Source organism: Spinacia oleracea, chromosome 4 (assembly GCF_020520425.1).
Source record: "Spinacia oleracea cultivar Varoflay chromosome 4, BTI_SOV_V1, whole genome shotgun sequence".
Taxonomy (NCBI): Eukaryota; Viridiplantae; Streptophyta; class Magnoliopsida; order Caryophyllales; family Amaranthaceae; genus Spinacia; species Spinacia oleracea.
The window spans coordinates 145,953,098-146,025,186 of NC_079490.1; the positions used below are offsets into that span (position 1 = coordinate 145,953,098).

General features: G+C 36.8%; 2 protein-coding genes, 1 long non-coding RNA gene and 1 other non-coding gene across 13 annotated transcripts; 3 read left to right on the plus strand and 1 right to left on the minus strand.

Moving 5' to 3' along the window:
* Positions 1-14,050: 14,050 nt before the first annotated feature.
* LOC110778463 (uncharacterized) lies at positions 14,051-27,640 on the minus strand. Of its 10 annotated transcripts, none has more exons than XR_008919338.1 (4): positions 26,452-27,640; positions 19,567-23,590; positions 17,681-19,176; positions 14,051-14,655 (listed from the first exon to the last, which is right to left on the minus strand). It is a non-coding gene; the product is annotated as an uncharacterized lncRNA (long non-coding RNA). The 10 variants fall into 10 exon arrangements; XR_008919344.1 differs by adding an exon at positions 16,745-16,812 and having other exon boundaries at positions 19,567-26,970; XR_008919341.1 differs by having other exon boundaries at positions 17,681-18,147; positions 18,330-19,176; positions 19,567-26,965.
* A 2,869-nt stretch (positions 27,641-30,509) lies between these two features.
* On the plus strand, positions 30,510-30,582 carry TRNAE-CUC (transfer RNA glutamic acid (anticodon CUC)). The gene has a single exon. It is a non-coding gene; the product is annotated as a tRNA-Glu (tRNA).
* A 41-nt stretch (positions 30,583-30,623) lies between these two features.
* On the plus strand, positions 30,624-38,257 carry LOC110778466 (uncharacterized). The gene is made up of 2 exons (XM_021983018.2): positions 30,624-30,860; positions 37,159-38,257. Exon 2 carries the CDS (start codon positions 37,225-37,227, stop codon positions 37,960-37,962), a length of 738 nt encoding a protein of 245 aa, XP_021838710.1. The 5' UTR covers positions 30,624-30,860; positions 37,159-37,224; the 3' UTR covers positions 37,963-38,257.
* Positions 38,258-38,893: 636 nt separating this feature from the next.
* On the plus strand, positions 38,894-41,863 carry LOC110778464 (fructose-bisphosphate aldolase 1, chloroplastic). Its single transcript, NM_001426328.1, has 6 exons — positions 38,894-39,406; positions 39,904-40,173; positions 40,275-40,384; positions 40,500-40,590; positions 40,703-40,972; positions 41,189-41,863. Exons 1-6 carry the CDS (start codon positions 39,236-39,238, stop codon positions 41,465-41,467), a joined length of 1,191 nt encoding a protein of 396 aa, NP_001413257.1. The 5' UTR covers positions 38,894-39,235; the 3' UTR covers positions 41,468-41,863.
* Positions 41,864-72,089: the final 30,226 nt, after the last annotated feature.

Sequence of the window (72,089 nt, forward strand, 5' to 3'; positions counted from 1 at the left end):
AAGATATCACAGAGTAAAATAGGAGCCTAGTCTATGCTAACAAGTTTGCCCCTTTTATGTTCCTTGCTCCTCGATCCTATTTTATGAAGTAAAGTGGAGATACGAAAGACGATGGCGGAATGTAATTGACCTTAATGACGATTAAGGATCAATATAATTTTGCCCCTTTTGTATTCTTTACTCTTCAATTCTAGGTCTCGAGTTGAAGCGGAATCCTAAAAGATGATGGCGGAATGAAGGCTAGACATTGTCGGGATTTAAATTGTGAGATCTTGGTTTTAAAATAAAACATCATACTCTTATTCGAGCATTTTCAATTTTCAACAATCATTTTATAAATCTAATTTTCAAGTTTCGAGGACGAAACTTTTTCTAAGGGGGTAAGAATGTAATACCCCGAATTTTTAAAACTCGATTAATTAGGCTTAAGTATTTTTATTTAGCTTAAAATCGTTTTAAATCCTAATTTCGAACTTTATTTTTTAAATTACGAAGTTTTATTTCTCTTGACATTCTAAGATTTGTTACACGATTTACTTTTCGGATTTTATAATATAATTTTTCTTTTTTATTTACGAGCTTAACGACCTTTTTAAATCTTAATTATTTTCGGATTTTTGATAATTTCGAAAAGTTCTTATTTTATTCGTAAACTAAATTTATTTTTCGTTAACGATATTTTTTTTAAAAGAGATTATTTCGAAACTTATTTTTAACCATTTCTATTCCAATTAATTTCCTAATAATAGAAATCAATTTTCTGAATTTTGGCCTAATAATGTGAAATTACGAAAATGCCCTTGGAGCACCAAAAATTCCATTTCCCTTTCTTTCCTTGCTCTCCACGTACCAAGCAAGAATGAAGAATTTCTTCATTTCTCTCTTCCCTGAATTCAGTCCATGTTCATGCCTTGCTCCCCAAGGACCTAAGCTTCTCTTTCACTCCACTTAAAACTATAAATCAGATCAAAGTCTGCCCCAATTCTTCATTCAATCAACTCCAATTTCAAGTTGAATTTCAATAACTAGAAACCAATTTTACTCCCCTTTTTGTTTCCTGTTTGTTCGAACCACCACCATCGCCGGTGGCTGCCACCACCATTCTCTACTGTCAACCACCCAACTCCACCACCTAGCTGCTCCGTTGGATCACCACCGCAACACCTCCCTAATTCCTCTTCCCTTCCCGCAGCCACCCACTCCCCTGTTCCCTCCTCCTTTCTTCTCTTGCGGCACCACCAGCGTCGCACCACCGCTCCCAGCCACCCTCTCCACTGTGTGAACCCACCTCCGTCCCCAATAACCGGCGAGCCGCCGCCCAGAACGGCCCAGAAACACCCTCAACATCCCCTGCCTTGTTCGACCTTCCTCTCCCCTCCCCTTGTTGTTCCGCCGCCTCGGAACCACCCCACCTCCGACTCCTTCCAGGCGAGGTTCCGGTACCATCCAACGACACCGAGAAACCCGATCCCCCGCCGCCACCTTCTTCCTCTCCTCATCCCTTTCGTGTTCCCCTGTCTCGGCCCTCCCCTGTTCTTCGCGTCAGTTTCAAAAGAGGAGAGAACGAGTTCCAGTAATTGGAACTTGGTTCTTTCATTTTTCACATTATGGCCCAACTCTTGTCTTAGGCCCAATATCCTAAAGTAAGCTCCATTCTCTCTAAAGCACTCATGTTAATCAATTATTATTTGTTTTAAATGAAATTTAAATGATAAATTCAGATTTATATTTTGGACTGAAAATTGGATTTAAATAATATTTTCGTTAATTGATAAAATTAAATAATGTTTCATGTAAATCGATTTATGAAACTTTGATTGAAATTTCGTTTAATAATATTTTCAATAATTTATAAAATTATACTGTTATTAAATTCATTATTTCAAAAATTTCACTAACTATAAATTTATTATTATTTTTAAGTATTTATTAATTTAATACTAATTCAATAATTCGATATGTTGAAAGAAATTGGACTCGGGGCTCAGGAAGGACGATCCATCAGACAGGGACTATAAAAACTACGGTTGAGGTAACGGCTATTGCTAGTACCCGCAATTCCCTTATAAATGCGTTTATGAAAATACAATGTTATGATTTATTTATGAATTGAATGCTTTGACATGTTTTATGAATTGCGGGAAATGAAATGTGATTTGATTGAATTATTTACTATAATATGATTGATTGAAATTCTTATAAAACGATCTTTATAAGAAACCATGAATGAAATGATGTCTCTATGATGCCAGGAAAGAAATGATATTTTATGGATCCCAGGATCTAAATGATGTTTTATCATGATCTCATGATCTAAAGGAATTATGTTACTTCTACTGAAGTAAAAAGGCTAAAATGTAAAATTAAACGAAACATGATAAATGAAAGTGAAATTCCTAGTCCGTTTGGCAGTATATGTTCACAGGTTACGATTCTCGGTCATGCATGTACCCATGGGGCATCCGCCCATTGAGCCAAGGCTCTCATGTTTTCGGGCCAAGGCCCCATGTTTATGGACAGCGGTCCATCGTGGAAGACGTTCCACCATGTCATACTTGCCACGACTAGCATGTGCACCCTAAAAGTTGAAAATGAATTAAATAAAGGACTTTATAAAATGCTTTACATTATTCCATTCTCCCTGTGTTATTAAATAAAATGAATTGAAATGAATTTACGTTGCTAGAATAGTTCGTTACTGAGTCTTCGGCTCAGCGTTATTTTGTTTTCTGTTTTAGGTACCGCTGGGAACGATGGGAACGAGTAGTGGCGAGGATTTCACTTTAATAATTCCCACCTAGTTTATGCCTTAAGTTTTAATAGTTTAATTAAAGACTTTTAGTAATTTATGCACCTTTATTTTGGTAATATTAAAGATTATTATATTAATTTTTGGGATTTAATATCTTATGATTGATGGTTGCCTTGTAATTCCCAAGAGGGAGTTACGGCAGGTAATTCCCTGACCAATTAGGTTAATTCCGCTGCTAATTATGCTTTAAATAATGTAATTAGAGGTCGGGGCGTTACAGTTTGACTGCAAGTTGTAGGTTTCTTTACTATCTAATAGAAGAATTGCATAGCTTCAGTGACCTGAACTCCATGTTTCTTCACTATCTAATAGAAGAATCTCATAGTTTCAGTGACTTGAACTCTATGCCTACTTGGGTATAGAACATCAAACAATAGAATATCAATAGCCACTTGAAAGTCCTTTGAATATTCTGTTCTCCTTGAAGCACTTGTAAAGTCTTCTAAGAGATGTCTATTCTTTAAAAGCCACTTCTAAAGTCCTTAAAGAATACGTGTTCGGATTTTCTAAAGAACTTCGAAAAGCCTCCGGAATGTCCTTCTATGTTTGTTGTTCGCCTCGAAGACTTTCGAGGTCTATTTTCTCCCACTTGTCATTTTGGAAACGAATCTCCAAAAGGACATCATTTCGAGCAAACAAACATTATGTTCTCAAAAATTCGTGGTAGAAACAATACCCTTGTGTCTCATTTGAATAAATCACAATGAAACATATATCTATACTTGGGGCCTTAGTTTGTTGAATAACAAACACTAAGCTCCCACTGAGTTTAGGAACACTTTAGATATATTATGAAAAGATATTCTGAAATTACTTTTCAATAGGTTTGACGAATTTGGTTTAGTTTGGTGGTAGTTGAGCATTTTGTTTTAGAAATTATAGGAAAAGTCTTTATGATTCATCATTGATCGAATCAAGTACTAATTGACTTCGATTATTCCAACTAAGATATGCCATATCTTATGGAGCTAGATTGTGAATTTTATTTCACACAATCATTGATGATCATTCTTGACTTAAGTAATCATCAACATGATCTAACCTAGATCTTTATGATTTCTTGCCAAGTGGATTTTATACTTCTGAATCTTTGAACTAGCTAAACAGATTCAACTTATATCACATTTGAGTAAATAAACCTATATTCACTCAAATCCATAAAGTCATAAAATCTTTCTTTAGCTTTGAACTCTATTGTCTAGGCGTTCTAACAATAGTTCATATCTTTTGTTACTTTCAACAAGTAAGACTAGTTGTCTTAAATTGATCTAGAAATCAATCAACTTTCAAAAGTCTATCAAAATAGAGCTTTTGAATGTTAACTTGTTGATATGGTCTAAGCAACAATGCCAAAGATTTAGTGGAACTCAAATCAAGGGGTTGATTTGAACCTAGTAAAGTTCTTTAAAGAGTTGTTTGTTTTAATCAAGCATATTGACTCAACCTGTAATTGACCATTTCATTCAAATAAACAAACAAACATTGTTTTTCGTTTTCCTTGAATGTGAGTCTTTCTGTGTTTGAAAACAGAAATTTAGGTATGTTGATCATGGAACAAAATATCCATTAAGTTCCAGCCTTTGAAAGGACTTAAAACAACCTAGATGACCCTACAGCTAATGTAGCATTGCCATGCTTCATTTCCCACTTGTAGGCCATTAGTGTAGCCTAGCTTCCATTATTTGAGTTATTACCGAAGTAAGAACCTCAAGCGGTATATGATACCAAGGAAGTTTGATTCCTAGGTCACTTCTCTTTAAACATAAACTTATAGGTAGAAACGGAATTGTAAATTCCTGTCATCTGTTCCTTTGTTTTCCTATTTCTTGTACCCTTTCTTATAGTCTTAAGAATTGAATTCTTTAGTGTTGACTTTTATACTTTGTTAGACATGTCCAATGTCACCAACAAGGTTCTTTACCATTTTAATTTATGTTGAATATTTTGTTTCAACTAGATGATCTTACTAGAAGCTTCTAAAGTTCTCTAAGCATCGATCTACTCGAATGTCTAGGGACTAGACTCATTCGAGAATTAAATGGAAAAAATATTTTAGGTTGTTAACCATTGGTAAAGCTGAGCGTTTAAACTCAATGCTTTATGATCTCAAAACTACATTGTATTTTGAATTCACAAGCACCAATTGGTTTGCCATTCGATTTTGATATTCGAAAACAACCATAAAAGTCGCTAAAAGAAACGTACATTTTAAATTGCTCATTTTCTCTCATTTCCGTGAATCGTTCTTGGATTCACTACCAATCGAGGAAATTTACTGTTACCTTTCTAAAAGGATTTATTGCAGTGCAAGATATTTAATTATAAACAATAATTAAAACATACATTGAAGCATGCAAAGTCTAAACATTTATCATGAGTAATAACTTGAAAATTAAAGCAATCATGCAATTTCAACAAGTTATTAGCATTTTATTCGAATTTATTGTTCCGGCAGGTGTGAATAAAATGATTCCAAGATCCTAAAATCATTGAAGAACTAAGCACAGTTTGTCGACTCAATTCTAAAACATCTTAGGTAAGCAAAAGCCTTTTGCTAATAGTCTAGAAACTATTCTTGGTTGATAGGTACGTCTAAGAACTTATTAGGTAAACCTATCGATTTTGCCACGACATAAAAGGACTCCTTACTTATATCGTTGAGTTTCACCAAAACTAACATGTACTCACAATTATTTGTGTACCTTGCCCCTTTAGGACCAATAAGTAACACCTCGCTGAGCGAAAACTATTACTAGATTGATGTAAAGGATATCCAAGCAAGTGTATATTTTGGCATGGCACCTTTTAACTCAATTTTTAAGTTTGGAACTTAAGGCTCTTACTATGTTGGTTAGATTTTAAGTGAACTAAAATCCTTAATCATGCAACATAATCAAGCTTTGATCTCATGCATTTTAAGACATATTTAAAAGCAATAAATAACTTAAAACATGCATAAAATAAATGTGATCTAGTATGGCCCGACTTCATCTTGAAGTTTTAACTTCAAAGTCCATCTTGAAAATCTCCGTGGGAGGCACCATTTTCTTCAAATAGGATAAGCTATAATTAAAACTAATTACAACTATTTGATGGTACGCAGACCATATTTGAATTGAAAAACAATTTTGGTACTTTAGACCAATTACATTCAAATTAATGGTACGCAGACCATATTTTCTATCCTATTTGGGCCATACTAGTCACTTCATAACCTGCAAAACAGTACATATACAATATATACCATTCACCCATTCATTATCATGAATGGCCCACATAGCTGGTTAGTAAAACACATTATGCATCACATAAACATTTGCAGCAATTAATCAAGGGCACCAATAATCTACAAATTATTCAGTCCTTATTAATTCTAATCAAGTTGTTTTAACCTTAAGGATTTGTAGACCTAATCAAGAGTTTATGACTAAATGGGGCTCCCACTTAAACCAATAAATTCATATGTTTTACTAAATTTAAACATTAAAATGTATTTCTAGTCTAACCGGAAACATACAAATTTAATTAAAATTTAAAGCTCATATAAATTTATAATTGAATCCATAAATTTAATTTAATTTCAGTCGTATTTAAATTAATTCATGATTTTAATTTTAGTAAAATAATTAGAATAAATAAAATTTATTATAATTACAATATTCAAAATTAAAATCCAAGAAAATAATTTAAATTATTAATTTTAAAATTAATTAAAATTACGTAAACTGAAAATCTCAAATTAAAATTTCAAAACGATCTAATCGCAACGCAACAATCCCACGCAACGCACCCCCATGGGCCACACGCACACAGCCATCGCTGGCCATGTGCGCGCAGCCCATGCGCTGCGTCGCATCGCTGCTGCTCCCCATCGCAAGGCATCAATCGAACACGCGAGTTGGTGCTCGCTGCGCGCGCCAGCGCTCGATGTACGCGAGCCATCGCTCGCTGCGCACCCCAGCGCTCGATTTATGCGAGCCATTGCTCGCTGCGCGCCTGCCTTTCCCGCACGCGAGCTTGCGCTCATCGCACGAGGCAGCAGTATGCGAGCTGGCGCTCGCTGCGCGCGAGCCATCGACGCTGTGCGTAGCGCTCGTGGCACGCGAGCTTGCGCTCGCTGCGCGCGAGGCTCCGCATGCTTGCGCGAGGCAGTGCGCGCTGTGGCGCAGCACGCTTGCTGCCCACACGCGACTGCTCGTGCCTTGCTCTCGCCCCTGCCCACACGCCCATTGCTCACAGCCCACGACACAAGGCAGGGCTACTGCCTTGTGCTCGTGCACCATGCCCTTGCTCGCTGCATTCGTACCGCATGGGCGACGAGCTCCCTTGCTCGTCGTCGCATGCCCGCACTATACAACACCCCTTAAGGGTAACACGTAGCGTCCATTGCTTTGTGCGTGCAAGTTATATGAGCGAGTCGCATAAAAATTAAAATTTATATTCAAAATTAATGACAAATTAATAAATAATATTAATTTCATAATTTTAGGGCGAAAAATCGAAAATTTATTATTTAATTGATTTCCGATTAACATGGATTCAAGTCTAGGTCATAAAAATTTAAAATTTAACACAAATTTACAATTTTTATGGTGGTTTTTAATCATAGGTATCTAATTAAATTATAACTAATTATGAAAATCAAATTAATTCTAAATTATTCCAATTTTCAACAAATTAATCATAATTACAAATTAGATTGCATAATTAACAAGGCTAGGCATTCAAACTTGTTAAACATATACAGTAGGTCAATAAAAAATTCAAGATTTATCAACAAGAATCGCAAATATTTAATTTAACATCTTAAATTTACGAAATTTTGCATTCGAAAAACTAAAACCTCCGAAAAGTCATAGTTAGGCTTCGAATTTGAGAATTCTGGGTTCGGCCGAAAACTACTTTTTTTTGTCAAAATTTTAGAATGCCTTTTACATGCGGAATTGACACAAAAATCACTCGATTTGGATGAGTAACGAAGAAACTGCTGAAAAACTGCGTACGTATAATTAAATAAACGCAATTTGCAATTAATTAACAATTACGAAAATTAATCACCCCTTTTTAATTCTTGCAAATTTGTAATATTTAACCATGTTTATGCAATGTAGATTATGAAAATAATAAGAGGCTCGTGATACCATTGTTAGGTTATGATACATATGACAATACATAAATCATGCGGAAAAACCATAAAGCCAGGAAAGCATATTATTTACACATAATCATTTAGCATAGTATAGATGCATACACTTTGTAGCGTGCCTTCCCTAGCGGCGCCCGAACCGAACAAGAACAAGTCTTTAGAACTCCAAGTGTCGTCCCTCCGTAGATAGTCCACAGTACGTCCGGATCCGCCTCAAGATTGACCAACTAGAATCGCCCTTAAGGTGCTTAGGAATTTTCGGCTATTAGTGCAAGAGAGTGGCTGAATTTTCTTTCAAAAACTTACCCTTTGAATACTTCAATCGTTCCTACAAATAATGATCCTAGGCCCTTATTTATAGAGGTATGGAAAAGGAACTGGAATCTTATTAGGATACTAATTAATTAAACTAGAATCCTAGTAGGACTCTAACTAATTAATTTTATCCTTTTAGGATTAGGAATTTAATCATCAAACAAATCCTACACAATTTAGGTTTCGTATGTGAACACAAACTCTACACGAGCATGACCCACGAGCGTGCAGGCCATGCCCGCGCACAGCCCACACGGCTGCTCGGCCCACGCGAGCCGCAAGCCCACGCGAGCAGTAGCACAGCTCGCAGCCCATTGCTGCGCGCGCTGCGCGCGCTGCCATGGCCTGCTGGGCCTGGCCTTGCGCTGGGCCTGGCGTGGCCTTGGTTGTTCGTGTGGCGCGCTTGGCTTGCTGGGCGATGGCCTGGCTTCGTGCTGGGCCCTCGTCCGACAGGCCTCGTCCGATGCTTATTCGTACGATACGCTTCCGATTAAATTCCCGGTTCCGGAATTCATTTCCGATACGAACAATATTTAATATTTCCGATTCCGGAATTAATTTCCGTTTCGAACAAATATTTAATATTTCCGTTTCCGGAATTATTTTCCGATTCCGATAATATTTCCGATTCTGACAATATTTCCGTTTCCGGCAATATTTCCGATTCCGGCAATATTTCCATTTCCGATAATATTTTCCGATACGTACCATGTTTCCGTTTCCGGCAACATCTACGACTTGGATAATATTTATATTTCCGATACGATCCATATTTCCGTTTCCGGCAATATCATCGTTTCCGGAGTATTCATTTCTTGCTTGTGACGATCTCAGCTCCCACTGAAACCAAGATTCGTCGATTCCGAATATCCATAGATAGAGTATTTAATGCCATTAAATACTTGATCCGTTTACGTACTATTTGTGTGGCCCTACGGGTTCAGTCAAGAGTAAGCTGTGGATTAATATCATTAATTCCGATCCACTTGAACTGAAGCGGCCTCTAGCTAGGCATTCAGCTCACTTGATCTCACTGAATTATTAACTTGTTAATTAATACTGAACCGCACTTATTAGACTTAACATAGAATGCATACTTGGACCAAGGGCATTATTTCCTTCACTCATTATATACATCAAATGTCATCATGTATGATCTTATTAGATTGGTCTTGGTATTTATATCCAGAATACCAACTTTTTATAAAAAATTTCACATACGAAATTGGATATATTAGTTGTTAAATATTGCATTGGAGTCCTTGTGAATAGCAAGTGTAAAAAACATTAAAGAACGGAGGTAGTGCTTCGTATAAATAATAAAGTCAAATACTAATCTAATAAAATAAGTTTGTGTAAAAAGAGTTTTCTCGAAAATATAGAATAAATCTAGATTTGTTTAATGAAAGATTTTCTCGTACTTATAACCTTATCTTATATACATAATCTTGTATGAAAGATAACTCTCCCTCCCTTCCCTCCTCGATCTCCTCCTTCCCAACCCCGTCCAATTATATAGATATGATGTAATTATAAGTTTGATGATCTTAACTTACAATGTTACTAATTCTACAATTATATCTAGCTACTTCGTATTAAACCATCTGCACTCTTAACCTTTGGTCAAACATAAACGACTTCTTTTCCATATTTCTCCAACGTTCACCTCATTTCCACTAACTTGACATACATCTTAATCTTACCCTTTTTTCTTCTGCAATCTTGACTTTTTATGTACCCCGCCATCTTCAATTATCTCTTGTACACAAAACAAAGTACTAATTTAAGTAGATACTAATTTGTAATAAATTAGTATGCTTTTAATTAAATTGTATTATGTCTTTAAATATAATAATTAAATATTATTGCATGAAAAATATAAATAACAACTAATGTATAGAATAAATTAGGAAAATTGATATCATTGCTCAATCCCAAAAGATATTAAAAAAAAAATTAATAACAATACACCCAAATGCAAAATTATGAATTGCATAAAAACTTTAACCGAATTGTTAGCCTTAAACTAATAAGCATTACCCTACTTACCAAAAAAAAAAAAAATTTAAAAAAAAAGCTTAAATTATGTAAGAAACTTTAACTACTCTTTTCGTTCTTTTTTTTAACTTTAAGTTATCATTCACACGATTTAACAACTACGCACAGAGTAATAATGTTAGTAAAGATTCATCATTATTATTATTTTAATTGAACAATGAAAACAATGTTCTTTAATAATGTTTTCACTTTTATCAAAAATTTAACGTTTATTGTATTTTTAGATTAAGTTAGACTAATTTTATTATTTATTGAAAAAAAAAAGACTTAAATCAACTAATTAATTTAACAACCAATAAAAATGCTTTATATACTTTCCATTAAATGGGAAAGTGTGACTAATTTATTCCAAAATAAATTTAACATATTAAAAAAATTAATTGGCATTTTGACAGTATATTAGGGGCAGAATTATCCACTTATAGAATAAAATATGATGGAAGGATTGCCATAGTACATGAAGCATTTTCAGGGGCGGAAAGCACAATTCTAGACCTTTCAGGCAAAAGAAGAGAGAGATTTTGCTCACGAGAGACCCAAGAGCATTACCATACTCTAGAAATGTGCTTTTGTCTTTATTTCTTTGTCCCCTTGTCCAATTCTCTTATATAATGTGTTTTTCTTTCCAAAAATAGTACTCCTTTTGTATTTTAATATGAGTTACAATTACTATTAGCGGTCATATTTAATACGAAGTATGAGTTATATTTCATTTTTTATATTTCATTTTTTATATGTTTTAACATTTAATAATATAGTTCTCCTACCATGGTCCTCACTCTCTCCTCTCATATCATTTTCTTTGAATATTTTATTAACTCAATTAGAGAGTATATAACAATTGGTGAGCCTCTAATTAAGGTTGTCCATAAATGCTTTTATTTCTCCATTGTTAAGTCATAATATCTAATTTGTTGGGGGCATACTTTGAGATTATATTTCCATTGCCGAGACTCTAAAAAGATTAATTACCTTTAATTTTTTCTTAACCTTTTTGTAAAATTAAAAACAAAACATTTCTATATTAAGAAATGTTTTTTTTTGAAAAGTTATAAAAAAATCGGAAGTAACATACTTGCAACACGGTTAAATAGTTTTGCAAAAGAGAAAAGAAAATTACTCCCTTCGTCCCTTATTGTTTACCCACGCACCAAAAAATGTAATTTTAAGAGTTATTTGAATGGCATTGAGAAGAGATAAAACTGATAGGGACCAAATGAATGTTACGTGTGAATAACGTTGTAGTTCTCGTGAGTATTTATAGTAATGGAACGATCTATTCAAGACGAACTAAAACAATAAATATAAAGAAAAAGAATTCTTATCTTTTTCCTATTCTATATACATAAATATTTGTCGAACATATATCAAATAGGTGTCTATTTATAAAATACAGAGTATAATTATTTTATAAAGTTAAAAAATTAAAGGAAAAATAGACGGCACAAACATAATACGAAATTACGAAGTACAATAGAAAATAAGCCGTAAGACCTTTATTCCAATAAACAAACAGAAAATGATTAAATTAGAAATTAAATATAAAAATACAGCTTCCGGTTTTTTTTTATTAAATTAGAAAAAAAAGAAGAAAAGAATAATAACACATCATCATCCTAATCTCCCACAAACAAACAAAAAACAAAAAAACAAAAAAAAGAAGAAAGCTAAAAGAGGATATGGATGGAATTTTTTAAAAAGATGACACTGTACAATTGACATTTAGAGCCAAACGTTGTTTTCTCTTTTATATGTAGGTATACATTTTATAATTTTTAGTACTATACTACGAGTTAAGTACACATATGGGGACTCACCTTTTAAGTTTTTTACCGTTTAGGACCTATAACTTTTTTTTTTCACCGTTTAGGACCTACTATTCACTTTCCGGTCAATATTAACCTAGGTGAACTAAAGGTTAGTCCCTTTGGTTAAAAGATTAGTTCCCTTGGTTAAAATACACGTGGCGGCTATTGATTTGCTTTCATATTAAACAATTCAAGCCCATTGGCCAATGAGAATTATCCTTTTTTTCCAATAAAAACTACCATTAAACCCAAAAATAAATAAATATAAAAAAAGGTCTTTTGTTCTTAAAATCCCATGTCAAGGCATCTCAAAACAAAGGGACTTTCCACTCCAATCTCTAGAACAGAATGTCTATTTATCTGTTTTAAAAAAAGATTATAATCGAAAAATCACAATTTTAGATAAAATGTTTATGTTTCAATATTTTGTCAAACCTTCTCTTGCTATTACTGGTGTTTTTTCTTTTTCTTAAAAAAAATAATGAGTTGTTCGATTTTTTTATTTGCATTTTATCTATATTCGAATGAAAAAAATTATGGGCTGTTTAAAAACTTTGTGATTCAAGGTAGTTTTGGTTTTTTTTTTTCATAAAATAATGTCATGAAACTATTGTCGAGCTTCAAGGAACTACGAATTACGGAGTAAAACTTAGGTTGTTGAATTAATGATGCAAGATATTCAGAGACTGTGACTATAAATGTACTATACAAAAAGATTGACCAGATTCAAGTGGATGTTTGATGAACACCGATTAATTAATTTTGGTGTTTGATGAACACCGATTAATTAATTTTGATGTTCGATGAAAAATCATAGCAAGGCAAGCCGAGTTTTATAGACTAAGAATTGTATACCGTCATATTTTATTTAATTTGGGAGGATTTTTCTTTATTTATTTTCTATTTTTATTTTTTTATATTCATGTTGTGGTTATCGGTGAGTTAGTCTTGAGTTAACTTACCGGAAAATTAATTTGAGGTACTATAAGGTGAAAAAAAAAAGTGTAGATCCTAAAGGGTGAAAAATGTGAAAGGTGAGTCCCCATTCTTTATCTTAACTCACTATACTACTATAGCCCAGATTTTATACTAGGTACATTTAGTCTTACTAGTTGTTGAGCGCACAGTCCCCCAAGTTATACAAATTTATTTCGTAAAAATATTACGTAAATAACGGGTATTTATAAATTTTCGGTAAATACAAGAATATGATAAATGCTAAAAAGGCTATGCTAAAGTTCAACTTGCATGTAATAGACAACAAGAAATTTACAATATACTACGTAAGTGACGTTGATAGTAGGAGACACAATAGCAAGCCAAGATGTGTAGGTATTTCGTGGGAACACACATTTCAATATCCTCCATGTTCCTCTAACAAAAACCCCAACCACAATATCCAGATTTAATACTACATTGGAGAGATGTTACCACAATACCTTAGAGTTAGACCTGGTTATTGGACAGGGTAGTCCAATGGATATAGGGTTAGGGTCAAGTTAATAGGGCTTTTATTGGGCAGGGCTCTTATTGGACAGGGCCTTTATTGGACAGGGTCATTATAGGGTCAAACTTATACTACAATTATTTTGAAAATTAAGATAGCAATGATACAAAAAATTACGTGTATAGATTCGTATTTACTTGTACATGCACATGACTCTTTTATTTTTCATTTTTCATTGCTCGTTTATTGACCCGCCCACTAATGACCCGCTATTGACCCGCCCATTATCGACCCGCTAAAAATGACCCTTTCAATACCCGACCCTCTTTTGACCCGCACCGACCCTGACCCGCCCCGCCCGATAACCAGGTCTACTTAGAGTTAATGTACACAATTTGTATAACTTGTATAATAAAGGTTAGGGACCATTACTAAGTCCCACAAAAGGATAAAAAAGCAAAGAGTATTGGGCTAAGAACATGAAGCATTACCGCAAAAGCCCTAAGTACATAATACTGTTGTCAAACTAATTTATACATATAATAACTTGCATTAATAGAGTTGGACATCAACCGTTCAACTACATTCATTTACCATCTCTTGAGGAAAGAGTACATTCATTCACCATCTTCGTCCTCCGGAACAACATGCTTGAGGTCCACCGAAGTGTGTGAAACTTGGGACATGTAACTATACTTTGCCGTTGAAGTCCTGCCATAATTAAAGTTCCAAATACATATGTGGTAGAATTTTGATCCAAGATGATCACAGCCAATAAGCCATATAGGACGCCAATGAGTTTTTCAAATGAATTACATATTGTCCATACATAATTGAGCTATACCATACATAAGACAAATAGAAATTGTCCGTACAGAAGCCATACCGCAATGACAATACATTCAAAAGTCAATGAATGAAATATCCAAATTATAATACATTAAAATCTCATTTATAAATTAACCATATGTCCTTGAAAGAGAAGTTGCTAGTCCAAGTTGGAGACAAGTTATCAAAATATGGTTGGTGAGGAACTCATTGGCAATGTTGTCAAAATCCAAAAGCCTTCCTGTTCATTTTGAAAAAGTTGTGCACATTTGAATTATTTTAGAGAAATTGATAAATTGACAATGAAAAACAGACCTTGGAATTAAATACAAGACCAATGACTTCATACAAATGTTTATAGTGAAGCAAGTATTGGATTATAATTGTCTATTTTACTACTTATTCTACCTGACTTTTCTAACAAAAAATTGTCGTGACCATTAGTTTTGTTCACCTGAGCTATTGTTACAAATGAAATGAAGAAGTTATCTTAAAGGAACTCGAATTTTTGTTACATTAGCTCCTAAGGTAGTACATTGGGACAAAAACTTACAAAATTAGTTTCATTAGTTCCTGTGGCATTATAAGATGATAAAGGAGAGTATTTGAATAAAATAGCAGATTGTGTATCACGTATATAGCTTTTATTTTTATTATTTTTGTAAGCAATAATTATTTAATAATAATAAAATTTGTAAAAAGACATGTTGATTATATAAACTTATGGGGTACCACTTATTTAAGTTCTTTATGGGTAGGCACACTATTGCTAATAAAATAAAATGTACACAAAAAACTTTTGCTAATATTAGAATCTGTATACGAAAAATTCAGCGAAACTAACACATTTAATTTGTATTTATGTCTATAATTCTCTTTCTCTGTCTATTCTCATCTCCACACCTTACTTTTATCAAAATTTTCTATATTGTCCCTTAACTCCATTATCTCCCTTCATAATCCCTACCCCTTTCTTAAGAATGCAGTACGTACTCTATCTCTTCCTTATATATACAAGTACTATAAAAATTGCTTCTTTACTCCCCGTCTCTTCTTCCTTTCTGTCCTGCCCCATACCCTCAGTTAATATTTCATCTTCTCCCCCTCTCCTTTTGGACCATGCATCCCTATGCAATTTAGTTTAGCAAATGGAAATTGAAAACTGACTCACCAAATGCTTCAGAAACAACCATGGTACATGGTACAGACATACATTAAAATCTTTCTAATGGGGCTCCAACATTGAGTCTCAACAAAACCAGGTAAGACTATTTCATACCAGCCCAAAGGTATAAGCGTGAAACATTCAAATTCACTTTAGCAACCAAAATGTGCAAAACGAAAGAGGAAATGAATCAATAATAATCAATATATATTTTACAACCTTGAAATCCAAAAGGTGTGAACTAATACTTGATTACTTGGTAAACCATTTAGGGAAGTACATACTTCCTAGATTATATACCAAATATATATACGCTTATTGTCTTTTGAAAATTCTACTCTTACCTGGAAATGCCTCTTTGTTTAATAAAAGTTAACATTTCATCCTGTATTTTATAATGTCCTAGAATTTCTTTAAAACTGAGGCTAACAAAGAGCACACGTACCCTCAAAAACAAATATAAAATGAACTAATCTTATAACTAAAAACCAAACACACAATCAATGAGGGAATTGACTTAATGTTGTTATACCATTCATTAGCAAAGGTACAACTTTTTCATTTCTTTTTAGGAAAACCAAGAAATGTGTTAGAAAACTATTTGTACATATATGAACTGAGTATGTGTATACTTATTGATGCGAATTATTGGAAATGGACCATCAAAATTCATAAGAAATACAATTTTAATTGAGTGTATATCGCAACTCTATAATCAAGAAAAGACTTTGATGTTTAAAATTTAACAGTCAAAACTTAGAAGATACACTCCAATACTCCATAGAAAACTGGGGACAGACATCTTTAAGAACTTCATCAACCCTAGTGGAGATAATTAAAAACCAGCCAACTACCATCTTTACCCAAAGAAATAAAAGTGTCCCTTTATTTGTCTCTTGTAATGATAAACCAATTAGCCATCAATAGTTAAAATTTATATACACATAAGTTGTTATTGCTCGTATGTGACCAAAAAACATACATGTTATTATATTAACAATAGTGTTACGAGAATTAGAGAGACAGGTTATACAGAAAGAGAGAGAGAGAGAGAGCGATATGAGAAATAGAGAGAGAGTAAGAGAAATACAATAATCTGTAAGAGAAAGTTTACGATAGAGACAGACAATAGTATAACGCTTTAATCATCCCGTCCATCACTCACAATGAAAAGTAAGAGAGAGTGTCAACAACATCCCCTCACCCTCCTTGCAATCTCAATGAACCTTAATACTAAGAAGCAAGAGTAAATAAAGTCAGGGTCCTTCAACCAAGATCCAAAAAACATGATAGTCTAGTTAAGAGTAAATACATGTAGTGATGCAAGGGGTAGACATACATAAATATAAACTATATAAACTATACACAAGTCACAATATCTCATAAATGTTTCTCAGGTGTCGAGCTCACATATTCCAGGCTTAGCATTTTACTCAACAAGAGCTCACGTAGAGCCCAGCCGAACTCACGACAAATTCTTAACAACTTTAAGTTCTCTCCCAAATTACATGGAGTACCCCCAATTTCATGACCATTATCTCTATCACTAAAATATGTCCCTGCATATCCTTTATCTGTAATCAGTACTATCAGTAGAGACTCGGGCTATTCTTACGATTACCTACCGACATTAGAAAGTTGACTACAATGTATGAAACCAATTCAAGTTGCACAATAATGCAAGTTCATCTTCTAAAGTTTGACCATATCGCAAAGCATGCTCCATTCATAATTATTCTATATACGAAGTATATAGTAATACCATGCATCCATTGTTCTTAGTAGATTACCCACACAAATTCTCTAAATTGCATGTTTTTAACTTCTCTCTCTATATATGTTGTCCTTTAATTTTCATCCCTTAAAATAGTACGAGCTATGATATCATAACTTACAGGCTCAGTTCCTTGCTCAACAACTACAACATCTCAAATCATATCATAACTAAACGAAATATGTTTCAATTAAATGATATCATAACTCATTTTGTGAATAATTTATATATTCAAGCCTAATGACAGGCTTTTGGAGCTGAGTTTAAGCAGCTGATGAGTAAGCATATTACAATCCCTAGTAAAAAGCGTGGAACCATAGAGAATACCTTCCAACATAAGCAACATTGGCGATAAGAGAAAACATGACCTTCAAGCCCTACAAAACATTTGACAGCAAAATACACCTAGACAAGGGTGCCTGCCTGCATTTATAGCAATCAATAACTTCAACAACAAAAACAAGACCAGAATGAAAGAATCTCCTCTGCCTCCTCACCATATAGACATATGCCAAAATTAAAAATATTGGTATAATTATTGTTAATCCCAAAAATCATGTACAAGGGGATGATTAGTTGCAGAGTTGCAAGAAATACCAACAAGATTATAAATGTGCACGCTTGCCTGGAAAATGTTCAGCAATGATCCAATTGTAGCAGTAGCACGAGGAACATGCCTTTTATGCATGACAAACAACTTCAAAACATTTGTCCTTATCTCCATAAAGTCGTTCTGTAGCAGTAGCACGAGTAGCTACTGGCTCGCATGTTAGATTTCCAGTATATTGTTCCCTCTGACATACAACAAAATCAATGCAGCTAGATTATTCAGTTGTAATTACAATTCTCTTGAAATAATTCAATGAAAAAGCCAAATAAAAACCAACACTATAAGCACAGTAACATATAAAAGAAAGAACAAAGAACAAATTAACAAATAAAATCTGCGAAAAATGAAATGTAGATAACACCCTACCCATAAACAGCTTGGCGGGTACTGCCAGGAAATATGCAGTTGCAACTCTAACCAAGAGCATCAGGAAGCTAATGTAAAAGAGGCTTCCTAGATGAGGTTGAAACAAACCCTAAGCGCACGAAATATTTGTAAATGCAAACTTAAAAACAGAAAATCACTGTAGAAGCAAGAGGCTAATCCGAGCAGAACACATAAATGTACGGTGCATTCCCGATAGCCATATAGACATCAGTTTAATCTAGGAGGACCAGTACCCAATCGCAAAAGGAATTTTATAGAGGACCACGAACTACTAATATACATTTAGTTAACCTTGATAATGCATCAGTCGTATGACCAACTTGGTAGATCTTCCTCATAGGCAAAGGAATGTTTATAGGAACACGGGCTACTAATAAACATTTAGTTAACCTTGATAATGCATCAGTCGTATGACCAATTTGGTGAATCTTCCTTAACAGTCGTTTATATGTAACAACTAAGGGATCGGCCTTTAGGAAGTGAAAACAAACTCTAAAGGCAGAGAGCATAACAAAAGCTAAACCATAGACATGAACAATTACATCAACAATACACCTAAATGGCTACTACATTGCAAAATATCATTAGAAAGCAGGAAGCACCGAATAAAAGGCACCAGGCAAATAAATCAACCCAAAACATTACACACAAGAGAGACGAGCGAGAAAGAAGAGTCCATGGTAAAACTCGGTAAAGTGCTCAACAATCAAGAACACAAGACCACATAACAAGTCAAGAAAACAACAATAAATTAACCTACACACTCAGCACATAACCTGTAGAGCAGCAGAGGCCTGGGATTGACACCTAACAGATCAAGCACATGCTGTAGAAAACAGGAATAAAAACAACATTACAACAATGTACTGTCCATATAAAGGGGCCATTAGCATGATCCAATAATGAACGGACATTACTATCAAGAAATAACAATACAGAATATGTGAGGCAATCTGATTCTTTAAGGGATAGTAACAAAAGGGTAATGTAGTTGATCTAACAATCATATAGCTCAATAAAGTTTAATAAAAAGTATACATGTAAAGCCATAGTTTTAACCAAATCACCACGAGCTTGCTTTTGACTAAGTTAAATTCCAACTAATTATAACATCCACAATTTCAAACATTATAGAAATTAATACAATCAACAATCAAATATCAGGATAATTCAATCAATTTAACAAATAAAAAATAAAAATAAAATCAATACTTACCTTAGCAAATCCCTGAGTTGATCTCTTCTTTCGAGGCTCTCAAATTCACCGGACATGCAGTATAAGAAAACACCATGATCAATTTAATTTAAGCAATTACGTTTTCACAATTAAAATAAAGGCAACAGTACAAAAAACCCCAAAAGTAAACTATTAAAAGCGCCAATTTATTACAAATTGAAATGGAAAATGAGTGAACATGCCTTAATTTCAATTTCCAGGGCGGGGAAAGGGGGGGAAATTTAGGGTAATTATATACCCAGATGCAGAATGAATCCATTTTGGCATTCCAATTTGAATAAATAAAAGAAATTATAATCTCCAATAGCAAAGAAACGTAGATTAAAACTACTAATTCATATCAACAAGTAATGCTGGAAATAAATCGTATAAACTAAAGAAAAATAAAATACCAAAATTATATTGTTGCAATTCAAGAAATTGAGGGCGGGGTCTGAATTATGTAGACCCTAAAAAAATCAAAATTCAAATACATAAACCTAGAAAATTCTAAAAATTCAGAAATTGAAGGAAGATAAGAAGAAAAGTACCTGAAATTCCTTTGAAGTCTAACGAATGAGTAGCTTGATTGTAAACCCTAATTTGAAACACCAAAACCCAAAAAAAAAAAAACTAATTTGGTTGGAGAAACTGGTATAATATAAATTGCTATAATATAAATTGAGTTGAGTAATCAGGGACACTAAGATAGGATATGCGAATTAGATAGAGATACCTTACCGGCGACGCTTTGATGATCATCAGAGGAGATTCACAAGAGAGGGAAGGGCAAGGGGTGAAGAAACCAGACAAAGATTATTGAAGAGGGTGAGGAGACCAGAACAATTTGTTTGATTAAAGAGAAAGGCCCGGTAGTAGTTGATAGGGAGGTAAGATCCAAGAAGAGAAAGGTAGCCATACATGAGAGAAGAGGAGAAGGAGAGCTGAAGAACAAAACAAAGAATTAGGGCACCAGATTGGGAGAGAGGAGGAGAGGGAGAGGTGATGGCAACGGAAACGTGGCACCAGATTAAGGCTAAGGGCTGAATGTAAAACAATGGAAAAATAAGGGTATTATAGTAATTTCACTGTTACAGGAATAGTAAGTGAAGTTCAAGCATTTAGAAGTGTTAGGATTACTCATTTAGGCTCCGTTTGGTAGGGCGTAAAACATTTTCATGGAAAACAATTTTCCCCTTTTCAATCATTTTACGTTGTTTGGTTGGATAAGGGACGTAAAACAATTTTCCATGACTCCTTCAAAGGTGGAAAATACTTTTCCATTTGAAAGGGAGAGAAACCACTTTTTCTTCTTTCCTCTTTACCTCCCTCTCCTTTCTTCCCCTCAATCTTCACCATCTTCTTCCATTTTTCTTTAAGTTAGTTTAGAATTGGAAAAATATTTTTCATGGAAATTCATTTTACAATAAAAACGTTTTACGTCCTACCAAGCGGAGCCTTAGATGAAAAATTGAAAACCCTAGTGTCAGTAAGACAGCCGTTGTGTACTAGTGTCTCCCTCACGGCCTCACTCCCTTCACTTTTCAAAACCCTAGTCGTCTCACCCGAGTCACGCCTCCGGCCTCTGTCGAGCCGCCGACTCGCCGAGCAGCAATTGCTCATTTGTCCTCCGTACCTCCGTAGTTCGTACCTCCGACGAGCCACACTTCATACCTCAAGGCTCAAGGTCAGTTTTATAATTTGTTTTTCTCTATTTACTTCTATATACGTCCTATTCAGACAATTTGAATTCAACTTTCATTTTATGGTGATTTATAATACGGAGTAGTAATCTAGTTGTTGGGAGTTGTTATTTGTTAATTGCATTGAATAATTCAAAATCTGAAATTATGTATGGAATTTAATCATTTGAAACAGAAAATAATGGAATTTGGTATAACTATTAATGTAAAGCTTAATTAACGACAAATTAAAGGAAGTGTTGTTGATTATTTAATGTATTTACTTAAGATAATTCTGTTGTAAGTGTTGTTGATTATTCAAGGTCAAATTTCTTCTCAATCAATTCTAAAGTCTAGTCCTTTATTAACAAGTCTAGGCTAATATTTTAATTGGCGAGAGATTACTCTGTTTTTGAACTCATCGCTTCTCCGCTTGATGCTTGTGGCTTATGTTGTTTCTCTATTCCTTAACATGAAACTTAAGGTCATTTTTCTGTGTTGTCTTTTGAATTGAAGAATATTGTGTTTTCTGTTGCGATTTAATACCATAAAGTAATAATGTTGTCACAATAATTAAATTGGAATATAATTAGAATAAACTTATCTCATTATCGTGATGAACGAGGTGACCGAATTAGAACGATTGTCGCGCCGTGGCCGAACCACTGCTCTAAAAGACAATTCCGCGCTACCCCGGTGCAGTAGAACGCTTGCGGTTGCCCTCCAGGGTTAACACGACATCAAGACTTGTGTGCACTCACAAGACTCGATTGGAGACCAGAATATTTGCCCAGAACATAAGAGAATTGAGAGAGAATTTAGTTAACAGTTTCTGTGTGTATTTTTTGAAGAACGGAAGTGGTAAATATATATTGAGAGTTTCTGCGAACTGTAACCGCCATAAAATGGCTAGAAAATAAATAATGGAAGTAGTGGTTGGTTACATGATTAGTGGGTGGAATAAGTGGGCAGTTACAATATTGAATGGGTCGATTAATTCTTCTAACCGTTAGAATTAATTAGAACCACTTCTGCCCAAAAAGAATAACCCGACCCACAAACCCATGCTACTCTCATGCTTTCTTAAACAAATCTTTCCATCAAGTCCCCAAATATAAACAATGAATGTAGAAGGTGTTTTTCCCATGTGGGACTTTCCATATTCCCACATTTTCCCATTTCCCACTCATTTTTTTTTGTATTTCTCACAAGGATTTCCAACAATCCCCCACAGGTCCGAAGATGAGAAGAAAAAGAAAGAAATAAAAGAATTGAATTTCTGGGCAAAACAAACAATTGAATAGGGGTCAATGTCTTGCGACTTGAATTAACACTTAGTGACATTCAAGCTAGAATCTCTTTCCTACCAAGTGACTTTCGTATTGAACTTAATAGGAGGTTAGAAACTCATTACTCAAAGCACACAATTGAACATGTATGATACTCTGAATCTCCGCCAATAAAAGTGACGCATTATACTGGCCATACGTCCATAACCTGGATGCTCATAGGTGCTCTAGAGAATAGCCCATGCAATTCTCATAGGAAGCGGCCTCACTTCCACACCTAAGTAGGTGAATCCCATCAAGTGTGAGCTACATCACACCACCAAAAATATGGATATGGGTTCATTAAGAGCCATATGCTCAACCTCGTTCAATAATAGCAAGCACATCATAAACATCTAAGGGATGGACAAAAATAAAATTTGTGCTTCTGAATTATTACATAATGTTCCCCTTTGAACTCATGGTGAGTAGGAGTTCATTACCTTACCATTCATCCAATGGGCCTCAAGCCCATCCCCTCCGACGTTTCCAAAACTAGTTTCTTACATAGGCCTTTCGTTAAAGGATCCGTACTATTCATTTTAGATTTTACACAGTCTAAAGTTATAACTCCAATAGACAACATACCTTTGACGGCCTTATGCCTCAAACGAATGTGTCTTTCTTCCCATTATAGGCAAGGTTGTTTGCAACACCGATTGCAACTGAAGGAGTTGGCTTCCCCCACATTGGAATATTTGCAAGCACATTCCTCAACCATTTTGCCTCATAACCTGCCAACTTAATAAAAATAAATTCATATTATATATTATTCATAGCAGTTAGTACAAGATTGCTTGCAAGATTTCCAATATACAGCTCCACCCGCTAGGGTGAAGACATAACCATTGTTGGAGTGAACCTTGTGACAACCAGATACCAATTAAGCATCACTTAATCCCTTCAACACTCTGTAAATTCGGAGTAGTGCAAACTCCAATCCATGGTACCCACATGGCACCGAAGCAATCACCTTATAGAATCCCAATAATCATTACTTGTGATATGGTGTACCTGCCCAATTCACTCACGGAATAATCAATGTCAAACGTAGTGTAGTTCATGCAAAACATGCATAACACTATCAACAATATTAGCATATTCAGATTGACAACTAGATCACAATATTAACATTATTTACTTAAAGATAAATAATCACACAACCAAGAGAATCATGCTTAGACTAAACTCAAGAGTCACCTCCATCGACATGAAACCCATTACCAATCATAGTCTTGTCAAACCTGTCATGCAATTGTTTAGAATCTTGCTTAAGTCCATATAATGACTTAACCAATTTAACAAACCTTGGTCTCTTTACATATAAGATTCGATACTATGAACTCAACTTCATAATGTATAGTGCAACATACTTCTGTTTTGTATTTTCTCAAAACATTACACTAGCACACAGAGAAAATTAATCTCACTAGAGATTTATGATTGTACCAACAAATGTTGTTTACCGCAAAACAACATAAAGTCAAGATTAAATTATCACCATATTAGACTTACAAGCACATTAGCATATTATTTTGAGAGAACTTTCTCAAAAGCTATCAACAATAGTATGTTAGGACCACAATAAGTCTATACTAATAAGCATTTGACGATTACCCAACATTTCTCTACATAACGAGAATAAGATTAAATGTATCGGGCTGTGCCAACTCATTAGCCTTAACAGAGCATCTACTATCATATAATTAAGTAATCTCATCGACCTCGAACCTTCATCTTGACTTAAGACATAAGAAAACTTAGTCATAACAAAAGTATTAAAGTTTGTGTGAACCAACGACATATGATCAACACAAGGCATATGGACACCATTAAAGCCAGTCATGTAAACTATACACGTATGTGGAATAAATCCAGTCATTATAACCCAAGAATAAATAGTAGTTTTGAGAAACTACTCATACCACTACATACTTTAGGTGCCCGCAATAATCCTTTTGTAGCTCCACATACGTGTACTCACTAAATCATGTTGTAACTAACTTATCAGTTAGTCTTAAACACTATATCACCCCCACATTGCACAACAAATCATCGAAATAAATATTGTGCATAAAAGGGACACAAACTAAACATATTCGTAAAATAATAATTTGACAAATATATAATTAAGTGATTAGAGACTTCCCTACTAACGTGTATGATGGATATACTACCATCATTGCGCCTGTTCGCCAAGTAGTATATGAGCAACCTCATTAGTGTTGCTAGCATTGCATAAAAGTAGTCGTGTTAACTGTGAGTCTAACAGACCTACACAATGTTACTAGTCACAAGTGCAACATTCAAAAACAAATTTATCATCCACAAAATTTGAATGTTAGACAAAGATAATAGCACGGTAAGGTCAACCGTTGAAGACAATTAGAAAATACTTGTCCACATACCCACTGATCCACTATTACACTTTGGCATAAAATCAAGTATATGAAAATCAAGTTTCATGTTGCATACTTTATTACTTAATATTGGGAGGTAATTCCTTGATTGATAAACATGGCCAATCAGTCATACAAACGTATAGCCGTAATTCTAGCTAACATAATATGTAATGTATAATTACAATTTATTGCTAAATATCTGTTTGACTATCCAATACATCCTATCACTTAATACAGTTGTGAACCAATCTCAAAAAATTAACTCTTAAACTTTCACAAATAACAAAAAGATCAGACGTACAAAAACTAATCTCTATACTTGTTAGACGATAGACAAATAAGAAATCATCTCCAAATTAATACGTATGCAATTATTATTTTAAATTTTTTATTTAAAAAAAAACATATGTAACATATGACTTAGGACCAACATAGAAAATTAAAGTTTTTAACTCATGCTTGTCAAGCTCCTAATTAACTCATATTGTTGTACGATCGCAATCAACAACCTTATATATGGCCTTGCTAATGAAGATCCTCAACAAACATAGTCATGTAATACACCAATGAAGCATTAGCGCGACTATTATCAAACATAGTTACGCAAACATGGAGCTACAAAGCCCACTTGAAGTCTACTGGCCGCATTGAACATAGTCAATTAACAAAAATAATCTCCAAAAAGTAACACAAGCAGTAATTTATTTCAATCTTAACAAACTTCCATAATAAAAAATTCTGTATATATCAATAATATATGAAATGAGTATGAAAGCTTGTGTCAGTATTGGAAAAGTAAAAATAAGTTCACCTCCATCAAGAAAAATGCAGCCTGTAATTAAACTCAAGTAGTGCAGCATGTCATTAAACTTATTTAGGGAAAATAATTAAAACTCTTGGTGCTTAGATGGAACTACGTTTCCTTCTAAATATATGAATCACACGGCAGTATGAACTCAACAAAGTATTTTGTACTATAAATAATTCTTTCTCCAATAAAGTGGTACTTCGTAGAGGACAACCGCTCTAATTAAATTCAGCATTTCAATTGATCCAAACATATTTCACAAAGTACATGTGACTACAATACACAAAAAAATACATTAAACAACAACGAGATTCCTACTATAGCCAATTCAAACAAACTGATATGAAGTACCTCTTTATTTTGGGATCAGTCAGAGAAGCCGATAAACAAATAAAGATACAGTATTATCCCTCATTATAAGTAAATTTATTAAGCCACAACCTCTTAACAATGAACAACTAAAATAATAATCCAGGTCATGCATAGATCGAATATTTGTCCAATAGATTATTGCCCAGTACCGCATAATCTGGACATAGTACTTATACTTCACTAATTTCATGAAAATATAAATAGTCGGTAGAGAACTAGAGACTAAATAATAAAGGTGGAAATTGATTTCCTTTATTTCAGCGGCACTATAAAAATTAATTCCAATAACTAACCTGGTGGAATATAATCATCCGGAGAGTTATATTATTTTATCATTCTTGAATGAATCTTGACAAGCTTTTTCTTCAAGAAGCATAGATGTCACGGGCACTTTATTGATTTTCCAAACAATATTATTCCGTACCTTGTTCCAGAATATGATCCAGCAAAAATAACCTTCCACCCGCAACGTTTGAGGCTAATTTGATAGGCGTTTTCTTCCCTAATTAGCGCAGCGACATTTCGGGATTTCAAATCGTTGTCGTCAATTTTGACGCAATCGACATGTTTGTGGCGGTCTTCATCGGCTACTTGAAAACTTCATCTTCCTCGTCATCGGTAATCTGAAATTCTTCGTTGAGTCTAGAATGAGAGCAGTACTGAGTACTCTTCCTAAAAATTGGCGGCCAATTCCTCACACACTCCATCCACTAAATTAATTAGCAAACCTAAATAATAAAACCCCCAAAAACTCAAGATATCAACGTGTATAGCAACATCATAAAATTATATACCGCAACATCAATTAGAATTGTCTTTTAGATTGTTGCGATTTAATACCAGTAATAATGTTGTCACAATAATTTAATTGGAATATAATTAGAATAAACTTATCTCAATATCGTGATGAACGAGGTGACCGAATTAGAACGATTGTCGCGCCGTGGCCGAACCACTGCTCTAAAAGACAATTCCGCGCTACCCCGGTGCAGTAGAACGCTTGCGGTTGCCCTCCAGGGTTAACACGACATCAAGACTTGTGTGCACTCACAAGACTCGATTGGAGACCAGAATATTTGCCCAGAACATAAGAGAATTGAGAGAGAATTTAGTTAACAGTTTCTGTGTGTATTTTTTGAAGAACGGAAGTGGTAAATATATATTGAGAGTTTCTGCGAACTGTAACCGCCATAAAATGGCTAGAAAATAAATAATGGAAGTAGTGGTTGGTTACATGATTAGTGGGTGGAATAAGTGGGCAGTTACAATATTGAATGGGTCGATTAATTCTTCTAACCGTTAGAATTAATTAGAACCACTTCTGCCCAAAAAGAATAACCCGACCCACAAACCCATGCTACTCTCATGCTTTCTTAAACAAATCTTTCCATCAAGTCCCCAAATATAAACAATGAATGTAGAAGGTGTTTTTCCCATGTGGGACTTTCCATATTCCCACATTTTCCCATTTCCCACTCATTTTCTTTTGTATTTCTCACAAGGATTTCCAACAATTTCTTCAATCTTCAGGATATTTCTGTGCAAGTGTATCTGTACATCATCCTATTTGAGTATTTGATTACATTACAATCTGTTTATTTTATTCTTCTTTATCTCATAGCTTAGACTAATTAAAACTAATCCAAACTTTCACGGGGAGTTATTGATTTCTTCAGAATTTAAAAGCCACCGATGGAAGATAAAAAGTCAGTGGCATGTAGATTCTACGGAGTAGGATTTTTTCCTTTTCTATAATTATTTATCAGTTCTATTATTTGTTGGAAGAATTACTAAACATAAAAATTTGAAATTGATGCTAATACATGAAACATGAAAGGTAAAATTAATTTGATTTAATTATTTATGATATATTAAAATCAAATTTAGACTCTAATTATATAAATTTATGCAATTTTACAGGTGGTGGTGTCGTTAAGGTGTTGAAAATATATAATCTTGAGGACGACGTTGAAGATGAAAATGATGTTGTGTGTATTGGTTGAGATTTGTGTATTTCTTTAAGTAATTTATGGAGACATTATTAATTTTCGTTATTTGTTGTGTTTATGTAATGTACTAATTTAATTAAGAACTAGTATTTAGGCTCGGGCGATGCCCCGGGTTAATACACGGATACAAATTTTAAATAAATTCAATACTCCATAATTATTAAATTGTCATTTATTATGTTTTGTTATGAAAAAGTGACATATAATTTGATTTGGATTAGTGGTTAATTGTTTGGTTTACAAATTAGAGGTCATGGGTTCAAGACTTGTACCACACATATTTATCATTTTTAAATAATTGTGTATTAGATGGAACATTGATGTGAGATTAGTGTGAGTGCCACGTGGCACATAGGCTTGCTTATCAACGCCTTTTAATATATAGTATAGATGTTCTAAAAACTCTTTTATTTTTAGTTTGAGAACGTTGATAAATATGTTGTATTATTGGAACTTTGAATCCTTGGATAGGAATGACATTTGTTATGCATTGGCTAAGTAGAAACAAGATTTTTTATTTTTTATTATATTATTAAGCAGGCGGGTAAAAACGGTTGTTGGATACCCACGTGGGTGGTGGAGCGGGTACGGTTATAATAATATAAGACGAAAAAAATTACCCGCTGCAGGTGGCGGATAGGTGGAGGGTGTGAAATTTTTTGGCGGGTGCGGGTGCGGAGGAGGGGGTTCCCGTACCTGCACCACCCAATTGCCATCCCTAACGTGTACAGTTAACCATAGGGTCTAACCTTTTAACTAAGAGACTAAACTATTATATTTTATGAGTTAATTTGGCCGGAAAATGATTTATATGTCCTTAACGGTGAAAAAGAAAGGTGAGGGTCCTTAACGGTGAAAAATTGGAAAGGTGAGGCCTCAAAGTTTAGCATAACTCTACTTAATACACTTGCCGGTCAACATGTGACTCCTAAAAAGATACGGAGGGAGTAGGTAAAATGTATTGTTTATAGAATATAAACCTCAAAGTTTGGATTATTCCAGAACAAGATTAGGTCCCGTGCACGCACGGATATTTAAAAACTATTATTTGACCATCTTTTTTATAAAAATTTTAATTGAATTATTTATCCTTTAAATCTATTGCGTAATTAATAATCTCGAATGTACTCATTTTATCATATTTTAACATACTAGGTATTATATATTTTATATGTTTAATATGATGATCTGACTAAAATATTTGATGTATTTAATATGCTAATTTGACCAAAATATCGAGTAAGAATATTTTCTATTATTGACATGACAGTTTGACTAAAATTTTACCAAAATTTTAATAATGGCATATTCCATAATCCTATATTTTTTTCCATATATAAACATTTATACAAAAGGAGAGAAAAAAAAAGAATAAAATAAATATGTCCTTTTAGGGAAGAGTTTTTGGCGGGAAAATTTTTCACCAGGAAATGACACGTGTCATTCCAATTGTCTCTTTTAGTATATAGAGTATTCCCTCCGTCTCTTTTTGTTTTTTTACGTTTGGTATTGTGCACGCTTTTTAACGACTAATTAATGTGCATTGAGATTTTTCTAAAGTTTTTATGTAACCAAGGAAAATTACTTTTATTTATAATATTTTCTTTCTTATCAAAATTCTGATATTAGGAAAATGAGAAAACGTTAATGTCCCAATGAAAAAGTGTGAGAGATTAAATGACTCAATAGATTTAATTGGTTAAAATAATAATCGGACACAAATTTGATAAAATATTAAATCATTTATGTGATGATATAAAAGGAAATGTAAAGAACATTTTTGGGACACCCAAAAAGGAAAACGTAAAGAACAAAAAGAGATGGAGGGAGTAATAGATTATTTAAAGATGACACAAATTCTTATTTACAATGGGTGTACAATAAATATTGTACACCGGAGTAAAAGTTAACTCAAAATGCTTAAAAGTTAAGCATATATATGTAAAAGTTATCTATTTTTAAGTGATAAATTTTTTCATTTTAGTAAAACTTATTTCTTTAAAATCACTAATAATGTATAAAATTAATAATTTAACCCTTTAAAATATTTATCTATCAATTTTTTTTACTAATATAAAAGTTAATCAAAACTAAGTTAAAGTTACAAAAAAAATAGTTAAAGTTATCTTGGTGTACAATAAATTTATTGTACACCTTGTGCGCGCAAGACCTTTTGTAAAGATGATACTGCTTTTAGAAAAACGGTCAAATTTTGGATTACTTTTCACAAATTTTCCATATTTTTTTACTTCAGTATTTATCAACAATAAAATCAATTATCCATAAATAAATAAGATACAATACCTCCAATATTAAAGTTGTATACTTAATTTGACAAGGATTCCGTTGTAGTCTAGTTGGTCAGGATACTCGGCTCTCACCCGAGAGACCCGGGTTCAAGTCCCGGCAACGGAATGTTTTAAATTTTTTTAATTTTTTAATTTTTTAATTCTGATGATCTTCTCCAAATAGGAAATAGGAGTACCGAATACTCTTCCATCTCCAATCCCTTGCGTAAACAATCGTCTGGAATCAAATTTGTTTCACCCCTTCTCTTCGCATCCGTCAATTTCTCCTCAAATTCAATTCCGTTTCCCCCCTAATTTTCTTCAAATCAATCTTCGGCAACTTGTTATTAATCACACAAAAGTCGCAGTTTTTCACTCTTCGTTTTCCTTTTGCCCAGATTATTGGTAAAGTGCTCAATTTTTATTCTTTAATTCTATTTTTTATTTGTTCTTGTGTGTTTGATTTACGTTAAATTTAAGTTATTCTGTAGTAGTTGATTATTTGTATGCTGGTTTTTTCGATTTACAATTTATTTGTTCAATTGAAATTTATTTGGGGTGTTAATTTGAGATGTTGCCTAACTTAGGGTTTGAATTTGCGCAAAATTAAGTCAATTAACCATATTCAGGATTTTAATTACATGGTCAACATTCATTCCCTCTCTTAGGATGCTAAGATAATACATAAGATTGAAGAAGAGAAGAACTTCTGTATTTCTGTATATTCATGTTTACGGCTGCTACAATATTTATATGCTAATATGCACAAGCTATTAGGGTAAATCTAGGTTACCTAGCAAGAATAGGAAACTACAAAGTATATTCTAGCGAATATTTACACCTTAACCCGATATTCCGCTAATACTCCCCCTCAAGTTGGAGCATGTAGATTCCGAATGCCCAACTTGCGAAGAAGAATTAAAAATTGTGGTTTACCAAGTGCCTTGGTAAATATATCTGCTAGCTGATTTCCCGTTCGAATATGAGATGTACCAATATTCCCAGATTGGATCTCATCTCGGACGAAATGACAATCCATCTCAATATGTTTCGTCCTTTCATGAAAGACCGGGTTCGCGGCTATATGAAGGGCCGCTTGACTGTCACAATATAACCTCATAGGCCGTTCATGTCGAACGCCCAAACAAGACAAGATAGATTTCAACCATTTCAACTCACATGTAGTAGTAGCCATCGATCGATATTCCGCCTCTGCCGAGGATCGTGAAACTGTCGGTTGTTTCTTAGTCTTCCATGAAATTGGTGAAGACCCAAGCAAAACAAAGTAACCTGTCAATGACCGCCGAGTCTTAGGACAACTTGCCCAATCACTGTCACAAAAACCATATATCTGTAGATTGCAATTTCTACGTAGCAAGATCCCTTGACCCGGACAACCTTTGAGATAGCGAATCACGCGTAGTGCGGCTTCCCAGTGACCAACCATGGGTGCACCCATAAATTGAGCTAGAGTGTGCACAGAGTAGCTTAATTCGGGTCGAGTGATCGTCAAATAAATTAGGCGGCCAATAAGTCGTCTATACTTCTCGGGTTCAGAAAACAACTCCCCCTCACAACGAGCTAGTTGATGATGTTGCTCCATGGGAGTTGTAGCAGGCTTTGCTCCTAACAGACCTGCTTCACTGATAATATCGAGGGTGTATTTCCTTTGACATAGAAATAACCCTTCATTTCCACGAGCCACTTCAAGACCAAGGAAATATTTTAAAGCGCCCAAATCCTTCATGTAAAAACATTCACTGAGGTACTTCTTGAATTTCACTACTTCTGCATTAGAGGAGCCTGCAATTATCAAATCATCAACATATACCAGAACGTGAAGGGACACATTCTCTTTAGTATAGCAAAACAAAGAGTAGTCAGCATTGGATTGCTTAAATCCAAAATTCTTCAAGGCTAGTGAGAGTTTGGCAAACCATTGTCGTGGAGCTTGACGAAGTCCATACAAAGACTTTCTTAGTCTACAAACCTTGCCAGGAGTCGGAGAATTAAAACCCGGAGGAAGCTTCATGTATACCTCCTCTTCAAGATCGCCATGGAGGAAGGCATTATGAACGTCCATTTGATGGAGTTCCCAATCCCGGGCAACGGCGACAACAAGAAACATTCTAACTGTGACCATCTTTGCCACAGGAGCAAAAGTCTCATTAAAATCGATGCCTGCTATTTGTCGATTGCCAAACACAACCAACCTCCCCTTTAATCGCTCGATAGTTGCTTCATCATTGAACTTTATTTTGTTAACCCATTTGCATCCAAGAGCCGTTTTTCCTGGAGGCAAATCCTCTAAGGTCCATGTACCATTCCTTTCTAGGGCATCAATTTCTTCTTTCATTGCAAGACGCCATTCTGGACTTTTATTTGCTTCCGAAAAAGAGGTCGGCTCATCACCTGCTGTTATAGCTGCCAAGAATTGTTTGTGTTTCACATAGAATTTATCACATATTAAATTGTGTACCTGAGGACCGTTTTGGAGGAGGTGAATCAATAGGAGTAACGGGGGTTTGAGTATGGACAGTGTTAGTAATGTAGCCTTTGAGCTTTGACGAAGGCTTGCGAATACGGAACCCTTTACCTAGATTTTCTGTAGTAGGTTGCCCGATGTCAGTTGACGAAGAAACTAACTCGTGTGAGGAAGTATCTGTGGGCCACGGCCGGGTTGTGGGCTGGTCAGATGTGCCACGGTCAGCCTGTGGAGGAGACTGACCATCATTAACAGATGACTGCGGGTAGGCCGTGGTTGGAGCTTCGATGCCACTCCCTCCTTGCGGACTATGCTGCCAAGCAATAGTTTCAGGAACAATTAATTCCCCTACTGTTGACTTACGAATATGAGCATCCCCAATTTCCTTACTTTTTGTTTCATTTCCATAAGTGTCATCATCAATAAATGAAACACCTTGAGTAGAAAACTGATGTCTATAACCATCAAGGACATTTGGAGCTTTATCAATATTAGAAAATGGAAATTTATTTTCGAAAAAAATAACATCCCTTGAAACAAAATACACCTTCCTTTCTAGATCATACAACCTCCATCCTTTTTGACCGAAAGGATAACCCACAAATATGCATTTTCATGATCGGGGGCCGAATTTATCCTTTACACGAGGACGATTATTTGCATAACATAAGCACCCAAATACTCGTATTAAGAAAAATTTGGAGTTTTTCCAAACAAAATATCATAAGGAGATTTATTTCCTAGAAGTGTTGTAGGGGTACGATTAATGACATATGCTGCTGTTATAACACATTCTCCCCAAAAACTAATAGGTAGATTAGCCTGAAATCGTAAGGCTCGGGCCACATTAAGAATATGTTGATGCTTTCTTTCTACCCTACCATTCTGTTGAGGCGTGTCGACACACGAAGTTTGAAGCAAGATTCCATTTTCAGCATAAAATCGACTTAAACATGTAAACTCCCTACCATTGTCACTTCTTAAAATTTTGACTTGTTTGTGAAATTGAGTTTTTACCATAGAACAAAAATCTTTTATAATTTGTCCGACTTCACTCTTTGAGGTCATCAAATAAACCCAAACAGCTCTCGAAAAATCATCAGCAATGGTAAGAAAATAATATGCACCACAACTTGAAGCTACTTTATAATCACCCCAAATATCACAATGAATTAGGGAAAACAAATCGTCTGCTTTACTATCACTTAAGGGAAACACACTTCTTGTTTGATGAGCACGTAAACAAACATCACACTCACAAAAATCCTTGCTCGAGCTATGAGCTTTATTATCACTAGTTGAAAAAAAAGGTAAAAGAGACACAACTTTCCGAGAAGGATGTCCAAGTCGGCGATGCCACAACTCATGCTTGCCTAACACTGTCGTCTGATATGCATGAACCGGTTGCTGCGGCTTGAACCAATAAACCCCGTCACTTTGTTCACCCGCTCCAATCAGGGTCCTCGAATTGCGGTCCTTGATAACACAAAGCTTATTAGTGAATGTGACATTACAATGAGAATTAACAAGTAATTGCGAAACAGAGATCAAATTGCATTTTAAGTCTGGAACATATAACACATTGGATAGTGTCAAATTTTCGCTTAATATGACGGTGCCTTCCTTTGTAGCCATCACTTGTTTACCATTTGGTAAACCAACTGGGGAATGAGTTGCATCAGTCAAAGTACTAAACATACTCCTATTGCCACTCATGTGATTGGAGCATCCACTGTCGATAAGCCAGCGAGTAGAGAGACTCTTACCATCGAGTTTTGCCGTTGAGGAGTTAGCAGTAGCAGAATTCATCATTGATGAGAATAAAAGTTGCCACTGTTCATTGCTCATTGAAGGAATACTGGCTCGGTCACTTTCTGTGATAGGTGGTACTGTCGTGCTACTGCCAGTAGGACGCCCTGTGGCTGCGTTGGCAACATTGCTGCCACGACCACGGCTGCTTCCTGTACGACCACCCCGACTACCCCGACCTTTCCCCCTTGCTGCTGCTCTATTCTCAGAGTACCACCAGTCAGGATAGCCAAGCAACTCAAAGCAATTTTCTTGGTCGTGCCCAAATTTACCACAATGAGAACAAGTGGAATTTGATCTAGGACGATCAGTTCCTCGTCCAGCCATAGCACCCCTGTTGCGTGAAGTACCAGGTGTAGCAAACCCGATTGCCTCATTCCGTTTTTCCGTCGTGCGAGAAAGAGAATCCTTTCTTTCTTGTGTTAGTGCTTTGGAGAAGACCGAATTCAGAGAAGGAAGGGGGTCTTGCATTAAAATATTAGATTGAACATTGCCATAAAGGGTTGAGTCCAAACCAATGAGAAATTGATGAATTTTTTCATCTTCCCGTTCCTTGGTAAGTGCTGCCTTTGAACCACAAGTGCAGGTGCATGAACATGGTGGAGTCAAATAGGCTGCCAATTCTTCCCAAAGCTTTCGGAGTCGGCCATAGTAAGTCACCACCGAGTCGCCCTGTTGCTCGCAATTAGCAATTTGATGTTTGAGTTCGTTGATTCTTGGCCCGTTTCCAATCGAGAAACGCTCCTTAATGTCATCCCACATATCCTTGACATTGTCTGTGAGAGGAACAGTTGATCGGATAGCTGCATCGAGTGTGTTGTGAATCCACGCACCGAGCGTGGAATTAACCTTGACCCATTGAGCCAATTCTGCAGGAGCCGTTGGTGGCTCAATCGAGCCATCAATGAAACCAGTTTTGTTGTTAGCTTTAAAGGCGTTGTAGACCGATCGAGCCCACTCGCCATAATTTTCATCTCGCAAGACCACAGGAGAGATAACAAGGGTCGTATTCGATGCGGGATGAAGGTAATACGGAGAATTCACATCAACAGCTTTGCTTGTCTCATCACCCATGGTTAAGAAGAAATCAAAGAAAGGAAAATGGATTTAAACAAAGCTAATTCGGAAAAAAAAACGGTGAGTTTTAATAACCTGCTCTTGATACCATGCTAAGATAATACATAAGATTGAAGAAGAGAAGAACTTCTGTATTTCTGTATATTCATGTTTACGGCTGCTACAATATTTATATGCTAATATGCACAAGCTATTAGGGTAAATCTAGGTTACCTAGCAAGAATAGGAAACTACAAAGTATATTCTAGCGAATATTTACACCTTAACCCGATATTCCGCTAATATAGGATGAAGTTAGATTCGTCGTGATAAAATTCGTGTTTATGTAGATGGGATTTATTCCAGGTTTTAGATACCGACGTACCATTGTACCCCGAAGTGGTTAACCAACTATGAGTTGTTATTGTTGCATGGTTTTGAGCATCCAATAGTACTACTAATCACAAAATTGGTGTACGAATATTTCTGTGCTGTTTATGTAGTAATTTCTTGTTCAAGGATCAAACATATGTAGAAAATTGAGATTCAATTCAACTTCAAAGGTATTAAAATCCTTTGCTGTACGTTGGCGGCAAATTGGTGATTAGTGAGTTAATGGCATCTCCTGCATCTGTCTAGGATGAGGTATACTTTGACAGTTTATCCAAATACGTGGGTTGGCATGTGTGTGGCTTTTATCATTTTCTAGTAGATGTTGACAAATGTGTTGTTCATGTAAAATTCTCCAACGAGGGTCCATTGAGCTGTGAATAGTTATGTTTTGTTGTGCTCATAGATAGGAAACATTACTGTTATGGAATGATGTTAATTTTCTATCAGTGCGGCTTATTATGTGGAACTTATTCTAGCTTTCGATAAGAAGTTGTTCTGAAATGGAATCACTTGGAAGATATTGCGAATGATGTATGAATTTTTAATTTTTAGCTTTAACTGAAGTGAATATACACTTCCTCTTCTTGGTTGGAAAGAGTCAAGTATAGTGGAAACAGGCTCTGAGGTTTGAGCTTTAAGTTGTGGTTGAATTGTTGGCAGTTACTGCTTTGTTCTTTAAGTAAGACCTGGTCATGATTTTTATGCCAGGGAACTTTAACTATAACATTGGTAATTTGGTAGTGATCATGTCTGATTTTCTTCTTTTCATTGATCTACCATGGGAATATTCATTTTTGTCATATTCTCTGTATGCCTCAAGTCATACGGAGTACTTGCCTACTTCCTGGGTTTTGATTACTTGAGTTGGTTGTAATGGAAAAGTTCTGAAGTGAGTGGTCGGAAAATTGTGGGATCATGCTCCTCAAGTACTCATAGTTCCTTTTACTTGTCTGCTTGCAGGTGTGGATAGTTTCTACCTATTATTAATTATTAATTGTCTTAGTAGACGGCTTATTTGTAGTCCCTATGGCCATAGTAGACGATGACATGAAGGAAGACTCACTTTGGTCTATCTTTCTGAACTCTCGAATATCCAATGTGGATGAAGAGACTCTCACTCCTGAAGTTGTAGCCTGGGCTGATTCTTGTCTGAACAAAGATGCTGATGCCGACTGGAGTTCTATTAAAGATGCCTTATTGGAGATTCTCAGTTCTCAACAAGAACCACCAACTAATTCTTCAAGTGTTCAGAGCAGTATTCAGCAACTGGCTGCTGATGATGTTCTTCACTTTAGAGAGGATCTAACAAGTATGGAATTGGGCAGTGTGTCTGATGAAAACGAAGATCTGATATATAATGATGTTGGAGAAATTGAAAGCATTGATGTTTCTGAAGATGATGAGGACGATCTTATATTCAGAAATAAATGGGATCAGAAGAAAGGAAAAGTTCGTAATGTTTTCCGCCCAAATTATTCTGAAGATGTAAAAGTGGAGAACCTTGATTCTGATTTAAACTCGAGTTCGAAAACGTCTGAGGTGTATCCTTCATCTGTAGACATTTTCAAAGTTTGGGATCTTGGGGTTTCAGAGGACCAAGATGATTTTGCCAAACTATTGAACAAGGCCCTTGATGATAATATTCCTGCACAGATTCAATCAAGTACCAGTGATTCAGCAGCATTGATTGATCCGATGCATGTGTCTATGGATGATCTCATTGCTGGAATTGGGGATCTATCTCTGAAGCAAAATACAACATGAGTCAGTTCGTTTGCTTTAAACTTTCTGTGTAGTTCTTGGTCATTTATACATCTGGTAATTTAACAATCTGGCTTTTCACGCTATGAAAGGCAAGTTTCTGTAAACCTGATTTTAGGTTCTGTTTTTCCTAGATGTCGGAGGTTTTCCATTGAAATTTTCTTCTTTGTTGGTAACTTTGCTGGTTTTCCATTGAAATTTTCTTCTTCAGAAGTTTACTAATTTCAATTGTAGTTGAAGTGAATATGTTCTTTCATCGAGAGTAAGTCTATACTTCCTCGGGATTTCTTTATCAAAAGTACTTTGTAGCTCACAAATTGAGTATCTTTGTTAGTAGTTATGGAGCAAGACTGATTTTCAAGGACGTAAATCAGATTTTCTATGTAAGCTGACAACAAACATTAATAATGTGTTAAACCGGAAGAAAAATGACTCCCTCCAATTCCCTTCATATCCAAACAAGTAAAAATGATCCCTTTTTCTTTCCCTCCAAATCCCCTCAACCAAGCACACTACAATTCACCCCTGAAACGAGACATTACAGGATCGGTAATCAATATTAACGCGTGATTTTTCAATGGTTTAGCATATTACCGTTACTCTTGTAAGTGCTTAAAAAGTTTGTATTTCTTGGATGTGTATGATTTTGATGTGGGAAAGAATATGTCAAACATGTTTTTGGTTGTGATAGAACGGCTGCTGATATCCACACTGATGAGTGATGAGTGATGAGTAGAGTGAGTGACTAGATCAGTCCCATTTGTTCAAGTTGAAACATAAAGACGAGGATAATGGTGTCATACCTCAAGGTGGGGCCCACACCCTTGATGAACGAAGATGGTTGATCCACATGGTTTGAAGCATAATCTTTGGCTGTTTTATTAACCGTATATCTTGATTAACTATAACCATTTATCTTTTAAGATACTAAAAGACATCCTTTAGAAGGATAACAGCCTCATATTCACCTTTCACTGATAACAAAACAAATTCTGCTTTATTTTCTTTCTAATTTTCTCCCATATTGAGCCCCCGGGTATGCCAACTAAGCATGATTTATCATCCAAATGGCGGAATATCACTGGACGAAGCACGAGAGCCTCTCAAGTGAGGCATGTTATGATAACATGCATAAAACTAGAGTTATAAATTTGTAGTACTGAAGCATTAGGTGATCCTGTGTGGTAGAGCTTGGTAAGAGGTGGGATAAGACTTTGCATTATCTTTTTGGCTAAGTCTTTTCTGTTCTCTTTAGCATACAGTTCAGTCAAGTAAGATGGCCTCAGCCTCTCTTCTGAAGACCTCACCAGTTCTTGACAAGTCTGAGTTTGTCAAGGGACAGACCCTCCGCATTCCTTCCGTTGCTGGTGTCAGGTTTACCCCCTCGGCTTCATCATCCCTGACTGTCCGCGCTAGCTCCTATGCTGATGAGCTTGTTAAGACCGCGGTATGTTAGCTTCGCCTTTTCTTTTTTTAAATCTTTTTACTGAATAAATAGTTCATTTTTTCTTCAGGTACTTCTGTTAGGTTTATGTAATGGTTGTTTTGAGAAATTTATTTCTTGCTTGAGGCTTGAGGCTTGAGGCTTGAGGGGGGAATACTGCGTAGAGTGTCTGATTTCAGGAAGCATTATGTTTTGATTGTTTTATGACATATAAAAGAGGGAAAAAGGGCAGTGATAAATGTTACACCATGTAGAATCTATCATCTTTCTAGAGCGTAGAAATTACAACTCAGTGGATTATAACAGTATATACTTACTTATATACTGACTGGAAGAAATATCCAAGTGTGGATTCTGTGATTTTGATGTCAATGATTCTGATAGTCTTAAAAGTTAAACCTTGTTGGTGTAAAGAACGAAAACTAGCTTAAGTTGTAATACTTGTCCCCTGAAAGAGAAGAAGTTAAAAAAAATTGTTAATTTGTGGGGGTTAAATGCAGAAAACTGTGGCATCACCTGGGCGTGGAATCTTGGCCATGGATGAGTCGAATGCCACCTGTGGGAAACGTCTAGCCTCAATTGGGCTAGAGAACACTGAGGCTAACCGCCAAGCATACCGTACCCTTCTTATCTCTGCCCCAGGCCTCGGTCAGTACGTTTCTGGAGCTATCCTTTTTGAGGAGACTCTTTACCAATCCACCACTGATGGCAAGAAGATGGTTGATGTCCTCATTGAGCAGGGCATTGTTCCCGGTATCAAAGTTGACAAGGTTGGATATATATGTTACTACTCTCTTACATGTTAATTAAATTGAAACAAGAATGTAAGATTTTTTAATTAATACTGATATGGAAACGTACTAAATTACAGGGTTTGGTGCCACTTGCTGGTTCAAACGATGAGTCATGGTGCCAAGGTCTTGATGGTCTTGCTTCCCGCTCTGCTGCTTACTACCAGCAGGGTGCCCGCTTTGCCAAATGGTACATACATACACACATACATACATGATTCCCATATAGAGCATGGTTAGACATTTTCAAATGTGATTGAACTCAATGCTCACAATATATATATTGGATTTTTGATATTTTATAGGCGTACTGTTGTGAGCATTCCCAATGGTCCATCTGCCCTTGCTGTGAAGGAAGCAGCTTGGGGTCTTGCTCGCTACGCTGCTATCACCCAAGTAAGCAAAGAAACACCACAACCCAAACTAAAATGACTGTTGAAATCTAAGTGCTTAAAACTTGTTGACATTGTTTTGGGTTCTTATAAATTATACTTGATGTTGTATTCAGGACAATGGATTGGTCCCAATTGTGGAGCCAGAGATTATGCTTGATGGTGAGCATGGAATCGACAGGACTTTCGAGGTTGCTCAGCAGGTTTGGGCAGAGGTGTTCTTTAACTTGGCAGAGAACAATGTGCTTTTTGAGGGTATCCTCCTTAAGCCCAGCATGGTTACCCCAGGTGCTGAGTGCAAGGAAAGGGCCACCCCTGAACAAGTTGCTGATTACACCCTCAAGCTTCTTCACAGGAGAATCCCCCCTGCAGTCCCTGGAATCATGGCAAGTTCCTATGCATTCATTATACATAATGCTAAACTGTTGAATTTAATGTGATATTTCTAAATCGTCCAATTATTTATTATCATATTTCTTAGTCAAATACCATAAACTACCTCTGTCCCAAAATCATAGGCCACATCTTGACAACAGAAAAGGTATGTTATTGATTATTTCCTGGGGATATAGTTTTGATTTTGATCTACTTTTGGTGGACAGTTCTTGTCTGGTGGACAATCTGAAGTGGAGGCAACCTTGAACTTGAATGCCATGAACCAGAGCCCTAACCCATGGCACGTATCTTTCTCCTACGCAAGAGCCCTCCAGAACACCTGCTTGAAGACCTGGGGTGGAAGGCCAGAGAATGTGAAGGCTGCTCAAGATGCACTTTTGCTTCGCGCCAAGTCCAACTCTTTGGCTCAGCTCGGTAAGTACACTGGTGAAGGTGAGTCTGAGGAAGCCAAGAAGGATATGTTCGTCAAGGGCTACACTTACTAAGAAGATCTTATTCAGTGGGGGAGATCAATGTAGATTAAGTTTCTTAATTTAATGGAGGTTGGTTGATCAAGGACCTGAATTTTATGATTTCAAGTTTCAAGGCCCTAATGATGTGATTAACGGCCATGCAACAGACTTATTTTTGGTAATTACTTGAAATGTATGTACCTTATACCCAAGTTTTAATAAGATGTTAAGCTACTAATGAGATTTACCTTCGCTTTTGTGGATCCTCGTGTGTCCCACCTACACCACGGGAAGAACAAGCCATTCGACAAGAAGATTCTGAAATTGCGATTTATTTATCAGTAATTTATGTATGTATCTTTTAGTCAAATTCATTGAAAAATCAAAAATGGTTACCGCTTTTTATTAAGGTTTAATTTAAAATCGCTTTTCGTTTGAGATACTATGCCAAGATTGATTTTTTTACCGTAACAGATCATTCACTGATAAATTCACCCAAATTTGGTGGTATGTCAAAAGAAGAATGGTAGGTAGTTGGGTTACTTAGGTAGGCTGTAGGACTTGTAAGTCCAATATCTCCACATAATATTGAGCCCAAACAAGCAAAACCGAGCTAGACGAATGTCTAATTTGACGAGCCAAGCTCAAATAATTTCCACAAGCTTGAACCATACTCGAATGCAAATAAGCTTAATTAAATTCCACAAGCTCGAACCATCCTGAAATGCAAATATTTCTTGTCAAGCTTAGCTTGGCTATAAACGGTTAAACTCGAGTCAACTATTTCCCGTCATGGAGGATGGACAACCAATCTATATCTATACTAATATTTTAAAACACAAGATTTTACCTGTCACTTGTCAGCTTTTAAAAATTATATTTATTTTCATTTTTATTTTTAAAATAAAGATAATAATTGCCTTTTCTTAAATTTTGATTAAAAAACTCTTTGTATCATAACCTCCTTTCATTATCTTCAACTTTTCATCAACATTTTTATTACTCTTTCAGACTTTTTTTTGAGGGGAAGATAGAGCAGACATTTTATTAGTTGTTATTTCTTCATATAAGTGTTGAATGGACATTTTTACAAATACCAAATTCATATGAACATCATTGTATTAAACAAGTAACCCGCATCGCACTGTTTAAAAACTAGTATTAATTTAAAAGCCTAAAGAAAATAAGAATAAGAAAACAAGATCGTTATAAAGGCTTCAAATCACAAGATTGGAAGTAAATAAATCAATTAAACAATCTCTATTATATAAAGGAACACATGAGGTTATTTTAGTATATACTTTTGGTGTCCCCTATTTAAAAGACTAATTTGCCCCTATTAACCATAAATTATATTAACAACAAGTATTAAATGCAATAAAAAGAAAAAAAAATCAGTCAATAACCACAATAAATAACGTCATAAAGGGGGAAAGTCGGAAATAAATAAGGAAAACTACAAAAAAGTAACTTAATCACAGTAAATATTACGTTGGCCCAACCACAAATACGCCACTAATAAAACAACAAGTAACAACTGGCAAAAAGTCAAAATTGAATTTTTTTTTTTTTTTTTTTACCAAATACTTAATTACAGGCTTACCACTAACTTAACCCACCAAAATCAGGGTTATGAATTAAATTAGGAATTTTTTTTACCAGATACTTAATTACAACCAACTAACCCACCGTAATGACACAAAAATAAAAAATAAAAATAAAAGTCAAAAAGCCAATCAATTACCTCTTAACTTTCTCCTCCATAATGTATGTTTGTTAATGTTAAATTGCTAATGACTTGGAAAAAGATGACAAAATCACTTATTTCTCTCCATTTAATTCATAATCCCTCAATTCTCTCCATTTTAATTCATAATAATAAAAAAATAAAAAATATGCCGCAGTCCAAATGGTGGAACAACGTTCATTGCTGCAGTCACTCAACGACATTCTTTCTTTACTCGCTATCAAAACCTAATTTCCGATGTTTTCCAATTTCTCTAAGAAAAAAGTCAATCAATTTCCGAATTCTTTTTTTCCAATTTATCTAAGAAACACACTATTTATATGTTAATTTCCTTTACTTTAGTACTACAACTTAGTTTTTTCGTCATATAATATGTTTATTACATTGTTTAACTATGTAAATATTTTTAACTAGAGATTATATCTAATTTTTTTCATATGAATTTTTTGAGTAATTTTTCTAGCATATTGTTTATTGTGATTAGTTGTCATAAAACAATTTTTAGTTTTTATATATTCTCGCACGCATAGCGTGCATATAAGACTAGTAGTTTAAGATTGTAGGAAAGGCCCACCTTAACGACTATAGGGCTACAAAAGTATTTTAGAGCAGACAAATGTGTCGTGTCGGATCGTATTCATGTTTGGTCTTTTGTCGATTTCGTGTTGTTCATAAAATTTATCAAAACTACCTAAAAAGTAAAAATAATTGCATAATATGACAAATTAATCTAATGGGTCGTGTTCGGGTTAGTTTGCATCGTGTCGTGTCAACTTCATGTTCGTGTCGTGTCAGTTTCGGTCATGTTGTCGTGTCATGTCAAATACTACCAATTCTAAATTCCAATGTATTACATTATACTAAAACAGACACCAGATATGACACGTGTCACTTCCTGGTGTAACATTTTCCCACAAACTTTTTTCTTAAAAAATCTCTACTTTTTTTTGTATTTATTTATTGTTTAAGTATGGAAAAAAAAAATTGTTTATAGATTATGGAAATAATATAGTGTATCGTTATTCGACGTCCGCGTACGCTAAAATTTAATGTAAAAGTACGATGTTACCCTTATAAAAGTCACCCAAAATTTTCACTTTTCACCTCAAGTTTTCAATCTCAATTTTCCGGCAGCCCACTCTAAAATTCCGGTAGCCCATCCTAAAATTCCGGCAAGTTTCCGGTAGCATTATTTCGTTGGAGCTCCCTGCTGACCACCACCACTCGAACCCTGCTGACCGCATACATCGGCTCCCTACTGACCACCATTACCAGCTCCCTACTGACCACCATCACCGGCACCACCTCGCTTAACTAAAGCCTCCCCATCCAAACCACCACAACAGTCTCGCGCCCTCATAATCCACCGCACCTCCTTCACCATCATGGACGACGACGTTCCTTCAACGTCGTAGTCGTCGGACATAATGCATGTTTCGTCGCCGGAGGTATTAATTTTTTTTTATTTTTTTAGTATTGGACCGTCGTAAACCATGTCTGGGCCGCCTAGAGATGGCGATCGAAACCATGGTTCGAGGCGCCATCTCTGGGCGGCCCAGACATGGTTCGGGCCGCCATCTCTGGGCGGCCATACATGTTCCGGGACGCCATCTCTGAGTGGCCCATACATGATTCGGCCGCCATTTCTGGGCGACCCGTGTTTTAAAAAAATTGAATTAAATTTTTTTTAAAACAATATTTTTTTAGAATAATTAATATAACTAATAATTTTTAGAAAAAAATAATTAATATAATTAAAAAAGTTGTACGAATTTTTAGAAAAAAAATAATTAATAAAAAATTTAGAAAAAAATAATTAATAAAATTGTTAGAATTTTTTGTTTAAAAATTTATTTGTTTATTTATTAATTCCGATTAAAAAATAATGTGAATTTATTTAAGAAGTTTTTAATATTTTTTGGTGGTTGAGGTGTGGTGCGGTGTGTGCAGGGGTGGTTGACAACCGTGGTGGTTGATGACAGTGCATGGGTTTGACAGGTAAAGGGTTGAGGTGAAAGGGGAGGGAGGGAGGTTAATTTTATAAGGGAAGTAATGTACTTTCACCATTAAAATGAGGGTGTTTTTAGCGAAATAGGACGTCAAATAAAACCCCCCATAATATATGTCACATAATAATTTGCTAAATTTTTTTTGATAATATTTTAATCAAATCGTTCGTATAGATGATTACAATTTACAAATGAGTATGTTTAAGATTTATCAATTATTCAGTAGTTTTAGAGAATTGGTCAAATAATTTTAGAATATCCGTGCATGCACGGAATCTATGTTAGGTTATGATACATATGAATAAACATAAATCATGCGGAAAAACCATAAAGCCAGGAAACATATTATTTACACATAATCATTTCGCATAATTCAGATGCATACACTTTGTAGCGTGCCCTCCCTAGCTGCGCCCGAACCGAACAAGAACAAGTCTTTAGGACTCCAAGTTTCGTCCCTCCGTAGATAGTCCACAGTACGTCCGGATCCGCCTTAAGCTTGACCAACTAGAATCGCCCTTAAGGTTACTAGGATTTTCGGCTATTTGGGTTGCAAGTGTTTGGCTGATTTTTGATTAAAAATCTTACCTTTGAATACTTCAAAATCGTCTGTTAAATATGTGACCCTAGGCCCTTATTTATAGAGTTTATGGAAAGGAATTATAATCCTACTAGGATATGGATTTATTAATTAGAATCCTAATAGAACTCTAAATAATAAATTTAATATTTTAGGATTAGGATTTAATCAATGCACGAATTCCGATAAGATTAGGATTCGTTATGAACACGAGCGTGCACGACTACGAGCATCGCACAAACCCGCGCAGGCCTTACGGCCCACACGAGCAGGCGCTGCTCGCAGCCCACGAGCATCAGCCCGCGCGCGCCCCATGGCCTTGCTGGGCCTGGCGAGGCTCTGGCAGCTTCGTGTTGGGCGCTTGGCTTGCTGGGCGCGGGCCTGGCTTCGTGCTGGGCCTTCGTCTAGCAAGCCTCGTCCGATGCTAATTCGTACGATGCACTTCCGATTAAATTCCCGATTCCGGAATTTATTTCCGATACGAACAATATTTACGTTTCCGGCAATATCATCGTTTTCGGAGTATTCATTTGCTTGCCTTTGACGATCTTAGCTCCCACTAAAACCGAGATCCGTCGATTCCGAATATCCATAGATGGAGTATTTAATGCCATTAAATACTTGATCCGTTTACGTACTATTTGTGTGACCCTACGGGTTCAGTCAAGAGTAAGCTGTGGATTAATATTATTAATTCCACTTGAACTGAAGCGGCCTCTAGCTAGGCATTCAGCTCACTTGATCTCACTGAATTATTAACCCTTGTTAATTAATACTGAACCGCATTTATTAGACTTATCATTTAATGCATATTTGGACCAAGGGCATTATTTCCTTCAGTCTCCCACTTGTCCTTAGGGACAAGTGTGCATTTCCTAATTCCTTTGTCGCTCGATGCTTGCTCTTGAACATAAGGTAAGAGTTGTCATCCTTATTATGTCCAGAGGTGTTTCTCGGTTTCAGAGTTCAACTGATCAAATAAACAAATAATCATAGCCTATGATTCATCCGAGCACAGCCATGCATTTTACAGTTTCTAGCTCTCCGAGTGGCCTTGTACAACTTTTAAGCATCTCATCCCGATTTATGGGAGGACAATCCGAATCTTGCGATCTTGAGATTAGACTTCGTTTGATAGGTGATTACCTGAGCGTTGCCTTTATAGCCTCCTTTTACGGTGCGACGGTTGGTCAACGTCAAAGTAACCAGTTCTCAAACAAGTAATCTCAAATCACTCAGGTATTGAGGATTTAGAAGGTGAAATCTACGAAGTACATGCTTGACTCTTTGGTGGTGTCTAGGCTCCTTTGCCTGTGCAATAGCTCCGTTATTATCACAATACAGGGCTATTGGTCCTTTGATGGAGGGGACTACACCAAGTTCACCTATGAACTTCCTTAGCCATATTGCTTCCTTTGCTGCTTCATGTGCATCAATGTACTCCGCTTCAGTTGTAGAATCCGCAATGGTGCTTTGCTTAGCACTTTTCCAGCTTACTGCTCCTCCGTTGAGGCAGAAGACAAACCCAGACTGTGATCTAAAATCATCTTTGTCGGTTTGGAAACTTGCGTCCGTATAGCCTTTAACAATTAATTCATAATCTCCACCATAGACCAGGAAGTCATCTTTGTGCCTTTTCAGGTACTTCAGAATATTCTTGGCAGCAGTCCAATGTGCCTCTCCTGGGTTTGACTGGTATCTGCTCGTAGCACTGAGTGCATACGCAACATCCGGGCGTGTACATATCATAGCATACATTATTGAACCAATCAATGATGCATACGGAATCCCATTCATTCGTCTACGCTCATCAAGTGTTTTTGGGCACTGAGTCTTGCTTAGAGTCATTCCATGAGACATGGGTAGGTAGCCTCGCTTGGAGTCTGCCATCTTGAACCTATCAAGTACTTTATTGATATAAGTGCTTTGAATAAGTCCAATCATCTTTTTAGATCTATCTCTGTAAATCTTGATACCCAATATGTACTGTGCTTCTCCTAGATCCTTCATCGAAAAACATTTCCCAAGCCAAATCTTGACAGAGTTCAACATAGGAATGTCATTTCCGATAAGTAATATGTCGTTGACATATAATACTAGAAAAGCAATTTTGCTTCCACTGACCTTCTTGTATACACAAGATTCGTTTGCGTTCTTGATGAAACCAAAGTCACTGACTGCTTCATCAAAACGTATATTTCAGCTCCTGGATGCTTGCTTCAATCCGTAGATTGATTTCTTTAGCTTGCATACCTTTTTAGCATTCTTTGGATCCACAAAACCCTCAGGTTGTGTCATAAACACAGTTTCTGTTAAAACGCCGTAGCGGTTTTGACATCCATCTGCCATATTTCGTAATCGTAATATGCAGCGATTGCTAACATTATCCGAATAGACTTTAGCATTGCAACTGGTGAAAAGGTTTCATCGTAATCCACACCGTGGACTTGCCTGTAACCTTTTGCAACCAATCTAGCTTTGAAAACTTCAAGTTTTCCATCCTTGTCGTTTTTCAGTTTGAAAACCCATTTGCTTCCAATGGCTTGGTAGCCATCTGGCAAATCGACCAGATCCCATACTTGGTTTTCAGACATGGAGTCTAATTCAGATTGCATGGCTTCATGCCATTGCTTGGAGCTAGGGCTCGTCATAGCTTGTTGGTAAGTCGTAGGTTCATCACTTTCAAGTAATAGAACATCATAGCTCTCGTTCGTCAAAATACCTAAGTACCTTTCCGGTTGAGATCTATATCTCTGCGATCTACGCGGGGTTACATCTCTAGATTGTCCATGATTCTCACCAGAAACTTCTAAAGATCTCTGAGTTTCATCCTGAATGTCATCTTGAGCATTCTCTAGAGTTTGTTGTTCGACTCAAATTTCTTCGAGGTCTACTTTTCTCCCACTTGTCATTTTGGAAATGTGATCCTTTTCCAAAAAGATACCATCTCGAGCAACAAACACCTTGTTCTCAGATGTATTGTAGAAGTAATACCCCTTTGTTTCCTTTGGATAGCCCACAAGGATACATTTGTCAGATTTTGGATGAAGTTTGTCTGAAATTAATCGTTTGACGTATACTTCACATCCCCAAATCTTAAGAAAAGACACTTTTGGAGGCTTTCCAAACCATAACTCATATGGAGTCTTTTCAACAGCTTTAGACGGAGCTCTTTTTATAGTGAGTGCGGCTGTATTTAGTGCATGTCCCCAAAATTCTATTGGAAGTTAGGCCTGACCCATCATTGATCTAACCATGCCTAGCAAGGTTCTGTTCCTCCGTTCCGACACACCGTTCCATTGTGGTGTTCCAGGAGGAGTCAATTCTGATAGAATTCCACATTCTTTCAGATGGTCATCAAATTCATAGCTCAGATATTCACCGCCTCTATCAGACCGCAGTGCCTTAATCTTCTTGCCTAATTGATTCTCTACTTCACTCTGAAATTCCTTGAATTTGTCAAAGGATTCAGACTTATTCTTCATTAGGTAGACATAACCATATCTACTAAAGTCATCAGTGAAAGTGATAAAGTAGCTGAAACCACCCCTAGCAGTTGTACTCATTGGTCCACATACATCTGTATGGATTAAACCCAATAGTTCAGTTGCTCTTTCTCCAACTTTAGAGAAAGGTTGCTTTGTCATTTTGCCAAGTAAACATGATTCGCACTTACCATAATCCTCTAAGTCAAATGGTTCTAGAATTCCTTCCTTTTGAAGTCTTTCTATGCGTTTCAAGTTAATATGGCCTAATCGACAATGCCACAGATAGGTCAGATCTGAATCATCCTTTTTGGCCTTTTTGGTATTTATGTTATAAACTTGTTTGTCGTGATCTAATAAATAAAGTCCATTGACTAATCTAGCAGATCCATAAAACATCTCTTTAAAATAAAACTGTAGACACCTACTTTTGTCCCCATTCCCGCAAGGGAAAGGTTCGATGATGAAAGCATAAAAAACTCCACTTGACGACGCATCTCCTATAAAAAATAAACGAATCTCGATTCCCCATTTCATTTCACCCGAAACCTGCTATTTATGGAAACCTGCTAAAAATAGTAACTATCGTAAAAAGTAGCGTCTAAAAGTGGCAAATCATAAAAGATAGAAACCTGTCAGAATTAGGTGTTGCATTCCAACATAAATCCTAAATGAGATAGAAAACCGCGAGACTCCTATTCCTAATAGGATTCGGAAATAAGAGTTACGTATTAATCAAAATCCTAACGAGCCTAGAGTTCGTAACGGGCCCAGACGCATTCCGTCACAAAATTGATACGCGCTAAAAGACTCGAATTAATCTCAAACTCTACGGATTTTAGGAATCCGAATCTGACTAAACAAAGCTGCCCAGACCCTATTTTCAACGCCTGGCTTTGGGCGCCGAAATCTTCGGCGCCCAGGCCTAGGCGCTGAAAGTACTTGGGTACGTCTCTTTTCCTAATTCTTTGCGGATTAGAACTCTGCAATTCTATCTTTCCACGAACTCTTCCCTATAAATAGGCCCCTAGTTTCGACGTGAAACAACAGACGACAACACATAATATATTCGGAGTATTGACTCTAAACCCCTTAGCCTAAGCCTCTCGCTGCGAAACTGTTCACGCGTTTTGTCGCAATCGACCCATAAATCGAACAGAACGTATCTTGTCCCATAATCAAGATTCATTAAATAAAAAGGAGAAATAGCAAAGTCAAAGTGGTTAGTTTTCTGAGAACCGTGACGCACCTCTCAAGGGTGCGTCGTAATGTGTCCCTTTTCGATGATTTAACTGCTTTCCTCGCCCTTTTTATGAACTGTTAAACTAACCTAATATGATTGTTCTATCACGCCTAACAAATATAATATTTTTGGGAAATCGGATTATCATGCTAGGTCCCTTAATGTTATTTAAATCAGATAATCACGATCGAATTAGTATTATATGTTGCATATTGCTAAAATCAATTCAGATTAGTTTAACAGTTAACGCATGTCCCTTCAATTATTTATGCTGAGCTAGTAAGGATATCCTGCCTCTGGAGTTATCGACGAGCGAATTACTCCTCTCGGTAGTTACAGTCCCCCGAACCCTCAATCTCTACCCTGCGGGTGTATATTGAGAGATCCCCACACCAGGGATCACAAGGGAACCTACGGCCGTCGTGGTCAAACATAATTGCACTCCCTTTATGTCACGATAACCGGGTTTTGTCAGTTTTTCTCATTGTTGTTAAAAACTGAATGGCGACTCCTATATTACTAGTCAATTGGGTGTATACTCACAGGAAATCCAATTACACTTGATTGAATAAAAAGAATCGTCACACCCACGAGGGACAAGGTCACGCATTAGCCTCGCGCTTTTTCGACCCCCTCACAGTGGCGACTCCGCTGGGGATAGTGAAGGAAATACTCGTGCTTGTAGGTAATCAAAATAGCCGAAGGGTGAAACGATCCTACCCCGCGTTTATTTCCCCATCAAGTTGGGACGATCTGAAAATCAGCATATTAATGTGAACGGGCAGAACATCATAACGAATCTCGGCTCCCTCGGGAGTTGGGACTAAGGATACCTTTTTTCGCCAATAGGGGGGTGCATACGCCGCGCATGTTTCCCACTCGGTACTTGTGCAGGTAGTACACCTATCCCGAACCCAATTGCTCGCTCATTAGGTCCCTCTCGCCTGCATGCCCCCTTGGCTTGCACTTGCGGGTTGGCCTCTTGAGCGAAATTCGTCTGTTGAAGACACTACCTCGACCGGGGCATGTGTTGGATCTACGATAGAAGCGGTACCAAGCCAGGCGCAAATAAACTACCCATAGAAGCCTATCATAAACTACGTGGCATATTTGATTTTCAAATCCATGTTTGTATTGTAGTTATGTGTAGCGAAATATGTGATTGTGTGTGACAAACTATCCTAGAAAACCAATGACCTTAAAAATTGCCCAAACATTCATAGACTAATTTGCCAAAGAGTTATACCGAAACACGTGTTCCGCAAACCCGAATGATCGCCACAAAATAAGCGGCGCTCGGGATGGCCTGTAACGAATCCCACAAACGCTGTTACGCGTAAAGGACGTTATTAGGCAAGCACGCAAATTGAAGTCGCATAAACAGAAAACAGAATACGAGAACCAGCCAGGGACGCATTTTCAACGCCCCTGGCTGGGCGCCAAAATTTCTCACGCCCACTGCTGGGCGCTGAAGTTGCTGCTTGGCTTTCTGGTCAGGCGCAGCAGCCTCGGTGCCCAAGAAAAAAGAAAGTACGTAGCACAAAAAATGCTCATCAAAAGAATTGCTACGAGGGCGTAAGAAAAGCACTCGATTTCAAAAGGCGACTCGCGAAAAATTAATAACTCTTTGTGTCGTCGTTAGGCCTCCTACGACGGCAATGCTCGGCACCAAAACCGAACATGCTAACAACTATGAATGTCACACGGGCAAGTGTTTCGAAAATCCAAAGAACGACCAAAATAAAAAAAAACCCCCAAAAAGTGTACCGACAGAAGAAAGAGCGAAAAGAAAACACCAATTTAGAGAGTCGAAGTCTAGACTAAGTAATGCTTGAAACTTTGGGAACCTAAACTTTAGCTTATCTTATGCCTAGGACTGGTCCTGCCACTTGGTGCCGATCAGGGAATCAACGGCTAGTGCGTCCGAAGATACATCACCAACACCAGGTCTAGTAACTCCAAGCTCCGTCCGTCGTCCCTCATTTCAAGGATATCCGCTTCCCCAACCTCGATTCGCACCTCCAAACATGTCCATCGAAGATTTGCGAGACCAGATGGTCCAAATGACCCAACTCATGGGCCAACTGAAAATGGAAAACGAAGCCTTAGCGGCTGCGCAAGCCAAAAATGACCTCAAAAACGAGAAGAGGATCGAAAAAATGGTCCTACAGCAAACCATGGGGAGCAAATACTTCTCCCTCGAGCCTGAACCTTTTTCTGGCAATTTACCAGAAAAGTTCAGTTCATCTGACTTACCAAAGTTCAAGGCCACGGACAACCCTCGTGATCATCTACTGAGCTTTGTGAATACCATGAACTTGAAAGGCGTGGACAAGTCCATGTACCTACCTGCCTTTCCTTTGTCCTTGGAACCTGTGCCGCTCAAATGGTACTATCACCAGGACCCTAAGCTCTTCCCCACCTGGGAAGACTTTGTCAATGTCTTCATCAAGCAATACTCGTCGAACATGGATTTCCAAGTCACCATGCGCGAGCTGGAAGTTCTCTTCCAAAAGAAAAATGAGGGTTTCAAAACCTACTTTGCTAGATGGAGGGACCAGGCGGCCCAACTAATCAATAGGCCTCCCGAAACAGAATTGGTCCAAAAATTCATTGACAACTTGGACCCGGCTTACAGACAACACCTTAGGTACCTGGGACTCGACACTATCAAAAGGGTTTATGATGTGGGAATAAAAATCGAGGACGACCTCGCCAAAACCATACAGAGCAAACCTGCATATAAGACCAACACCTATAATCGGGGTAACACACCCCAAGCCCAAGAAGTCCATGCTGTAGAAGAGGCTCCCGCCCGAAGATACCCTGTAAGATGGGTCCGAGACCGAAAGTTTGCCCCACTCGGGTCAACTTTGGTACAAGCCTTTGAAAGACTAACCAATAAAGGAAAGTTGAGACCTATAGGCCCCACCCGTGACCCTCCTGTCAAAAACAAATATTGGGTCGAAGGTACTTACTGCAAATTCCATCAAGGAAATGGGCATGACACTGAAAACTGCTGGCATCTAAAACATACGATCCAGGAAATGATAGAGGATGAAGTAAAACCTCTCCCTAACGTTGGCAAACCCAACAACAACAAGAGCCCACTCGGCTCTTGTCACATCTCTCTCGACCAACCAGAGAATTTCGACCCCACGGTGTATATTACACCTCAAGGTGCACCACTCGCTGTGGTACCTATGGATCGAATCGAGGGGGAAGTGTGCGGTGTGTGGAACGATGATGCTGAAGATATTTACCTATCTCAAGTCTCAGGCCAGGACCTCTTCACTGAAACTTGGCCCGGGTATGCTCTCATTGACACCAGCCCTCAGGAGCCCGAGGTCGACAACCTCACCCGATCCGGAAGGATATACCAACCGGATATTCACCCACCTCCTATGGACGACATCCCGGTTAGGCAAACTCCTGAGAACGGGCGGCACGCCACCGTCGCGGAAGTCATTGAAAATCCTCTCCTGAAACAACTGAAAAGAACCAAGGCTGAGATTACCATCTGGGATCTTATGTGTACTTCAAAGGAACATCGCGAAAAGCTTATTCGCTCACTTGACCTCATCTCAGTACCCACAGATATCACACCTGACTCATTGGTTAGCCATGTCACGAGAGATGCCGGAGAAAAGGCCATAGTTTTCACTGATAAAGACTTACCCAAAGAGGGGGGTGCTCACAATAAAGCCCTTTACTTAGTGGTTGGATGCAAAGGACAAAACATCCCCCTAGCGCTCGTAGATAATGGTTCGGCGGTTAATGTCTGCCCATTGCGAACCGCCCATTGCTTGGGGCTAGGAAGCGATGACTTCCAAACCTCCTCACAAGGGGTACGAGCTTATGATAACTCCCGAAGGCCTGTGTTGGGAAAAATCAACCTTACCATACAAACTGGGCCTGTGGCACGCACCACGGAGTTTTAAATAATCGACATCAAGCCCACTTTCAACCTCCTCTTGGGGCGACCTTGGCTCCATGACTTAGGAGGTGTGGCTTCAACCTTGCACCAAATGGTTAAACTTAACCATAACGGGGTAATACTAGAAATCCGCGCCCCTCCTTTCGACGTCAGTTGTACTATGGTTGGAACGGCCGAAACTGCAGATGACCTTATGGGTTTCAAATGGAAGAAGCGATCCAGTTCATCGAAGATTATGATCCAGCATTCCTAGACCCGCATGCATCCCGAGTCATCCCTAGAATGCTGCTGGCTCAAGGTTATTTCCCAGGAACCCCATTGGGCATAAGGAAGAAGGAATGCACATTCCATCCTTTTCCCGACAAATCTACTCCCTTTGGCTTAGGTTATGAACCAACGGAGGAAGATATTGCTGACCGCCTATCTAGGCTACGCCTTAACAAAGCCAAACAAACCACCCTCCTTCCCCCATATCAAAGGACCCTTAACGGGATGTTTGTTCGGGAAGGAGAAGAACACCCATGCTGTGATTTTCTTGAACCCTTCGTTCGGGATGGCTTGCTAAAACCCGGATTTGAAAATTTCCATGACTGCCACACCTTGGATGAGGCACCCCACCTCACCAAGACTAAAACAGCTGAAATATTGGACAACCAGGCTCTATGGACATTGTTTAGCGAATCGAGGCCTATGGAGAACGAGACTGTGATGACTACCCTAGCTTTACAAGATGAAGGTTTTGATCCAACCCGGTTAATCTCTCCTGCATCAACACTAGAAGAGGTCGGGAACGGATGGGTGAAGACATATCAGTGGGTCAACGCAAAAGGAATAGGATTCAAGATGAGTACCGGTGAAGGACCGAAGTTTTATGAGACTAAACCCCAGGCTTGAGCCATATAGAGCATCATTAATAGTTCTTTAGATTGATAGAAAAAATAATAGAGACTTTAGACGGTCATAAGGCCCTTTAGAATATGGGTCAGTTTTATTTCAGTGTGTCTTCCTTACTTTCCAAATCAATAAAGGCGTAATATTTCTCCTAAAATTTTTATTCTAATACTAAATAAACACCAAATGTACTTGCAAAATAAAAAAAATAAAGAAGCGGCCCACTATAGGCCCAACAAACAAAGCCCACTCGGTTTTGAAATAATGCCATGTGAACCAGTTCCCGAAACCCACAAAATAAACCACACTATCCCATCCTCAAAACCTAAAAAGCCAACCAATGTCATCATGAGAGCCAATCCATGCAACCCAAAATCAAAAAGAAATCAAAAATTTAAAACAAATGCAAATGTTACCAAAAAAATAAATTCATAAAACATAGAATCCACCAACAGCTGTTTCACATGGATTCCATCATACCCTCCACAAAGATCTTCATAAGTTCCGCACCCTAACTCCATTTTCAAAACTGTTTTGAGTCACCAATAGAAAAAATTTATCTGGACAAAAATGCGTTTCACGCTAACAGCCAAAAAAGCCTCCAAAATAGCCTCAAAATTAACTTTAATTACGAAGCAAAATATCAAGGCACAAAAAACGAAATAGAAATAAACGCAAGAACATGTGAAGCAAAAACGTCAAAATTGACCGCCCAAGTTATTTTCAGCGCCCAGGGCTGGGCGCCGAAATTTCTGACGCCCCAGCCTGGGGGTTGAAACTCTCTGCCTGCCAAAAGTTTTCCTTTTTCCGAAAAGTGCTCGTCATTTTATCCGCACACAACGGAAAAATAACGAACACTTGGGGGGTACAGTACGTATCCAAATAGGTTTACCAACAAATTGGTCGAATTTTACGCAACCTATGGAAAATGGCAGATGAAAATAATGGCAAATACTTCACTCATTTGACCGATTAAGTAATATGTTTCCACTTCGGGACATATCTACCGAAATCCGGCATACTAGAACTTATTCTAAAGCTAAGAACTACGCGCGACCTGATTCTGACAAGATACGTAGGCAATCCTTACCAAGGATTCGGTCCAAATAATAATAAAAAATTATATTCTTTGTGTAAAAAAAGTGTTAGACATATAAACAAAATTGAATTGAAACTAAAAATACGCCTTTATTAAAATATAATAAGAAGGAAAACAAAGTGCTAGGAATAAAAACAAACACAACTGAAATAAATAGAGGGCACCTACACCCTAGCAAAGAACTACACTACTCTAGTTCTTCCGGATCATCAAATAAAGTCTTGAAGAGAGCAATGTTCGCAGGATCCACCCCCATAGTCTTCTGCGCTGCCCCAATATCAATCTCCATAAGAACTGGCTCCTGGACACTAACTTCCAAAGATGCCAAAGCTTTAGAAACATTCTCAGTTATAGCCCGCTCAGCCTCAAGGGCACAAACAGTGGTGGGAGAAGGATTACTATCATCAACTGGACTAGCCACTGTTTCTACAGGCGGCTGAGCCTTCCTAACCCATACATTGTTCCGGCGACGATCTCCGCGAGAGCTTGCATTTCTTTTAACAACAGCAGGCCCCTTCATGTTAGGCATCTTTTTAGGCCTGACACTGGAACGGGGAGGAACTTCCTTTCGCTTTCGATCAGGACGAGCTTTCACAGTCTTAAAACTATAGGTACGAGGTCTGGCGGAATCAGGACCCTCATACTTAACACGAATACGAGGTATCAAAAGCTCAGCCGGCTCCCCATTACGAGCCTCGGTCCTCACATCCTTGTCATCGGAACTCATCCACAACTTATAGTTTGCAGAAAGACCCACAAAGCCATTTGTAGCTACGGCCCAACGCAGGAGACCATCATAATACCTAGCCCACGCTAAGACCCGTGTTTGTGAAAAGGCCGCTACCTTAGGTGGTACCGTATCAGAAAAGGGGATAGTCTGCCTTAAACCATATTGACGCATGACTCGGTAAGGGAAAATATAAATGGGACAAGATAGCCCCAACAAAGAAATATAAACCGATACATCAGACCCCCCCTGTCATAGTAGTCAAACCCCACCATGGTACCACCCACTTAATAGAACAAATGCCATAAGTAAAAAAGGAGGTCCATTCGGCCTCGTCCTGGCCTTGGTGCAAGTATTTTCGGTTACCCAAAGCTATAGGGCGATAATGTTTAGGATCGGCAGGAGCTTCCAAAAGTCTAAGCCGTTCCGCAAGCCAAATCTGCAAAAACAGGTACGATCGAATCAAAAGAATGAAAAGAAAGAAAAAAGGTTCATGGGGCGCAGTTTCAACGCCCAGAACCAGGCGCCGAATATTCCAGCGCCCAGCCCTGGGCGCTGAAACTCAGCCCCAGGCGAAAAGAAATATATAAAAGTGGCGTATGTGTGCGCAAAGAAAAAATAGATTACCTGCAGTAATAGGGGGCTTCCCTTAAAAATTTCGGATTTAGCATCCTTCTTCAGCTCATCCGCACTCAGCAAAGTCTCAGCAACAACCAACGGCATAATAGAATAGCAACTTTCCATCTGGCTAATCAAGGGGATCAGCCTTATGTCACCGAACTCACCATTATTATTCGACAGCAAATAATGATTCAACAAGCAAAATACAACGGCTCGAATGTTCAATTTTTGTTCGGTCATATTCTTACTAGGCCTAAAATGATGTTTTACGAGTTTTTCCAAGTTAACCTTATCGTCTACAACGAGTTCAGCAAACATGTTATCATCTAGCCCTAGGAAAGCCCTTATGGTTGTTTTACCCTCTTCAATAGTGCCAGGGGTAACAGGAGTAGCATTAGTAGGATAACCAAGGATCGCAGCAAATTCATCAGGCAAAGGACATATTTCATTGCCCCGAAAGGAAAAAACATGATGATCGGAGTCCCAAAAGTTTAGGGCAGCATGCAGAAAATTATAATCAATATTAATTTGTTGTAAGCCTAAAAGTGCCTCTAAGTGGTATTCTTTTAACAAAGCTTTTTTTGTGGGAGTAAGGGCTCGTAGCCAACGCCTAACAGTCCGTTGGAGTGAGAAAGTAGGGATCGACATGGCAAAAGCAGTAAATAATTAGAGCACAGCAAAAAAGAGAGAAAGAATTTGAGAGTGGTGGAAAATAAGGACGTACCTAGCCCCTATATATAGCTGAACGCACCCAATAAACATCCTGATCCCATTCGGAAACGTGTTAGAAATCCGAAAATCAAATATTACCAGGAAAGAACTTCCAGCGCCCACCTCTGGGCGCCGAAATTTTTAATGCCTGAGCTTGGGCGCTGAAAATGCAGCCCAAGGCCCAGATTTCACAAAAACACGGAATAAGAAAGGACTTAAGACCGTGTTGCTAAAAAACGAGGCCCTGTTACAAGTAAGATCAAGCCCAAAGCACCTTTAGCTCCCAAAAAAGCAAAAAAAAAAATAATAACATTGAAACTTGGTCGAAACTTAGACTCATCTCAGAAAACGCTCATGTACACTTTTCAAAAAAAGCAAGTTAAATATCATGGTCATTCTTCGAAACACCAAAAATATGTGTCGTCAAGTCATTGGTTTTCCAAATAGAAAATGTCTGTCTGTCAAAGGGATAATCCGGGCCATGCCAAAACCGGATGTCGCCTGAAAGCTAAAGTCGCACTCCACGGCTTCACTAAAATAGCACACTACTATAGGAGGTCGCTCGCACATACGAGCGTGACCCCAAACATGATTACAAGACGCGAAAAACAACCGACGAGCCCCAACACTTGGGGGCTCGCGAAAAGTGGACTCCAACATAGAGCGCGCAATCAAAATCACATTCCCAGACTGCGCCACGCACCATATCCTGTTTGGATATCTCAAAAAATATATTGTTAAATATACACAGTGTGGACCCACTTATAGGACACATTTAATCAGGAAATATTACGACCCACCAACAGGTTGTAATCACCAAAGGCTCTTCTACATAGGCAAAATAAGAAATTCAAAATGGGCTCGCCCACCCTCAGCGGGCGGGGTCTGCGTCACTAGCCGCGCAGGTCCTCAGTTTTTCGAAGAATAAAAGTCTTCAAATTTTAAATAGGCTCGCCATCTTCAGCCGGTGGGGTCTACGGTGCAAACCACGTAGGTCCTTATTTTCAAAAAAAAAACAAAAATTTCAAAACAGATTCGTCCACTTCTATCGGACGGGGCGTCCACCCTCAGCGGACAGGTTCGCCACCTTCAGCGGGCGGGGTCTACGTCACAAACCGCGTAGGTCCTCATTTTCAAAAAAAAAAACATCAAACAGATTCGCCCACTTCTATCGGACGGGGGGTCCACCCTCAGCGGACAGGTTCGCCACCTTCAGCGGGCGGGGTCTACGTCACAAACCGCGTAGGTCCTCATTTTCAAAAAAAAACATCAAATAGATTCGTCCACTTCTATCGGATGGGGGGTCCACCCTCAGCGGACAGGCTCGCCCACCTTCAGCGGGCGGGGTCTGCGTCACTAACAGCGCAGGTCCTTAGTCGCTGCAGCGATAACTTTTATTGGTTTTTCCTTTTTCCAAAAATTAAAGGATTGGTTTTTCGTTTTTCCAAAAAAGAGCGATGTGTTGGATTTTCCTTCGTTTTACATCCTATAAAAACAAGGGGGTTTTCTCGTTTAGCTAGCCCTGAAAATGAGAATCTTTAAAAACGTTTTACCTCGTGATTGGGCTTGGCCAGGCCCAATTACACTTTACAGCTTTAATTTCGAAAACATCTGTAGTTACTCCCAATGACAAAGTGAGGGAGTTTCTACGCACCTTTAGATCCTTCCAATGACAAAGTGAGGAAGTTTCTATACTATCAGTTGACAAATCCCAATGACACGTGAGGGATATGTCGACACTTCAAGTGATGACCCTTAAGTCAAATGTTATCACTCGGGGGCTCGTGAGACCCTCGCAAAACAGGTCACATACACCATGGCTTGTGTGACGCACTCCGTCTAATACTTTGACCATCGTCTTACTCCAAGACTCAGTCAAAGTGGGGGCTAACTGTAGACACCTACTTTTGTCCCCATTCCCGCAAGGGAAAGGTTCGATGATGAAAGCATAAAAAACTCCACTTGACGACGCATCTCCTATAAAATAAACGAATCTCGATTCCCCATTTCATTTCACCCGAAACCTGCTATTTATGGAAACCTGCTAAAAATAGTAACTGCCGTAAAAAGTAGCGTCTAAAAGTGGCAAATCATAAAAGATAGAAACCTGTCAGAATTAGGTGTTGCATTCCAACATAAATCCTAAATGAGATAGAAAACCGCGAGACTCCTATTCCTAATAGGATTCGGAAATAAGAGTTACGTATTAATTAAAATACTAACGAGCCTAGAGTTCGTAACGGGCCCAGACGCATTCCGTCACAAAATTGATACGCGCTAAAAGACTCAAATTAATCTCAAACTCTACGGATTTTAGGAATCCGAATCTGACTAAACAAAGCTGCCCAGACCCTATTTTCAACGCCTGGCTTTGGGCGCCGAAATCTTCGGCGCCCAGGCCTGGGCGCTGAAAGTACCTGGGTACGTCTCTTTTCCTAATTCTTTGCGGATTAGAACTCTGCAATTCTATCTTTCCACGAACTCTTCCCTATAAATAGGCCCCTAGTTTTGACGTGAAACAACAGACGACAACACATAATATATTCGGAGTATTGACTCTAAACCCCTTAGCCTAAGCCTCTCGCTGCGAAACTGTTTACGCGTTCTATCGCAATCGGTCCATAAATCGAACATAACGTATCCTGTCCCATAATCGAGATTCGTTAAATAAAAAGGAGAAATAGCAAAGTCAAAGTGGTTAGTTTTCTGAGAACCGTGACGCACCTCTCAAGGGTGCGTCGTAATGTGTCCCTTTTCGATGATTTAACTGCTTTCCTCGCCCTTTTTATGAACTGTTAAACTAACCTAATATGATTGTTCTATCACGCCTAACAAATATAATATTTTTGGGAAATCGGATTATCATGCTAGGTCCCTTAATGTTATTTAAATCAGATAATCACGATCGAATTAGTATTATATGTTGCATATTGCTAAAATCAATTCAGATTAGTTTAATAGTTAACGCATGTCCCTTCAATTATTTATGCTGAGCTAGTAAGGATATCCTGCCTCTGGAGTTATCGACGAGCGAATTACTCCTCTCGGTAGTTACAGTCCCCCGAACCCTCAATCTCTACCTTGCGGGTGTATATTGAGAGATCCCCACACCAGGGATCACAAGGGAACCTACGGCCGTCGTGGTCAAACATAATTGCACTCCCTTTATGTCACGATAACCGGGTTTTGTCAGTTTTTCTCATTGTTGTTAAAAACTGAATGGCGACTCCTATATTACTAGTCAATTGGGTGTATACTCACAGGAAATCCAATTACACTTGATTGAATAAAAAGAATCGGCACACCCACGAGGGACAATGTCACGCATTAGCCTCGCGCTTTTTCGACCCCCTCACAAAAACGAACAACTATTGTCTTTTATTAAAAAGGAAAATCCCTTAGCATCTAAGCAAGAAACAGAAATGATGTTTTTAGTAAGACTTGGAACATGGAAACATTCTTCCAGTTCCAAAACTAGCCCAGAGGGCAACGACAAATAATAAGTTCCTACAGCTAATGCAACAATCCGTGCTCCATTTCCCACTCGTAGGTCGACTTCACCCTTGCTTAACTTTCTACTTCTTCTTAGTCCCTGTGAATTGGAACATAAGTGTGAGCCAAACCCTGTATCTAATACCCAAGAAGTTGAATTAACAAGTGTACAGTCTATAATGAAAATACCTGAAGATGGAACGACTGTTCCGTTCTTCTGATCTTCCTTTAGCTTCAAGCAATCTCTCTTCCAAATGCCCCTTCTTCTTGCAGTAGAAGCATTCGGATTCAGAAGTGGGTTGACTGACCTTCCTCTTTTCAGACTTGGCGCCAGTTTGCTTAGTTGGGCTGGCCTTGTTGCCACCTTTCTTAGCATTCCTCTTCTTTCTAGATTTCTTGAACTTGCCCCCACGCACCATAAGCACATCTTGCTTATTACTTTTGAGCGTCTTTTCAGCGGTCTTCAGCATACCGTGAAGCTCAGTGAGCATTTTGTCCAGACTATTCATACTGTAGTTCAGTTTGAAATGATCATACCCGTTATGAAGAGAATGGAGGATGGTGTCTACAGCCATTGAGAATTGCTGATCCAGCTGACTCATATTCTCAATGAGTCCAATCATTTTGAGAACATGTGGACTTACGGGCTCGCCTTTCTTAAGCTTGGTCTCAAAAATTTGCCTATGAGTCTCGAATCTTTCGACCCGAGCCAGATCTTGGAACATGTTCTTTAACTCACTGATGATCGTAAAAGCATCTGAGTTGATGAACGTTTTCTGTAGATCTGCACTCATGGTTGCAAGCATTAGACATTTCACATCCTTGTTGGCATCAATCCAACGATTGAGGGCTGCCTGAGTGACCCCTTCGCCTGCGGCTTTGGGCATCGCCTCTTCCAGGACATACTCCTTTTCTTCCTGCATAAGAACTATTTGCAAGTTCCTTTGCCAGTCAAGGAAGTTTTTCCCGCTCAACTTCTCCTTTTCGAGAATTGATCGAATGTTGAATGAATTGTTGTTTGCCATAATTAAAACTACAATTGAAAAAGAATAAACAAATAAATAATCATTCACAGTTTCTCTTAATAAACTTAAATTCTAGCATACATGCATAATTCAATGTTCATTAAGCATTTTATTCAAGTTATGTGTTCCGGCAGGTGTGAATAAAATGATTCCAAGATCCTAAAAACCATTGAAGAATTAAGCACATTATGTATTTAGACTCAATTCTAAAATCTTTTAGGTAAGAAAAAGCCTCTTGCTAATAGTCTAGAAACTACTCTTGGTTGATAGGTACGTCCAAGAACTTATTAGGTAAACCTATCGATTTTGCCACGACATAAAAGGACTCCTTACTTATATCGTTGAGTTTCACCAAAACTAACATGTACTCACAATTATTTGTGTAGCTTACCCCTTTAGTATCGATAAGTAACACCTCGCTATGGCGGAAAACTATTACTAAGATCGATGGAAAAAGGATATCCGAGTAAGTGTTATTTTGGCATGGCACCTTTTAACTCAATTTTTAAGTTTGGAACTTAAGGCTCTTACTATGTTGGTTAGATTTTAAGTGAACTAAAATCCTTAATCATGCAACATAATCAAGCTTCGATCTCATGCATATTTAAGACATATTTAAAAGCAATAAATAACTTAAAGCATGCATAAGATAAATGTGATCTAGTATGGCCCGACTTCATCTTGAAGCTTCAACTTCAAAGTCCGTCTTGAAAATCTCCGTGGGAGGCGCCATTTTCTTCAAATAGGATAAGCTATAATTAAACTAATTACAACTATTTGATGGTACGCAGACCATATTTTAATTGAAAAACAAATTTGGTGCTTTAGACCAATTACATTCAAATTAATGGTATGTAGACCATATTTTCTATCCTATTTGGGCCATACTAGTCACTTCATAACCTGCAAAACAGTACATATACAATATATACCATTCACCCATTCATTATCATGAATGGCCCACATAGCTGGTTAGTAAAACACGTTATGCATCACATAAATATTTGCAGCAATTAATCAAGGGCACCAATAATCTACCAATTATCCAGTCCTTATTAATTCTAATCAAGTTGTTTAACCTTAAAGGATTTGTAGACCTAATCAAGAGTTTATGACTAAAATTGCTCCCACTTAAACCAATAAATTCGTATGCTTTACTAATTTTAAACATAAAAATGTATTTCTAGTCTAACCGGAAACATACAAATTTAATTAAAATTTAAAGCTCATATAAATTTATAATTGAATCCACTTATTTAATTGATTTTCAATCGAATTTAAATTAATTCAAGGTTTTTAATTTTAGTAAAAATAATTAGAATAAATTAAAATTTATAATAATTATAATATTCAAAATTAAAATCCAAGAAAACAATTTAAATTATTAATTTTAAAATTAATTAAAATTACTTGAACTGAAAATCTCAAATTAAAATTTAAAACGCGACAATCGTAACAGGACGAGCACTTGGGCTTGCGCCCAAGCCCCGTCGAGTGTTCGTGTAGCAATACGCAAGCAGGCCACACGCAATGCAGCAGTGCAGGCCACGCTGCGCGCGCCCGCTCGCTCGTCGCGCCTGCTTGCCTCGCGTCTGCTTGCTTGGTGAGCGTGGCAGTGCGCGCTGTGGCGCAGCACGCTTGCTGCCCACACGCGTCTGCCCGATGGCTTGCGCCTTGGCCCTTCGCCCTTGCCCACTCGCCCATATGCGCACAGCACTCGACACAGGGCAGCGTGCTACCTTGTGCTCGTGTGCCATGGCTCTTGCTCGTTGTATCATACCGCATGGGCGACGAGCTCCCTTGCTCGTCGTCGCATGCCCGCACTATACAACACCCCTTAAGGATAATACGTAGCGTCCATTGCTTTGTGCGTGCAAGTTTTATGAGCGAATTGCATAAAGTTAAAAACTTTTATTTCCAAAATTAATGACAAATTAATAAATCATATTAATTTCATAATTTTAGGGCGAAAAATCGAAAATTTATTAATCAATTAATCTCCGATTAACATGGATTCAAATCTAGGTCATAAAAATTAAAATTTTAACATAAATTAACAATTTTTATGGTGGATTTTAATCATTGGTACCTAATTAATTTATTAATTAATCATGAAAATCAAATCAATTCTAAATTATTCAAATTTCAACAAATTAATCATAATTACAAATTAGGTTGTATAATTAACAAGTCTAGGCATTCATAATTGTTAAACATATACAATAGTTCAATCAAAAACTCAAGATTTATCAACAAGAATCGCAAATACTTAATTTAACATCTTAAATTTACAAACTTTTGCGTTCGAAAAACTAAAACCTCCGAAAAGTCATAGTTAGGCTTCGAATTTGGGAATTCTGGGTTCGGCCGAAAAAGACCCTTTTTGTCAAAATTTTAGAATGCCTTTTACATGCGGAATTGACACAAAAATCACTCGATTTGGATGAGTAACGAAGAAACTGCCGAAAAACTGCGTACATATAATTAAATAAACGCAATTTGCAATTTATTACGAAAATTAATCACCCCTTTAATTCTTTGCAAATTTGTAACATTTAACCATGTTCATGCAATTTAGATTATGAAAATAATAAGAGGCTCGTGATACCACTGTTAGGTTATGATACATATGAATAAACATAAATCATGCGGAAAAACCATAAAGCCAGGAAACATATTATTTACACATAATCATTTAGCATAATTCAGATGCATACACTTTGTAGCGTGCCCTTCCTAGCTGCGCCCGAACCGAACAAGAACAAGTCTTTAGGACTCCAAGTGTCGTCCCTCCATAGATAGTCCACAGTACGTCCGGATCCGCCGTAAGCTTGACCAACTAGAATCGCCCTTAAGGTTACTAGGATTTTCGGGTATTTGGGTTGCAAGTGTTTGGCTGATTTTTGCTTAAAAATCTTACCTTTGAATACTTCAAAATCGTCTGTTAAATATGTGACCCTAGACCCTTATTTATAGAGTTTATGGAAAGGAATTATAATCCTACTAGGATATGGATTTATTAATTAGAATCCTAATAGAACTCTAAATAATAAATTTAATATTTTAGGATTAGGATTTAATCAATGCACGAATTCCGATAGGATTAGGATTCGTTACGAACACGAGCGTGCACGACTACGAGCATCGCACAAACCCGCGCAGGCCTTACGGCCCACACGAGCAGGCGCTGCTCGCAACCCACGAGCATCAGCCCGCGCGCGCCCCATGGCCTTGCTGGGCCTGGCCTTGCGCTGGGCCTGGCGAGGCTCTGGCAGCTTCGTGTTGGGCGCTTGGCTTGCTGGGCGCGGGCCTGGCTTCGTGCTGGGCCTTCGTCCAGCAAGCCTCGTCCGATGCTAATTCGTACGATGCGCTTCCGATTAAATTCCCGATTCCGGAATTTATTTCCGATACGAACAATATTTACGTTTCCGGCAATATCATCGTTTCCGGAGTATTCATTTGCTTGCCTTTGACGATCTTAGCTCCCACTAAAACCAGATCCGTCGATTCCGAATATCCATAGATGGAGTATTTAATGCCATTAAATACTTGATCCGTTTACGTACTATTTGTGTGACCCTACGGATTCAGTCAAGAGTAAGCTGTGGATTAATATTATTAATTCCACTTGAATTGAAGCGACCTCTAGCTAGGCATTCAGCTCACTTGATCTCACTGAATTATTAACTTGTTAATTAATACTGAACCACATTTATTAGACTTATCATTTAATGCATACTTGGACCAAGGGCATTATTTCCTTCAATCTATACCTAGTCTATACCTAGTATTTAAAAAGGAAGACCATAGATTGTTAGATGACATGTGTCATCCCTTCCTTTCATCCATTAGTTTGTTCTTTTTTTTCAATTTTTCTTTTTGTTGGTTGTTATGCGTAGTATTTTACAGCTTCAACACCTCTTCCACTTCATCTTTCTCATTCAAAAATAATTTACCATTTAATTCATATAACTTCTTCCACCTCATCTCCTTCGTTGACACTCGATATTAATCCACCATCTAATTTTTTCAACTTTCAAATTTCACTTTTATATAAATCACACTCCCTCCGTTCCGCAATAGATGCATCGTTTCTCTTTTGGACACTATTCATCGTATTGAGAGCGTTGAGAGCGTCCACGCCATTACATAATATTAAGTTATTAACTAAATAAATAAATAAATATTATAGTCTTGCTATGATTGACTACTTAATATGATAAAGATAGAATTCCACAAACTTCTTCCACCTTTTTGTATATATATATACACACCAAATTGGACGTTCATTGTACGTGCTTCATTCTGATTTATTTGCAGTTCTTCGTTGGGGGCAATTGAAAATGTGTAAGTACCATTGTCATTTTCTTGCTCTGAAATATAACAAACAAGCCCCCTTGGGTTTAGGTTTTGTCAATGATATCAGTTTTCACTTTGTTAAGATTTATCTATCTTGCCTTTCAACCAATAATGTCTTGGCGGTGGTTAAGACTGAGGGCCTGTGTACAATAGGTCTCAGGTTCGAATCCCTCCGCCCCCATTTGTAATTTATATTGCCCTTGTGGCTCATTTGCACCCAAAAAAATAAATCTATCTTGCCTTTCAACATATGGATTATGGAGTACGAAAATGATAAAGGTCGCAACATGCGACCTTTAAGTCGTGTCACAATGATGACATGGCATGCTTATGTGTCATGGTTTAAATAGGAAATTAAAATATTTTACTTATATAACATATTATATATGTTATAAAAAACTGTAGGAAAATCTTAATATTCTAATTTGTTTCCTTCTTTATATCGACTACCTTATTTACAAATTTTCATAGTAAAAATATTGAATTGATAGTAAAAATATTTCTCTGACGCATAACCTACATGGCGCATATATGTACCAATTAAACTACGACACGTACGATTGCGTCGCAACTTGCGACCTTTATCATCACCCGATGGAGTATTGTCTTTTTTTGTACTGAAGGTTTGTCTGCGATCCTCCCTGATCACAATTCTTTCCTTGTGAGTTTGAAATTTTATGTTCCATGGAAAATATAATTTTGTACGTGCGAATTTTGTACAAGTATAATTATTTTTGTTCCATCAATTTATGTGCGTTCAGTTAATACTACTCTGTATACCTACTGGATATTGATTAATTCTTTACTGTGTTTCAGCGCAGAAGTCAATGATAAAGTATTACACCTATATCTTGCACACAAGAAAAAGTTGAGGACAAAATATTGTCTTTTATCCGGCACAATGAACTACAATTTAGGTGTCAAAATTACACCAACATAGAATATACAATGATAAACGTTAAGACAACCGGGATTGCAAAGCCATATCTCCCCAATATCATCGCAGAAGATTTTACTTGGATAGTTAGATATTATTAGAAAATAAGATTTTACTTGGATAGTTAGATATTATTAGATGTTTTTTTTTTGAGTAATTATTGTAATTTCAATTACCTTATTAATAAGAATTCCATCAATGAATAAAGTAATGTATTCCCTTTCAGAATTAAAGATGGTTTCCCTATATTACAGGAACCATCAATTCGCTCATAGCCCTCTGACCCAGTTGCTTAAGGATTATTTATCCTTTGAAGATGAAGATGCTAATTTTGGGCTAATTTTTCTTTTTGGTGGATTTGGAGATGGCGCAATGACTATATATGTTTGGTAGAAACAACGATGGCATGAAAGGGTACACTTCTACTCGATAATATCTCATTGTTTTTTTGTTACAAAAAAATGGAATGATATTTGTTGTTGTCCAAGACTTCTCTGAAAGGGTACAATTTTCTTTTCTTTTATGGTTCAAATGTTTTGGCAAAAGTCTAAGATTAATATGCTGAGCGAGTAACAACTACCCATTAGTGAAGGCTAAGGGTTCTAAAAAAGATATGTCCAGCATTATAATATTGAAAAGATGCTAATCCATCGGCTTAAAGCTATCTAAAAATCTATTTTGTTAATTTTATTAAGGTGGAGTGTAAATATTAGTTTTCCTTGATTTGTATGCATTGTATTATCGAGGTGGAGTGCAAATATTAGTTTCATTAATTAGAAAGTGGATAGAAGATGTACAAATTAAAATACACAATAAGATAATTAAAGATATAATTATAACACAATAATCAAAATAATAATAATAATAATTATAATATCCTTATCTTATACACAATATATTTGTAAGTTAGTCAAATTCTAATATTACGTAATAGTTTTATTAGGCCGTACTTCGTAAGCTCGTAACTACAAAACTAGACTCGTGAACAAATACAAATACACAGCAATAAGATAAATACTACGTATATATAATTATAACACGATAGCTATCGGTTATTCAAACCCTTGTCGTTATTTAAATCGAAAACGCAAAGTTGTTATGCGTGCGAGTATTATTTGGCAGCAGCGAAATTTGACTACTAATTAGATTAAATTTCAGGTTCATTAAAAAATACAATGGATAATCCATTGCCCAACACGCCAATATAAAAGATATAATTATCCTCTTTTAAAAAATAAGATAAAATTGCAGATAGTGAGTTTTCTAAAATGTAAAATACCATAGGAAGTGGATAGAACACGTACAAATTAAAATATATAATAAGATAATTAAAGATATAATTATAACACAATAATCAAATTTATAATGATAATTACATCCTTATCTTATAAACAATATATTGGATACGATTAAGGATTTGTAACTTGGTCAAATTCTAATATTACGTAATAGTTTTATTAGCCGTATTCCGCAAGTCCGTAACTACCAAACTAGACTCATGAACAAATACAAATAATAAGTAAACTTTACTATGATAGAACTTTAGATTAAAAAAAAATGGGTCCAACCATGAAACTATTACGTAATATTAGAATTTGACTAAACAAAACAATAATACTAAAATTTCAACTGATGAAGAACAGAACAAATCTGGCTATTCAGAATCTGAAAGTTACAAATTCAAAGTGACATACCAATAAAATACCAGAGTACTAAAGAAGAACAGTTCTGAGGTTGAAAATAGCCCTATGAAAGCCAAACTGCAACTAAATCGCTGCACGGAACTGCTTCAAGTATAGTACAGAGAATAAAATAATAATGAAGATTACAAATGATATAATAAGACAAATATGTACTTTTTATTACAAACCCGTGCATTTATAAACACTTATATGTATACGATAATATAATAAGACAAATATGTACTTTTCATTACAGAACTCTATTACGGCTGTAATTTACTCTCTCTGTCCCAAAATTATAGTCCTGTTTTCTAAATTGGACGTCCCAAAATTACAGTCCTGTTTATAATTTTGGCTATTAAGGTCTCCACTTTTTCATGTACTATATTAATTAAAAATATATTGAAAACCCCACCCATGTACTATATTCCACTTTCCTATTTACTATATTCTCCTTCATAGGTACTTTATTCCACTTTTCCATACAACTCAATCATCATTTGTACCTTATTCCACTTTTCCATGTACTTTTTTTTTTAAACCCGTGTTTTTGTCAAACGGGACTATAAATATGGGACGAAGGGAGTATAAATCATATATATGTGTACGATGATATAATAAGACAAATTTGTACTTTTAATTACAAACTTGTGCATCGCATGGGCTTCAATATTAGCCCCTCAACAAAATTTGCACTTTAAATACCGTTTAACAACCACTACATAATTGTCCGTCCATTAAACGGACTCAAAAGCTAGTTTAATATAGTATTCCAATACTTGCGTTACGCATAAAACTATATTATGGGCTTGCCATTGTACTAATAGTCTATTGAATTGGCCATCTCATACAACAATTTCTACTTGAAGCACGGGATATAGAATTGAGCCTCCTTAATCCTACATGAATATATAGTACTAGTCTTATATACACGCGATGCGTGCAAAAATATTATTTTAAGGGGTTGAAGAAAAGTATGATCATATTCTTTTGCACTAAATTCCAGTTTCATTTAGTTTAGTTCTATTCAATCCAGTTCACTTCCGTTCAAGTCCTTCCAATTTAGTTTAGTTCAGAACGACATTGTGTTTATCTTAATCTTTAGTGATCTTATTTTATTATTTTGTTTATTATTATAATGTACATATTAATTATATTGTAATGTTCATATTTATTTATTTATTTTTATTATTTTTATTTTTATTATTATATACTTATCATTACTATTACTATTTCTACTATTAGTATTAGTATTACTATTGTTATACTCCGTAAAATAATAATAAAATAATAATAATTATTATTATTTATTATTAATAATTATTATTTATTATTTATTTATTACTACGTATTTATTGCTTATTACTTATTACTTACTCCGTATTATTTATTATTTATTATTTATTACTTTTACTTTGTACTTTTTATTTATTTTTATTGAGTATTATTTATTATTTATAATTTATAATTTATTATTCATTATTTAATTACTATTCATTCAGTTCTATTCTGTTCAGTTCAGCAAAAAAAAGCTCAGAAGAACAAAACCTTTACCTTATTTTAATTCTAGTAACTTATTATGTTAAGGGGTTGTTGAAAAGATATTATTATAGGATATCTTCTTATTATTATAGGTATCTTCTTATTTAGGAAATTATTGACTTGTTAATATTCTTAGACTTGTATAAATACTCCAACATTAACATCAATACAATTAAGCTTTCTCATAACTCTATCATGGTATCACAACGTTGATCCGTCTACATTTTTTTCTACCTTTTTGCCTTCCACATATTCCTCTTCTTCCATGTCACCATAGCCCATGTCGACCACCATTGACAAATGGTGCATGGATAATACTGAACTTTCTTTTTCTCCTCTAATTTAATGGTGTGTTTTGTTACGTTCGACTGCCACCAGGTGTAGTTTATCCTTTTTTGCTCAATGAGTAAATGTGTAAATGAGTAAAAAAAAAAGACTTTGGTTGTACACCTGTACATTATGCTTTTAATATAATAATACGTACAAATTTGATTAGCTTACACTCATATAAAACTATCTCCTTCTGCATTTCTTACAAGCCCTAATATTAGTAATGTATGAGTAAATG

Bases quoted from the DNA above. Each gene is read 5' to 3' on its own strand.
- LOC110778466 (XM_021983018.2), top strand. From the start codon at position 37,225: ATGGCCATAGTAGACGATGACATGAAGGAAGACTCACTTTGGTCTATC.
- LOC110778464 (NM_001426328.1), top strand. From the start codon at position 39,236: ATGGCCTCAGCCTCTCTTCTGAAGACCTCACCAGTTCTTGACAAGTCT. The intron at 40,174-40,274 runs GTTGGATATATA...ACTAAATTACAG, and splicing joins CCGGTATCAAAGTTGACAAG to GGTTTGGTGCCACTTGCTGG. The intron at 40,591-40,702 runs GTAAGCAAAGAA...TGTTGTATTCAG, and splicing joins GCTACGCTGCTATCACCCAA to GACAATGGATTGGTCCCAAT.